The following is a 70987-nucleotide window of genomic DNA, read 5'->3' on the forward strand; positions in this document are numbered from 1 at the left end:
TGGCTTTGGTGGTGGGGTCTCTGTCTCTGGACAGTTTTGAGGATCTCTGTGGTGTTCAGGGTTTCCCCATTTTTATGTCTTCATTTTAAGGCAAAGGCCCTTTAATTCCCTGTTTACCATTGTCTCTCCTGGCTCCAGCTGGTTTTCTTCAGCTTTTTCAGTCATTTGGGCCAGAATTTCCCATTCCCCATAATTCCCCGCTGGGACTTGGATCATTAATTTTTGATAAAAAACATCTGGACTTGGCTTGTCCTTTCCCCAATGTCATGGGGCCAGAAGGTACCATGGGGACAGCAATTCTGGGAGTTCAGGGAATTTGGCATGATTGCTGTGGGTGCCACACCTGTTATGACATTCCTGTGGTTCCACACCTGTCACAACATCCCTGTCAGTTGCATCCATCAAGATGTCCTGTGAGTTCCACTCCCAGCATTTCCTATCCCTGACAAGATCCAGCTGCCAGATCCCAAATTCTCTGGAACTTTGAGTCATGCCCCCTTGCTTTCCTCCCCCGGCCCCCATCCTGAAATTCTGCTGAATCTGCCCAAATCTGTATGGTTTGGCTGTGTCTTGGGTATTTTTTATTTGGGTATAAAAAGAGTGACTTTGGGACAAACATTCTGTGTCTGAAGGGGCCCGGGAATTGAACTGCCAAGGGGCTGGTGAGTGGGGAAGAGTGGGGAGGCTTAATTCCCTGTTTATTCCTGGTTTTCCTTGTTGTTTGGTGATGGGCAGAAATTGAGGATTTTTTCTGCCCAAATTTCAGATTTTTTTTGCCCTTTCCCTTCCCGAATTATATGACTTTGGCCCCCTTTCCCCCACAAGTTTCATAATTTTAGCCCTTTTTCTTTCAAAATGTTGGGTTTTAAACACTTCTTTTCCCAAGTCTCATGGGTTTGCTCTTTTTGTGCATCTTTCTCCCAAATTTCAGGTTTTTTTGTCCTCGTCATGCCCAAAAATTGGTGGGTTTCTTCTTCACCTTTTTGAGGTCAAATTCAGCATTTGGGAGGGTTTGTATGGGACAAGGTGAATGAAGGGTTTTCCTGGATGTTGAGCCCCATTTTGATCTGAATTTGGGGGATGTTGGGCACAAAACTACCCATTTTGACTGAAACTGAGGGGATTTGGGGGAAAATTCATCCTTTCCATGAAGTTTTATTGTGGATTTGGTGGAAATGGGGTATTGAGGTGACATCAAGGGCAGGGGTTGGTGAGAATGCTGTATCAGCATTTTTAACTCAATTTTGACGTGAATCTAGGTGATTTTAGTTAAAATTCCTTTGTTTTTAGAGGGAACGTGATATAGATGTAGACTCCGATGTGGCCTCAAGGGAGTGTTTAATCCTGTTTAATGCCATTTTGACCAATAGAGGCAGGGGGGGAAAGTGGGGGGGTGGAGATTGGGGGAAAAATATATTTTACCCAAAAAGGGATAATTTGGGAAGGAAATCCATTTTGTTCCAAATGTGGAGAATTTTGGGCAAAAATTTTATTGTTTCAAATGTTTGGAGTTGATTTTGAGGCAGTGGGGACCAAAATAAGCCCCAAGAGGTTTCCATGTGCTGAAAAAAGACATTTTTGGGTAATTTGGAGGTTATTTGAGTCTTCTGGAGACATCCCAGGACTCACATGGATTTTTCCCATAAAATAACAGTTTTTAGTTATTTTCGGTGTTTTTCTTAGGGATGGCACAAGATGGGATATGGTGGCTCTTCCCCCAAACCTCAAATTCAAATCACGTCAGTTTTCACCAGATTGTTATAAATGATCAATTGTGAGCCAAATTATCAAAAATTTCAAAAAGATTTAATAATCTTTCTGCGCGACTGAATTTCGGTCTCCGAAACCACCACAGCCAAAGAGACAGTGTCGAGCCCGGGGTCGGTGCTGGGTGAACACAGATCTGACCTCTATCACATCAGACCTCCCTCTGTTCACACATGCCGCTTCTTGCGGCTAGGTTTTATATAGTTTATCGTGCCTGAGGCAAAAGAGGCCCAATTTCTTTTTTAATTCTTCACATTCATTGTTGTTCTTTTCAATGGGCAGAGCTGGACAAAGATCAGCTCCAGGTTCATAGTCAGCACTGATGGGCTCCAGGGAAGCCATGTATCCAGATGAATAAGTCTGGCGTCACTGGCTATCTTGATTGATGAAATGGGCAAGGCGATGATTGCTCTTAGGCGGTTTCCAGTTTCAGAGGACTCAAGAAACCAGAGATCATTGCCCTGGGAGCATCTATTCTTACGCTAAAGTGCCGGATCCATCGCTACCTTATCTGTGTCCGGGAATTTGTTGGAATCTGAATAGCCGGGGTGGTCAGAGACACTTTTTTGATTTTACAATCTTTTATAACATACATTCTTTAATAGCATGAATTATTTCTACCATATATTACAATAGGGCATCTAGAAGAGGTCTGTGGGATTTTTGGGGGAGACTCTAGGAGTGTTGAGGAAAATCTGTGAAAGGTATTGGGGTCCAGGTAGGGCTTTGAGGAGTCTTTAATGGTCCGGGGGTCTGTGGGATGTTTTGGGGGGCCCAGGACAGTATTGGGAGGTCTATGGGGACTAGGAAGTCTATAGGGGCACCTCGGGATTTATTTGGAGCATCAGGGCGGGGAACCCCCAAACCCGTGGGAGTGGGGCTCACCTGTCTTCTTCACCTTCACATGGCCGACATGGCGGCAGGGGGTTCTGGTGTCCCTATGCCCCTGAGGGTGCTGGGGGGGGGTTATGGGGGTGTCAGAAGCTCCCCCTAAGCCCCCAAAAATCCCTCATAGGATGCCGATAGAGCCGGGACTGCGGTTCCCGTCAAGCCATGTGGCCCCTGAAGAGTCCCACCAGAGCCGGGACTGTCCCCTAAGTACTGTCCCAGCTGCTAGCCAAGTGCTTCCCTGAACCATGAGTGTGCCCCAGGGCCCTGTAAGTACCCCCAGTTTCCCTCTCCTGACCGCCAAGTGCCTCTCAGGGTCCCGAAGTCCCACCGACCCCTACTTGCCCCCAAAATGCCCCCTGTGTGTCCCCTCGGACTTCCAAATGCTCTCCAACTCCCTCCCCACCCCCTAAGCACCCCTACAGATCCATTAATGATCCCACAAGCACCCCCAGCTGGCCTCCAAGCGCCCCTCGAGTGTCTCCTGGGAATTGGCGTGATGACAACAATGTAGAGAAAGACTCTGACTCTATCGCAGTATCAGCAACACTTCAGCCTTTAATTAAAATTTGAATCAAAACTGCAATTGCTGCTAATATTTTTGGGTACAGCTGGAATTAGGTGGCCTGCACCTAAACCACTCTGGCTCACAAGTTCTAAGAGTGGCAGATCAGGTCTATTATGAAATTAGTTATTTATTGAATAGACAGGAGATAATAGACAAAAGGTCTTGAACAGAGTTACTTACTACATGGTATAAAACAGAAGAACTACTAGTAGATTACATGAAACAGCTCACAACATTAAGGTACCTATATCAAAGCTAGGAAAGAAATAGTACAGATTAGGAGTCAATGTAACTTACCACCAAACTGGCAAGACTGTGCATAGAGTCCTTTCACTCAACCCTCAAGAAAGGAACCACAAAACCAGCATCCCAACTTTGCGGGGAAAGCCCCACACATTTCCAGGGAATGTGCAGAAACTTCTACTTTGTGAAAGTTTGGTGTAGCTTTAATAGATTGTGAAGCAAAGTGTCTGTCAGAAATTCCAGCTTATCTTTCCATAATCTTGCTTCCACAGCAAGATGTTTATTGTCAGCTACAAGTGCTGCTTCCATGGCACCCAAATAACCATGACACAAGTGGCCTTTAGTGATTTACTTCACCAATTAGCAAGCTCTTGAGGCAGGGAACACGTCCTGCTACACTGGCCCCAGCTGGATTTAGTTCCATTCCCCACCACACTCTGGGCTTGGGCACCAGCCAGTTTTTCATCCAGCAAACAGTTGCCCTGTCCAATCCATGAGCAGCCAGGTTCTCCAGTGTCAAAGGCTTTACTGCTGTCTATAAATATCCATCCACGGCCCTTCCCTCATCTCCTGAGTGGGTCATTCTGCCACCGCCTGCAGACCCTTGGCCTGGGCGGGAACAACCTGCGGTACTGGGCAGCCGTGGCATTCCAGGGCCTCCCGCGGCTTTGCCGGCTTTCCCTGGCCCGCAGCCGCTGCTGGAGGTGGGCGTGGCCACACTGCAGCCGGTGCAGGTGACCCTGGGCGTGCTGGAGCTGCTGCCAATGCGCTGCGCTGCCTGAGCCCACACCCGCGGCAGCTGCCGCCTTTCTGCTTCCTGCACGGCCTCTGGGAGCTGAAGCTGCAGGCGCAGCAGCCACAGGGGATGCGTGTGGTCCCACAACGCTTCTTCCAGGGCCTCAGTGCCTTGCGCTCGCTCTGCCTGTCACAGAACTCGCTCTCGGCCATCCCTGCCGATGTCTTCGGTGACCAGGCACAGCTGCAGGGTTGCAGCCTGAATAGCTGCTAGGAAAGCCCAGGATAAAGAAGCAAAAATGGGCTGTGCATGGTATCCACAGATGTTTAATTCAGCCACGCAGTAACATGTTCAGGTCCCAGGCACACACACATGGAGGGTCCAGGTTTCTTTCTCCCCAGGGGCCCGGGGTCACTCTGATCTCCGGGCAGTACAAAGAGAAGGGCCAATCAGGGAATAGGGAGGGAGTGCCTCAGGGGCACGGGGGAAGGAAGGAGCCAATGGGGTCTTATCGGCTTTTTGGGTGAAGCTTCTTGTGTTTCCCCAACCATTGGGATGCCTCTCAGGGTCTCCACAACTCCCTGTTTTGATTTTATTCTGAAAGCTTCTCTGAAGGATCAACTGGATCAACAGAAAATGACAAAAACAATCAAAAACATCCATAAGACAATTTTCAAAATGCAACCAATTTTGAGTCACCAGTGTCCAATTATATTTTCTTACAGCTGGCAGGACGGCTGCTGGGTTTTCTTAGTATGGTTTATCTGGAAACTAAGTCATGAGAAGATTCTTTCAGCAGGGACTTGTTCTCTGCCACCTGTGGCAGTGTTGTTGGCTGTGACTGGCTCTGTACGAGGTAGTGTGCGTGGTGGTGTGCCTGTTGGAAATTCCAAAATAGAAATTATTAACTTTTAAGAAAAAGAGGGTTACTTTAGGGAAACATTATTTTCTTTCCCTCCCAATCTCGCTCCCTCTGGTATTATGAAGGAACTCTGGGGAAAGGGATTAGTGGAATTAGTGGAGGGAGGCCATGGAAGGGGGGAAAAGGAGGTAGGAATTTGTGGGAACATAAAAAAGGGGTAGTAGGACAATGGAAAGGAAAAGGGGAAAGTGAGAGAGGGGCAGGGAGGCCACAGGAGTTGGGGAAGGGTATTAGAAGAAGTGCGACTTATGTGATTGGAAGGTTCAGTCATTGTACTTTACCATGGGAAGGAAAGCACATAGCCCCAGTGGTTTAGGTGCAAGTTACAGGTTGCCCTAGCAGGGTAATGATCAGCAAAAGCTTTCTGATCTGGCAGCTTTTGTATGAGAGTCATCTTTGGGCATATATAATATCAGAGGTGGTATCCACATTTTAATGATGGGCTTCTGGATGAGAGTGAGAGTTCTCTTCTGTAGGAAGGAAAGCATGTAGCCCCAGTGTTTGCGGTGCTGATGAGAGGCTGCACGGGGGAGGTAAAGGCCAGCCAAGACCTCTCTATCATGGCACCTTTTTGGTGGGAGAAATCCTTGGACATTGGAAGTATTATCTAACTTGGGTAATGGGTAAAATCCCTGGTCATATTCAATTAATTGCACTTACAACTGAAAAGCATGTGTGATGTAGAATGCATGTCCTAAGTTACTATACTTATTATCTTAAATAAAAGAAGTGACTCTACCCTGTGGGTTGAACTTGTTAATATGTGAACCAAATTTGCTTCTTGCTGGCAGTGATTACTCCTGCAATAAGGATAAGCTGTCCTCCAATGGTTAACTTGATCCTCAGTGGGGATGTGCTGGAATCATTACTGATATCATTCCTGGATAGAAAAAAACAGTATGGGTCTCAGCAGCATTAGCCTGAACAGGTTACCCCTTAGTGGCTCAAGTTGTTAATGACAAAATTCCTTTTTCCCACTCAGAATCTCTCTGTTCCATCTCTTTAAATGTGGTTGAGTTGAATAGTGAATATTTCTTTGGTCTTTCATGGTGTTAGGCCTTGACATTCTTCAGGAGGAATCTCAACTTCAACTTTATGAAGTGCTTGTCCACTGCTGTTGCTGCTTCCTGTGTTTTCAGGGGGATCTCCTGCAATTTGAGTTGTCCTCCCTGGGTAGCATGCTCTCCTAATTTGAGCTATGAGTTCCGCAAAGTTTAGTACAGCAGTGATTGTAGATGTGGTACTGGTGTTCAACTGCCTGTTATAAATCATAAGCCACAACTGTATGTTCAGCTCTTTCGTGAGCCAGACCCTAAGAGCGGCTCAGTTGGTCTGAGCATGGTGCTGAACCACAGTTGTTGGTTCAATCTGTGTATGGCCCATTCACTTAACAGCTGGACTTGATGATCTTTGTGGGTCCCTTTCAACTCAGAATATTCTGTGATCTGTGACATAATGGCAATGCCAACAGCGAACATTGGCTAAACACTGGCATGTTCTATGTGGCTGGAGTGTTAAAATGATCACTGGCCACTGTCTCTGACAGGAGAGATAGGAGTGTGACTGAGTGATTGTACCTTTTTCCTTTTAATCTGTCACCACCTCATCAATGCCCAAGCACACGGGTGCTTGTATTGTGGCTGTTAGGTTTGCAGTAATTGGGTATTCAACTCTTAGTGGGGCCACATTGGCCAGAACTTCAGAAATTCCACTTCTCCCTGCTGCAAAAATCCAGCACGGGGACACACTAGCAGTCTTTGGATCAGGGAGTGCAGGTGCCATGTGGAGTCAGCACAGTCTCTGGATTCCTTTTAGGGTTTGGGCTAATGTGCAGACATTAACATTGACTCACTGACATCAGGCAGACAACAGACTTAAACGTTCAGAATATCAAAACCCTAAATATTGTCATTGTGATCTTTGATTGCAAAGCAAGTAGCCAATATCCACTTCTCATCCAGGACCCATAAATTAACCATAGCAGCTTGACAGATAACATGTGCTCCATTTACTAAAGTGATGTTAACTCTTAGCGTCTGGGTCATACACCCAACTTCTTGGCGTCCTGCTTCATTACTACTGAATGCTGTGTTCCTATATCTATTAGAAATGTAATTAATCATTGACAAGAACCAACTGGAATCTGGATGTGTGAGTCATTAGTATGTATTGATAGGGTTCCACTTGTTGCATTTCAGTTTCACTTGGCTTGTGCGTGGAATGCTTCTGTAAATCAGCCACCTGAATGGACTCTGCACAATACAAGGTGAATTCGTAGCTTGCTTAAGCATCACCTTTGCTGTTTCTTTTGGTTTTCATCTCTTCTCCTTTTCTTCCTGGAACTGTTTCTGCAATTGTTCATTTCTTAGTAACAGGGATAAATAAGGTTTCCTCTCTCAGGTCTTGTTTCTTTCTTCTATAATTTCCCTATTCAAATTCTAAAATAATTGTCTTTCCTTACACTCTGCTGAAGCAAGTAGAGTCTTAAGATGGTCTTTCTCAGTCATAAGTTTATCCACTTGGATTCTCAGCTTTTCTCCTGTCTCCATCTCAGAAGCCAGTGGTAACTTTGATACCTCATTTTCTGTGTAAGTCTTACTTTTGGTGAGCTTCCTTAAATGTTTGCAGCTGCCAGCCCCCAGCTCACTGAGGATGCCAAAAGTTATTTCTAAGACTCCAATTAACAACATTAGCCTGTGAGGCCATAGTAATGATAGGTCTCTCAGGAGTTCCAACACCCACAACAACATCTTTATCCTGCTTGTGGCAAAAGAGTGCAACTTTCCTTTTCCCCAAGTACTACATTCTCCAGAACAGCAGTGGATAATTTATCACTTCCTGAGAAATTCCTTTCTGCAAGCCTTTCACTCAAACTGCATTCCATCATGCACTGGGACCCTGCTGCCCCCTTTTGGGCAGTCTGCTTCCTTGGTGCAATTCCAATCTCCTGATTGTTTACTAATTGTTCTACTCCTGTTCTGTTTACTAATTGTTAAGTGAAACTAATCCTTCTGCCATAGCTAATTAGCCCTGAAGATCTCTTTCCCCACGATAAGGGTCTTTTCCCTTGTCTTTCTCTCTGTGGGGTTAACACTTGCTTCAAGTGATCCTGAAATTCTGCCGCAGTGTTTTATCACGTTCAGCAAAACTCTAACCATGGCAGCCACATACTTGGTTAACCAGTGATGTGGGTGAGGGCTGTCCTGGAACATCTGTCATTCATCAGTTGCAAAAACACTGCCTTCTGTACACTCTCTGTTCCATGATCTATGGTTGGGGTCTCAATCCTAAGCAAATCACTCCTCTCTAATGGATGCAACCTCCTGCTCAATAGGCGGCATTCCGAGTTAAAAAACACAGTTTTCTCTAGTCACTCACCATTAAAAACACTTCTGGCCTCCAGAAGCCTTGGGCCTCCACCTCAGACAAATTATTTAATTACCCTCTTCCAGAGGCACTCTCCAAACATATCCAGTTTCCGATTACTATGTAAGTGTGCTATACTTTTCCTGGAACTTTGCTTGGCTGCTGCGTACCACACTGTTTTAGTAACAGTGTGCAGACCCTGACTGTCATAGAAGGTTTCATCATTAATTTGGGGTTGTAATGTGATTTCTTCATTATCAGATGTACTGCTGCTTATAGGGTCCTTAGAGATGTCAAAGCAATTTTCTGTCCTGTCCACAATTTGCATTGTTACCTTTCTTTGAAAGTTCAGTAACAAAAATATTCCCCACCAAACTGTCTAGGGAAAAAAAGCACCAGACTGTCTAGGGAAAAAAAGAGGGTTGAGGAGACCCCAAAACTGGAGGTATCCCAAACCAGGTGGGTGGGGGCTAGGCTGGGATTTTAGGGGGGATATTTGGGGTCCCTGAGGTTTGGGGGGCTCAAAGGGTACCCCAAGGATGGCAGCGATGGGCAGTTTTAAGGGGACTTGGGGTCCCAGGGTAGGTTTTGGGTTCTGAGGCTCGGGAGGGGTCTCCAAGGCATGAGGAAGGGGGGGTTGGGGTCCCAGGGCAGGGTTGGGGTTGGGCGGGTCCGTTCTGGGGTCCCTCTCGTGCCCTCAGGCGCGGGCACAGGCGCTGCCGGTGCAGCGCCCCTGCAGGTCCCGCCCCTCCCCGCTCAGCAGCGCCCCGAGCGGCAGCAGCGGGAAAAGCAGCCGGGGACCGTCCAGAACCCTCGTGGCCCCGCCCCCCAAGTGTGGCCCTCCCCAAGCCCCGCCCCATAGCGGGGACCCCGTTGAAGCTCCGCCCATGGACGGGAGACCTCCAGAGCCCCACCCCCGCGGGGTACTAAGCCCCGCCCCCCACAGGAATCCCTACCCACGTTCAAGCCACCTCTAAGCGCCGCCCCTAAAGCCTTGACCTCCGCTCAAAAAGCAAATCCCTTAAGCACCAACCCCTTAGACGACCCCCCACCACCACTATACGTGGAACCCCTTGGGCCCCAAGACCTTCCTGGCCCCCATTCCAGGTGCCCTCACCTAAAATGCTCAGAGGACCTCTCCCTGTGGGTTCTCCTGCCCTCCAGAGTTACCCCCTGTGGTGCCTTACCTCCAAATCCCTTCCAAACTCCCCAGCAACAGCACCTAGGGGTCACAAACATTTATTGGGGTACAGCAGAACTGGGAGGGTCTCCAGCAGGGTGGAGGTCCTGAGTAGGCTTCCCTGGGACTGGCATGCTGGTGATGGGGGTTCCAGGGGGATCATGGGCAGTGGTCCTCAATAATCTGAGAGGTGCTGGACTAAGGAAGGGGACCTCCACCCGGAGATGGGTCCCTGAAGGGGTTGTTGGGGATCCTGAGGTGGGGAAGTCTATGGGGTGGGTCCACGAGGGGGGGCTTGGGGGACCCTATGGGTGGGGGGGGGTCTCAGCATGATGGTCCCATAGGAGGTCCCAGTAAGATTATGGGTGTGAAATTATCAGGAGAGACTCCCCAGGGGGTCCTCATTCAGATGCCCCCCGCTTCGGGCCCTCGCAGGCGCCGGGCCAGCTGCAGATCCTTGGGGAACAGGGTGACTCGGCGGGCGTGCAGCGAGCACAGGTATGCGTCTTCCAACAGCCTCACCATGAAGGCCTCTGCTGCCTGTGAACCAAAACCTGAGGGAGGGTCCCCAAAGCTCCCCAGCATGCCCCAACCCCCACACCTTCCCCCGGGGTCAGAGACTCCCCCCAAACACACACCCAGGGGGCAGGGTCCCTCCAAACCCACCCATGGGTGACTGAAGCACCTTGTGCTTGCAAATGTGTTAGGGAGGGATCAAGACCCAAAGACCCATCCTCAATCCCCGACAGACCCTGGGAATAAGGGACCCCGCCCCACCCAGCACCCAGAGACCCTCTCAACATCCATAGAACCCTGTCCCAGAACCCATAGACCCTACCCCCAGCCAATGGAGACCCTCCTAGACTCCCCCTCAGCTCCCATCACATACACCCAACAAACCTCTCAGCCTCATCCAAGCATCCAAAGAGACCTTCTTGGACCTCCCCAGCCCCCAGAGACACCCCCAGCACCCAGAGATTCCCCCTGCAGCACCCACAGCCCCCCAGCCCCCATGGAAACCTTCTCAGTACCCATGAGATCCCCCTCAGCCCCTTCCCCACACCCCTAAGTCCCTGGATACCCCTGCAGGACCCATAGGGCCCCTCCAGCCCTCTGTGACCTCCCTCCATCACGCCTGGGCCCCCCGAGTTGCACCTCCTGCAGTGCCAGCAGGGCCATGCTCTGCCAGCGGTAATCGACGCCGCGGGTGAAGAGGAGGCAGAGCTCCCGCACCTGTGGCAGAGAGGGCACAGCGAGGGGGGCACATGGGGGCAGCAGGGTCACAGGGAGTGCGGGGACATCGGGACAACATGGAGGGGATATGGGGGCATTGGGGACATCCCGGGCTGGGGCCACCACCATGGTGACACCCTGGAGACGTGGAGACACTGCCCTGGGGACATCCCAGGGACCTGGGGACACCCTTGTTATCACCCTGGAGACACTTTGGGGATACCCCAGGGAGAGGAACACTGGGGACAGGAGCACCTGGGAATACACTGGGGAGTGGGGACATGGGAACATCACCACGGGGACACCCTGGGGTCTGCCAGGTGGGAGGCAGGGGGGAAGCACCACTCTGGGAACATCTTGGGAACACCCTCGGCCATGGGAACATGGGGACACCCCGATGGGACGGGGGGACAGTGCCAGCACAGCAGGAGGGGCACAGGGAACTCTCAATCCATGCAGCCTCTGAAGGTGGCAGGACACAAGGATGTCTGGAACCACAGAATGACATTGGAGGATATGCAAGGATGTTGGGGGAGGACAGGCTCACCATGTCACAAGGATGGAGAGGACAAGGACATGGGGAGGGATGGAACAGGGTTGAGGGGGGGGCCCTGGGGGAAAGGGATGGTCATGAAGAGTCCCAGGGGGTGATTTGGGGTTCTGGGGGGTAACTTGGTGGGTCTGTAGGGGGTTGGAAAATCGCAGTGGGTTTTTGGGATGGGGTCCAGGGGGAGGTTGGAGGGTTCCAGGTTGGATTTCAGGGGTCCCAGGGTGGATTTGGGGTTGGATTTGAAGGGGTCCTCAGGATTGTTTGAAGGGTTTCAGTGGGTATTTGGGAGAGTCCAATGGGGAGCTGAAGGGTCCCAGGGTGGATTTGAAGGCTCTGGGGGAAGTTGCAGGGTCGAGAGGGTTGATCTGGGGTGTCCTGAGACGGATTTGGGGATCTCAAGAGAGGGGATCCAGAGTGGTTTGGAAGATCCCAGACAATGCTGGAGGTTCTGGGGTGAAATTGGGGGGGTCCTGGAGGGGTTTGGGGGTCCCACAGTAGATTTTGTGGGTATCTGAGATGATCTGTGTGGTCCCAGGGGAGTTTGGGAGTCCATGGGGGGTGCTGGGGAGGTTCTGGGGGGGAAATCGGGGTGTCTGGGGATTTTAGCGATGTGGGGGGTTCTCACCAGGCGGGCAAAGGGGCCGGGGCGCAGCAGCAGGCGGGTGCTTCTCTGGTACGTGCGGATCTCCTGCAATGCCCGCTGCCCTGGGCGGCGCCCTGTGGGGGCATCGGATAGGGGTCTGTGGGGGCTTTAGGGGATATATTTAGCCTGGAGGGCAGAGATGGGGGGATCTGAAGGAACATGGGGGGTATAGATCTATAGGGCCTGTCAGAACACAGGGGGCTATAGGGGATCTATAGGGGCCAGGGAGACAGGGGAAGGCTGTGGAGGTTATAAGGGATCTGTAAGGTCTGGGGGGACATTGTGGGTATAAAGGATCTATAGGGAGCTATAGTTATGGCCGACATAGAGGAGTTATAGGGGACAGGGAGTATGGGGGTAGAGGGGCTATAGGGGAGAGGGAATGTGAGGTGACTCTAGGAGGTGGAAGCATATAGGGGTATATAGGGCACAGGCTAGGGGCGGAGGAAAACAATAGAGGGAGTCCATAGGAGTGCTCTAGAGGGGGGCCTGAAAGGGGGCTCGATGTAGGAGGTCCATAAGGGGTGTCTATAAGGGAAGTCCCCCGCCCCTCACTCACTGCGTGCCCGCCGCGGGGGCGATGGGGGGGGCTGGGGAACGCCCGCGCCGTCGGGGGGTGGGTTTGGGGCGGGGCATGGTGTTGCCGAGTCCACCGCAGGGTCAGGGCGAGTTCAGAAGGGGACCCAGCGGCTGGGGAAGGGAGAGTCAGGGTGAGCTCAGGTGTGCGGGGCCCCCACGCCGCTGCCGGGATCCGCCGCGCCGCGCCGTGCCGTTCAAATCTCCCGCCGCGCCGCTCGTGACGTCACTTCCCTCCGCGCGCCAATCGGGGCGCGCGACCGCCCGGTGCCGCGCCGGACTCCGCCCGCCGAGGGCTCATTAGCAGAACTCTGCATGGCCCCACCCCCAGGCACCCCGTGCCTCGGTGCTGCCCGGGTAGTCTCAGTTACCGTCCCCGTGCGGTGCCAGTACGGACTCTGTAATCGTCGTGTAATCGTCCTCTGTGATCCCAGTCACTCTCATGTGGTTCCCGTTGCTCTCGGTCATCTGCATGGTTCCATTTACTCCCAGAATGATCCCAGTATGATTCCAGTCCCCTGCAGTATGATTTTAGTGCTTTCCAGTCACTCCCACTGTGAGTCCAATATGATCACAACGACTCAGTATGATCCCTGTCACACCCCCAACAGTCCCAATGAATTCCTGTCACTACTAGAATGATCCCACTATGATCCCAGTCAATCCCAGTATGATACCAGTTGCCCCCAGTCAGTGTGGTTCCAGACACTCCCAGTATGAACCCAGCGTGGTTCCAGTTGTCCCCTCCTGTATGATCCTAGTTGCCCCAGTTATGGTCCCAGTACCCCCAACATGGTTCCAGCATCTTCCCTTTGCTCCCAGTGTGTCTTCAGTTGTCTCCCAACATGGTCTGAGTAGCTCCCTGTGCCTCCCAGTACCAAGTGGGGGTCAGTCAAGGATCACAACTGTCCATGAAATCCATTGGGAGAAGGAGATTGGGGCGTTCGTTAGTGAACCCATGGTGGCCCAGGTGGGCTTTGGGGTCTCTTGAGGGCATTGCCTTCCAGACCTCCAGTTAACCTCCAGTTTTCCCAGTGGGCCACCACACTCCTTATTTGACCCCATCAAGCCTCCCAGTTGCCCCTAGTTGTCCACCCAGGCCAGATGTTGAATAGGACCGGCCCCAACACTGAGCCCTGGGAACCCAGCAGTGCCCAGCCCCAGCTGGCTGTGGCCCCATTCCCACTCCTCCTTGGCCTGGCCATCAGTCAGGTGTTCCCAGAGAGAGACACCTGTCCCAGCTGTGAGCTGCAGGTGCTCCAGGAGAGGCAGGGAGATGGAGGCAGTGCCAAAGGCTTTGCTGAGCTGCAGGCAGACACATCCACACATGTCCAACACCCACTGGGGTCACCTGGGCACAGCAGGAGATCAGGTGAGTCAGGCAGTACCTGCTTTTCCCAAGCCCTGGCTGTTCCCAATGCCCTGGTTTTCCTGTCCGTGCCATGGGTGCTGAAGTCCCAGTCGGTGCCATGTTGCCAATGGGACACTGTTGTGCTGTACACCAGTACCTGCTGTTCTTCAGCTACCTCAGCAGTCCCACAGCAGAAGGGTCCTCTGAAAGACCAAGCAAGGGATTCAGCTGTCTTAATTTCTTCTGTTTCCACAGCAGCTCTCCCAAAGCCCAATGGTGTCCTTTTGGGTCCTTGAAATACCTCTTCTGAGGTGATCTGTGCCAAGGATACATGAAGCCTCTAGGCCAGCGACAATGGCATTTTTCTGCCACTAGTGCCCAGTCAGGACCACTTCAGCTTCCAGTATAGTCTGTGTTGGGATCCCCCTGTCATCCCAGAAACAGAGATGGATTCTCCCCCTGAATGATGGCATTAGGGTGCATTGTGCACCTGTGTCAACTAAAGCCTTGTGCTCCTGTGGCTCTGCTGTGCCAGGCTATGGATCCACACAATCCAACTGACTCCACTGTCCTTTTTCCACACCTGACTGGAGCTAGGGCCCCTCTAGCTCTGATTATGGTACTTATTGCTTGCTTCTTGTAAATATGATCTGGAGGTGCCTTCCAGAGGGTCAGAAGTAACATCAGCCCTTCAATTCCACCTGAAGACTTGCTCAGTGGAAACTGAGTGGCATTTTTCCTTGAAGAGTTTTCTGTGGTGGTTAATTTTTCCTCTCAACTCACATACCTGTGCTGCCAAGGCAGAGGTGGGTTTTACATCCCACTTCCATATGTCTTCACCATGGTCAGGCGAGTAAAACCACAGGTTACCTTGTGGTGTGCCCCTCTCTCTTGAGCAGGGGGCACTTGCCCCCTATAGAGTCCAGTCTATGCTAGTGGAGCATAGGGCACTTCTTTCAGTTGCTGGAGGTCTTTTCCACAGACAAGATGCAAGCCCATAGGGGGAAAAAGATACTTTCTTCATATTGTGAGAATTTGGTAACCAAATTATCGACTCTGTGTTCTCCTTTCCATGACATCACTGCCAATGAGTTGGTATATGGTGATGGCACCTCAGTAGGAACTTCCATCACATGGTTTGTGTACACTGAACCTCATCTGGATCTACAGGGCACTGTAGGTCTGGACACAATCCTGTGCCATGTGACCCGGATGATCCTGCCTGAGCAGGAAGGTTGAACCAGATGATCCGCTGGCCCCTTCCAACCAAACTGATTTTCTGATTCTGTGAAAGCAGGAGCAACTCGCAAGTGATTATGGCATACAGACAATTGGGGGAAAGAAAGTTCTGCTAGTTACAGGGAGGAATGATAGCACAAGGAGCAGGACAGAGGGATACAGAGAGGAGATATGGCACAGGGATGAATGATGGCACAGTGTCACCATATTTTAGTTGGTTTGTGATAGACAAACCAACCAGCCCCTGGTTTGACTGACGGGGGCCTCGCCCAGTCACATCTCTCCCAAGGCGGCAGGCGTTTCCTTGGCCAGGACCTGAAGGGGAGTAGAGTTCTGACCTATGAAAGTATCCAAATGGGATTTTTCAAATGCCCTATATAAGCAAGGGCTTGGGAAATAAAAGCTCTCTGTTGCCACAAGAACATTGGGGTTGTTGCAGTTTGAATTTATTTTATTGATTCCTTGTTAAGTGGTTTGTTCTGTTTTACCCCCATGTTCTCCCCAAGTTGGTTTACCCCTGGATTTTATCCTCTCTCAAAGCTGTCCCTCATGCCATTCCCCACCCCTTGTTCCAGCTCTTTCCCTGCCTGTCAAGGCAACCCAGCCCTTAATTCCCGAACCTCCCCTGCCACTTAAACCTCAGGCCAATCCCTGTCCTGCAACACCCCTTTGGAATTCCCCTACTCCTCCAAGCCCCATTGGCTCATGCGACCCATGCTCCCCATGCTCTCCACCCTTGTACCCCAGTTGGCCCGGGACACTCCACATAATCCCCTCACTCATCCCGTGGGGATTCCCTGTTGGTTAGCTGTTTGTATCCTCCCCCTGACTTGTATCTGTACAAAACCCCTGGCACAATGGAGCTAGGGGCTCTTTGTCCTGCTCCTTTCATCAGGAATAAACTGTTCCTTGTGGAACCTCAATATGGAGAGCCTCCTCCTTTCTCTTCTGCCTGCTCCCTGTCGTGGCTTGTGTCTGGCACTTTAGAGCAAGTGGCTATAAAGATTCTGCCTCTGCTAAATCCCCATACCAAGGCAGTTCCCCACTCCTGGCGTGGCACTGGAATTCTAAGAGCTAGCCTGAGTTCTGGCAGCCACTTCTGGGGTGAGTGGTCTTTGTCTCCTGCCAACTTCCCCAGCCCCCCACCTGACACTCACAGCACGGGGAGCAGGACAGAGCAATAGAGAATAAAGCAGGAAGAGGCACATGAGATAAACCAGGAGGAAGGCAGGGAGAAGGTTCCCCACTGGACTCCATAAAATTACATCACAGAACCAATCTAATTGCCTTCCATGATGGAAGAGTTCTTGGATGGATGAGGAGAGCGAAGTAGGTTGCTCCCTTGGCAGCCTTTCAGAAGGACTCAGCAGGTGGGCTGAGGGAGAGGTGGGCAGGGAGGAACCTCACCTGTTCTGCCACATCCCACAGGGCTGAGAGAACAAAAACCAGCTGAGAGCAGTGCAACACTGTTATAGATACATATTGTAATATTAGCTTTTTGCAAATATTAAAATGGATTTTATATGTGTGATATATTGTTATAAAGATATTGTTTGTATTTCTACTATCAATTAAGCTTAGAAACAGTAGTGAAATAGCTATACTTGTGTTAAAATGCCTGCTTGGATGGAATAACATCCAATAAACACAGGATGAGGACACCTGCTACAGATATGCCAAATATCAGCACTCACCATCTGAAGAAAGCATGGACCAAGGCCCAAACAAATAGGAGAAGGAGTCAAAACCACAGCCAGGAAACACGCATGCTTGAAAAAGGTGGACCAAAGGAGGGGTCATGTAAAATAGTTCCTGGAAAATGTAAACTAATTTATGGATATACGTAAGAGTCTATGAACATGCAACGGGCTGATGTAAAGGAAAAGGTACTTAGGGGTTTCCCTGAAGGTGACACTGTGGTCTTGGCTGAGTGTCAAGACACACCCGGCCGTAATAACCTTTGCTTTATGGTCCTTGTCTCCTATTGTCCTTTATTAAACTTTTAAAATTTTCACAAGAGAGTGAACGTGTTTTTCACAAACACTCATAGTTCTGTTTCCTTTAAACTCAAACCTGGAGAAAACTCCATCCATCCCTTCAGGGACACAAATTAGGTTTCACCTCCCAAACCCCAAATATTCTGAGGTGAGGTGACTGTGCCAGACCAGGATATTTTTTTGATTGATCTCCAGAGGCCCTTCCAACCCCAGCTCTTCTTTCACTGCCCAAAATACAGGCAAGAGCCTCAGCAACCAGTATTTGGGTAGTTTTTCTCAGCTTCTAAAGTTTCCGGATACTTTTCCTTTGCCATTTCAGAATCTTCACTTAAGGAAAAATGAGGTGTCAGGACCTGCTGGACGTTCCCACATTCCTTCCCCAAACCCTGCAGCAGCAGGGAGAGCCTGTCATGTCTGAGTGAAAATATTTTATTTTTCATTTTAAAAAAATGAAAAAGGCTGCCTTTATCTCTAAATCCTTTAGGTCTTGCCTGCCACACCCCATATCACTTCAGAACAGGGGATTTATAAACCTTAAAATCCTTGAGGAAAATAACATTCACGGTTTAATTTTCTTTTGGTGCAGTCAGGACTGGTCTTATGGGATTTGGTGATGTTCACTGGGAGTAGCCCAGCAAAGGAAAATTATGAGCAAGTAAGGGGTAAATTATGCACAAGTCAAAGTCTGGAGAGCGAAGTATCTGCCTTGCACATGTGCTGCAAGGGAGATTAATAAGTAGCATCATCATAATCTCTGAATTATAAAAGGTGAAACAATGACCTCTTGTGTAACACAGCCCAGACAACCTGTGGAAAGTAAAACATTTTAAAGGAGCAAATCCATGGCCAGAGTAACATCCAATGCAGGCAGCTCATTCTTGGCCAGGCGCAGCTCCTTCAGTCGTGTCAGGTTGCCGAACACCTCAGGGCCAAGGCTGCGCAATCCTGCACTCAACAGGTTCAAGTTGTGCAGTTGGCTCAGGATCTTGAAGATGCCGGCAGGCAGGCGGCCCATCCCGCCGCTGCTGCCAGCCAGTGTCAGGTACTGCACTGTGGAGGACCCTGAGAGGCATCCCGATGGTTGGGGAAACACAAGAAGCTTCACCCAAAAAGCCGATAAGACCCCATTGGCTCCTTCCTTCCCCCGTGCCCCTGAGGCACTCCCTCCCTATTCCCTGATTGGCCCTTCTCTTTGTACTGCCCGGAGATCAGAGTGACCCCGGGCCCCTGGGGAGAAAGAAACCTGGACCCTCCATGTGTGTGTGCCTGGGACCTGAACATGTTACTGCGTGGCTGAATTAAACATCTGTGGATACCATGCACAGCCCATTTTTGCTTCTTTATCCTGGGCTTTCCTAGCAGCTATTCAGGCTGCAACCCTGCAGCTGTGCCTGGTCACCGAAGACATCGGCAGGGATGGCCGAGAGTGAGTTCTGTGACAGGCAGAGCGAGCGCAAGGCACTGAGGCCCTGGAAGAAGCGTTGTGGGACCACACGCATCCCCTGTGGCTGCTGCGCCTGCAGCTTCAGCTCCCAGAGGCCGTGCAGGAAGCGGAAAGGCGGCAGCTGCCGCGGGTGTGGGCTCAGGCAGCGCAGCGCATTGGCAGCAGCTCCAGCACGCCCAGGGTCACCTGCACCGGCTGCAGTGTGGCCACGCCCACCTCCAGCAGCGGCTGCGGGCCAGGGAAAGCCGGCAAAGCCGCGGGAGGCCCTGGAATGCCACGGCTGCCCAGTACCGCAGGTTGTTCCCGCCCAGGCCAAGGGTCTGCAGGCGGTGGCAGAATGACCCACTCAGGAGATGAGGGAAGGGCCGTGGATGGATATTTATAGACAGCAGTAAAGCCTTTGACACTGGAGAACCTGGCTGCTCATGGATTGGACAGGGCAACTGTTTGCTGGATGAAAAACTGGCTGGTGCCCAAGCCCAGAGTGTGGTGGGGAATGGAACTAAATCCAGCTGGGGCCAGTGTAGCAGGACGTGTTCCCTGCCTCAAGAGCTTGCTAATTGGTGAAGTAAATCACTAAAGGCCACTTGTGTCATGGTTATTTGGGTGCCATGGAAGCAGCACTTGTAGCTGACAATAAACATCTTGCTGTGGAAGCAAGATTATGGAAAGATAAGCTGGAATTTCTGACAGACACTTTGCTTCACAATCTATTAAAGCTACACCAAACTTTCACAAAGTAGAAGTTTCTGCACATTCCCTGGAAATGTGTGGGGCTTTCCCCGCAAAGTTGGGATGCTGGTTTTGTGGTTCCTTTCTTGAGGGTTGAGTGAAAGGACTCTATGCACAGTCTTGCCAGTTTGGTGGTAAGTTACATTGACTCCTAATCTGTACTATTTCTTTCCTAGCTTTGATATAGGTACCTTAATGTTGTGAGCTGTTTCATGTAATCTACTAGTAGTTCTTCTGTTTTATACCATGTAGTAAGTAACTCTGTTCAAGACCTTTTGTCTATTATCTCCTGTCTATTCAATAAATAACTAATTTCATAATAGACCTGATCTGCCACTCTTAGAACTTGTGAGCCAGAGTGGTTTAGGTGCAGGCCACCTAATTCCAGCTGTACCCAAAAAATCTTAGTCTAAAACGTGGCTTGTCTGAAGCTCCCATTCTATCCATAACACCCAATTACTTGTGGGTGACCCCAGGAGTCAGTGCTGGGTCCAATCCTGTTCAACATCTTTACTGGTGATCTGGATGAGGGGATCAAGTGGAAGTCAAACTAAGTTGACAAATGACACCAACTTGTGTGGGAGTATGGATCTGCTGAAGGGCAGAAAGGCTCTGCAGAGGGATCAGGACAGGCTGCATCAAGAGGCTGAACCTGTCTTCTCCCCCATTGGGACGCCTATTGGGTAGGAATCATGCCCCAGGTGCCTCCACCTGAGGGACTGGAAAGGGCTGGAGCAGTTCCTGAGGGACTCACACGCCGCCCCCAGCCCATCTCTCCCAGGAGCTTTCTCATCAGGTTTTCTCTTGCTGTCTCTTCCTGAAGCGTGAGTGATGGAGCAGCCTGGGAGGGCACCTGGGGTCAGGCAAGGTTTCCTACCCCAAACCTCCCCCACTTTTAGTATCTCAGGCTGGTTTGGGTTGGAAGGGACTTCAAAGGTCATCTCAATCCACCCCCTGCCATGGGCAGGGACATCTTCCACAATCCCAGGTTGCTCCAAGCGCTGTCCAACCTGGCCTGGGACACTTCCAGGGATGGAGCAGCTGCAGCTTCTCTGGACAATCTGTGCCAGGGTCTCACTACCCTCACAGGGAGGAATTTCTTCCCAAAATCCCATCTAACCCTGTCCTCTGGCAGGTGAAAACCCTCACCCTCCATCCTGTCCCCTGACAAAGACCCTCCCCAGCTCTCCTGGAGGCCCCTTTTCTATATTACACTTTATCTCTCTATTAGATTTATACCTACATACATATCAGGCCAAAAAGTGGCTCAGGCAGTCCATGACTAGTTGTGGCCACAACTTTTGGGGGTGTGGGAGAGTGCTGGGGGTTTGGGCAGATCTATGGGTTATTTTAGAGAGCCTCAGGAGCTTGTAAAGGGAGGTTTGGGAGGGTCCTGAGGGTTTATAGGGTGTTTTTTGGGGAGGGGGAGCTATGGAGCTTTTCGAGGGGATTCTGAGGGTATTTGGGATCTACTGGGGAGTCTGTAGGGGATTGAGGGGGTCTCTGGTGTTTTCGGGGGGGAGAGGGTACAGGAGTGTATACTCCAGGTCCCCAGATCCTCCCAACCTGTTCTTCATCAGACAGGATTTATCTCCACCTGTCAGGGAAGTTCACCACACAGACTCAGTTCCTGATTCCCATGAAATTTTGATGTGCACAACATGCAGGAATGTTTTTCCTGCAATTTCCCTGGCTGCAAGTGGGACCACGGGAGTGGCACGAAAAAGTGCAGAGGCCTGTCCATCCTCCACATCGGCAATTGCAGTTTTGATTCAAATTTTAATTAAAGGCTGAAGTGTTGCTGATACTGCGATAGAGTCAGAGTCTTTCTCTACATTGTTGTCATCACGCCAATTCCCAGGAGACACTCGAGGGGCGCTTGGAGGCCAGCTGGGGGTGCTTGTGGGATCATTAATGGATCTGTAGGGGCGCTTAGGGGGCGGGGAGGCAGTTGGAGAGCATTTGGAAGTCCGAGGGGACACACAGGGGGCATTTGGGGGGCAAGTAGGGGGCGGGAGGACTTCGGGACTCTGAGGGGCACTTGGGGGTCAGGAGAGGGAAAATGGGGGTACCTACGGGGCCCCAGGGCGCACTCACGGTTCAGGGGAGCACTTGGGGAGCAGCTGGGACGGTGCTTAGGGGACAGTCCCGGCCCTGACGGGCCTCTCGCGGGCCGCGGGGCATGACAGGAACCGCAGTTCCGGCTCTATCGGCGTCCTACGGGGCCCCGCGGTCTTTCGGGAGTTGTAGTCCAGGAAGTGAGTAAACTGGCGCGGAACCAGCGGCCAGTGAGAGACGGGGAGGGGAAGCACGAGGGATTTTTGGGGGCTTAGGGGGAGCTTCTGACGCTCCCATAACCCCCCCCCCCCCCAGCACCCTCAGGGGCATAGGGACACCAGAACCCCCTGCCGCCATGTCGGCCATGTGAAGGTGAAGACAGGTGAGCCCCACTCCCACGGGTTTGGGGGTTCCCCGCCCTGATGCTCCAAATAAATCCCGAGGTGCCCCTATAGACTTCCTAGTCCCCATAGACCTCCCAATACTGTCCTGGGCCCCCCAAAACATCCCACAGACCCCCGGACCATTAAAGACTCCTCAAAGCCCTACCTGGACCCCAATACCTTTCACAGATTTTCCTCAACACTCCTAGAGTCTCCCCCAAAAATCCCACAGACCTCTTCTAGATGCCCTATTGTAATATATGGTAGAAATAATTCATGCTATTAAAGAATGTATGTTATAAAAGATTGTAAAATCAAAAAAGTGTCTCTGACCACCCCGGCTATTCAGATTCCAACAAATTCCCGGACACAGATAAGGTAGCGATGGATCCGGCACTTTAGCGTAAGAATAGATGCTCCCAGGGCAATGATCTCTGGTTTCTTGAGTCCTCTGAAACTGGAAACCGCCTAAGAGCAATCATCGCCTTGCCCATTTCATCAATCAAGATAGCCAGTGACGCCAGACTTATTCATCTGGATACATGGCTTCCCTGGAGCCCATCAGTGCTGACTATGAACCTGGAGCTGATCTTTGTCCAGCTCTGCCCATTGAAAAGAACAACAATGAATGTGAAGAATTAAAAAAGAAATTGGGCCTCTTTTGCCTCAGGCACGATAAACTATATAAAACCTAGCCGCAAGAAGCGGCATGTGTGAACAGAGGGAGGTCTGATGTGATAGAGGTCAGATCTGTGTTCACCCAGCACCGACCCCGGGCTCGACACTGTCTCTTTGGCTGTGGTGGTTTCGGAGACCGAAATTCAGTCGCGCAGAAAGATTATTAAATCTTTTTGAAATTTTTGATAATTTGGCTCACAATTGATCATTTATAACAATCTGGTGAAAACTGACGTGATTTGAATTTGAGGTTTGGGGGAAGAGCCACCATATCCCATCTTGTGCCATCCCTAAGAAAAACACCGAAAATAACTAAAAAACTGTTATTTTATGGGAAAAATCCATGTGAGTCCTGGGATGTCTCCAGAAGACTCAAATAACCTCCAAATTACCCAAAAATGTCTTTTTTCAGCACATGGAAACCTCTTGGGGCTTATTTTGGTCCCCACTGCCTCAAAATCAACTCCAAACATTTGAAACAATAAAATTTTTGCCCAAAATTCTCCACATTTGGAACAAAATGGATTTCCTTCCCAAATTATCCCTTTTTGGGTAAAATATATTTTTCCCCCAATCTCCACCCCCCCACTTTCCCCCCCTGCCTCTATTGGTCAAAATGGCATTAAACAGGATTAAACACTCCCTTGAGGCCACATCGGAGTCTACATCTATATCACGTTCCCTCTAAAAACAAAGGAATTTTAACTAAAATCACCTAGATTCACGTCAAAATTGAGTTAAAAATGCTGATACAGCATTCTCACCAACCCCTGCCCTTGATGTCACCTCAATACCCCATTTCCACCAAATCCACAATAAAACTTCATGGAAAGGATGAATTTTCCCCCAAATCCCCTCAGTTTCAGTCAAAATGGGTAGTTTTGTGCCCAACATCCCCCAAATTCAGATCAAAATGGGGCTCAACATCCAGGAAAACCCTTCATTCACCTTGTCCCATACAAACCCTCCCAAATGCTGAATTTGACCTCAAAAAGGTGAAGAAGAAACCCACCAATTTTTGGGCATGACGAGGACAAAAAAACCTGAAATTTGGGAGAAAGATGCACAAAAAGAGCAAACCCATGAGACTTGGGAAAAGAAGTGTTTAAAACCCAACATTTTGAAAGAAAAAGGGCTAAAATTATGAAACTTGTGGGGGAAAGGGGGCCAAAGTCATATAATTCGGGAAGGGAAAGGGCAAAAAAAATCTGAAATTTGGGCAGAAAAAATCCTCAATTTCTGCCCATCACCAAACAACAAGGAAAACCAGGAATAAACAGGGAATTAAGCCTCCCCACTCTTCCCCACTCACCAGCCCCTTGGCAGTTCAATTCCCGGGCCCCTTCAGACACAGAATGTTTGTCCCAAAGTCACTCTTTTTATACCCAAATAAAAAATACCCAAGACACAGCCAAACCATACAGATTTGGGCAGATTCAGCAGAATTTCAGGATGGGGGCCGGGGGAGGAAAGCAAGGGGGCATGACTCAAAGTTCCAGAGAATTTGGGATCTGGCAGCTGGATCTTGTCAGGGATAGGAAATGCTGGGAGTGGAACTCACAGGACATCTTGATGGATGTAACTGACAGGGATGTTGTGACAGGTGTGGAACCACAGGAATGTCATAACAGGTGTGGCACCCACAGCAATCATGCCAAATTCCCTGAACTCCCAGAATTGCTGTCCCCATGGTACCTTCTGGCCCCATGACATTGGGGAAAGGACAAGCCAAGTCCAGATGTTTTTTATCAAAAATTAATGATCCAAGTCCCAGCGGGGAATTATAGGGAATGGGAAATTCTGGCCCAAATGACTGAAAAAGCTGAAGAAAACCAGCTGGAGCCAGGAGAGACAATGGTAAACAGGGAATTAAAGGGCCTTTGCCTTAAAATGAAGACATAAAAATGGGGAAACCCTGAACACCACAGAGATCCTCAAAACTGTCCAGAGACAGAGACCCCACCACCAAAGCCATCCAGGGACCTCCAAAACTACATGGGGATCCCCCCAAACTACCCAGGGATCCCCTCAGCCCTCTGAACCTCCCAAACCACAGGGTCCCTCTGGGGAGATGGGGGTCCCTGGAAGGGTTTTGGGGCTCCTGATAAATGACACGAAAAAGAGAAATTTTCAGTTGCCCTGAAGATGCTGGATGGAGCTTAAAGACAACTGGCAGAAAAGTTGAAATGATTTAAAGGCATGGACAGAGCATCGCAAGCACAGCTGGAGCCAGTGGACAAATAGGTAATGAGGAATATAGTGGGGTTTTTGTCAAGTTATGTAACAAGAAGTAACAGTGCACGCTCAAGGGAAACGTTCAAGGAAAGGTCACGTGTAATATGGAAGCATTCCGTGAATATGACCACCAGAGACCTGTTCGTGGCCCGTACAGGACCATACCCTGTGGCAAAGTTTCACCGCACACATCAGATTAAAGGAGAAGTCCTTCAGTGTGTCCTGCACAGATAAAGAATGCCTGCTTTCTAATGCTTCAAATTGTGTTAGAAAGTTTATTTGCCAGCCAATTTTTCTATCATTCCCTTGAATGGGGTTACAGATCTAAGGGGAGCTGAGAGAGTCCTGTCAGGATCTGGGAGTCCCTGGGAAGGTTTGGAGTTTCTAGGCAAGATTTGGAAGGTTCCATGGGGGATATGAAGGGTCTCTGTCAGTGGGATCCCAGCTCTCTGCCACTTTAACCAACCCGAGGGCCTCCCAAACCACATGGGGATCCCCTTGACCCTCCTGCACCAGTCCCTTCTAGGATGTCCAGAACCACACCAACCTCCCTCCACCCCAAGACTTTCCCTGGGGATCCCAAACAACCTCTCTGAGATCCTCAAAACCACCCCAGTGAACCCCCAGAACTCCCTGGGCATCTCTCAGTGTCCCCAGACCCCCAAACCCCTCCAGGAATCCCCAAAGCCCTCCCCAGGACACCTCCCCTCCCCCGCCTTCCCCCTCCCCCGCTTCCCATTGGCTCCAGCGCCCGCCCGTCTCCGTCCTGAACCAACCATCACCCAAGCTCCGAGCGCTGGGGTGAAACCAAACGAGAGCGCGGGCAATGGAGCGGGTCAGGCCTGAGGGCTCCGGAGGCGACCGAGGGGGAAATTTGAGGGGCTCGGGACGGTCCCGCGTCACTTCTCGCATACCTCCCGCAGAGGCTCAGCCTGGAGCAACGAACGGAGCGTCCGGTGCAAAGGAGGTGGGAGAGCAGCCCGGCCTCAAGTGTCCCTCGGGATCCCCAAGTGCCCACTGAAGGCTCCAGTCTGCTCCCCCGTTCCCTCAAGTGTTCCTTTAAGGACTCCAAGTGCTCCCCAGACCCCTAAGTGCCTGCCAATTCCCTCCCTTCTGCCCGTGTTCCCCAAGAGCGCCTTGAGGACCCCCAACTACCCCACCCGATCGCAGGTGATGCCCCGGACCCGCCATTCTGCCCATAAGTGCATCCTGCAGCCCCTCAAACTCCTCCCGAGACCACCAGCCCTGTGGGGTCACTGCAGGGTCAGCATTTCGGGGGTCCTCGCCCCTCCCCAACCCCCTCCTCCTGCCCCGCCAGGCCCTGCTCAGGCCCCGCCCCTGCGGGCTGTAAGGGGCGGAGCCAAACAGAGGCTTCGCCCCCCTGAAGCTCCACCCTCGATGATCCCCTTGTCCAATGGTGCTTGAGGTGACGCCAAGGGGAGGAGCCAGCACTGGACACGCCCCTGGTGGGCAGGGCCCTGCTGAGCTCTGCTGCTTCCCGGGGTTCCCTGCAGGGAGTGTCACGGGGGAGGTCACCTGATACCCCCAGCACCCTGCAGGGGGCAGTGCCCAGGCAGTCACGTGACCCACCTGAGGCACTTCTGCAAGCACCAGGGGGCGTCTTCCCCCCAGGCTGTCTCCCAGGAACCCTTGTGGCAGGATCCATGGTGGAGGCCACATGACTCCCACAAGACCCTCTGGCCAATGGGAAGCAGCTCTCTGGATACCCTGCAGGGGGCACTATGCTCACAGTCCCGCGACTCCCACCATGCCCCGCGGCAAATCAGCAGCAGCTGCTGTGCCCCTCTGCACCAGGGGCTGCCACCCAATGGGAAGCAAGACTCCCATGAGCTTTGCTGCAGGAACCATTTTGGTGGTCACATGACGGCCTCCGGGCTCTGTGGTGTGCACCATGTTGGAAGCCACGCGGCTCCCAGGATGCCCTGCGGCCTGCAAGGGAGGCGCTTCCTGAGCCCCCGCACCAGGGAGGGCCCAGATTCAGGTCACGTAACCCCCGTGAGGCCCCCCCCCCCCCCTCCAGCTAATCAGGAGCCATGCACATGATGCCCTACAGGGGGCGCCATGGCAGCAGCGTCTAGGTGAGGAACCAGAGGAGCCCTTGAGGGTCATGGGGTCACTTGTGAGCAAGGAGCCCGGTTGAGGGCCATGGGGTCACTTGTGGGTCATTGGGTCATTTGAGGGTCATGGGGGGGTGCTTGTCAGCCAGGGAGTCAATCAAAGGCTGGTGGCTGCTGAGGGTCATGAGGCACCTTTGTGGGGCTGGGCGGCCCTTTTGTGGGTCAGAGGGGTCACTGATGGGCCTGGATGTGCCCTTCTGGGCTCACGTGGTAATTTGTGGGCCGGGGCGGTCACTTGTGGGGTGGGGGGGAAGTTGTGGGTCACCGGTCACTCGAGGGGCTGAGGGGGCACTTGTGGGCTAGGGAAACACTTCTGGCAAAGGAAATCTCTTGTGGGGATGGGAGAACACTTGTGGGACTGCCACCCCCCGTGACATGCAGCCCCCTCAGGCCCTCTTGGGGACCTCCTCCTCCTCTGGATGCTGCGATGCCACTGCCGGGCCATAAGGGGACGCCTTTGGTAAGACAACCCCACCTCCAAATTTCAGGCCTCTGCCCCTGCGCCTCCCCCAGGTCCCTCTAACTCCCCATTTGCTCTCTCTTCCCTCTCCCAGGGCCATCGAGACACTCCTGGAATGCCCACCTGGGCACCCCCAGCCCATGGTGGGGCCAATAAAGCAGTGACACCCCAAAATTGCACCTGGGACGTGGGGAGACCCCCAAAACTCCCTCCCTTATCTCCCCCACCTTTGGGATTGCCTCCAATCCCCTCTCTCTCCAAATGTCCCCAAGAGCATTTGGGGGCTTCTGGGGGCTCAAAAGCGCCTGTTGGTCGGGCGCTGGGTGTCTCTAGGGGGTCTCTGAGGGTCTTTGGCGTGTTTGGAGGGGCTCTGAGGCTGAGGAAGGGATTTGGGGGGTTTATCGGGAGAGGCTGGAAGTGCACTGGGTGTCTCTCGGGCACCTAGAAGAGGTCTGTGGGATTTTTGGGGGAGACCCTAGGAGTGTTGAGGAAAATCTGTGAAAGGTATTTGGCGTCCAGGTAGGGCTTTTGGGAGTCTTTAGCGGTCCGGGGTTGTAGGGGATATTTTGGGGGGCCCAGGACAGTATTGGGAGGTCTATGGGGACTAGGAAGTCTATAGTAGGGGCGCCTCGGGATTTATTGGGAGCATCAGGGCGGGGAACCCCCAAACCCGTGGGAGTGGGGCTCACCTCTCTTCTTCACCTTCACACGGCCGACATGGTGGCAGGGGGTTCTGGTATCCCCATGCCCCTGAGGGTGCTGGGGGGGGGGGGGGGGTTATGGGGGCGTCAGAAGCTCCCCCTAAGCCCCCAAAAATCCCTCGTGCTTCCCCTCCCCGTCTCTCACTGGCCGCTGGTTCCGCGCCAGTTTACTCACTTCCTGGACTACAACTCCCGAAAGACCGCGGGGCCCCGTAGGACGCCGATAGAGCCGGAACTGCGGTTCCTGTCATGCCCCGCGGCCCGCGAGAGGCCCGTCAGGGCCGGGACTGTCCCCTAAGCACCGTCCCAGCTGCTCCCCAAGTGCTCCCCTGAACCGTGAGTGCGCCCTGGGGCCCCGTAGGTACCCCCATTTTCCCTCTCCTGACCCCCAAGTGCCCCTCAGAGTCCCGAAGTCCTCCCGCCCCCTACTTGCCCCCCAAATGCCCCCTGTGTGTCCCCTCGGACTTCCAAATGCTCTCCAACTGCCTCCCCGCCCCCTAAGCGCCCCTACAGATCCATTAATGATCCCACAAGCACCCCCAGCTGGCCTCCAAGCGCCCCTCGAGTGTCTCCTGGGAATTGGCGTGATGACAACAATGTAGAGAAAGACTCTGACTCTATCGCAGTATCAGCAACACTTCAGCCTTTAATTAAAATTTGAATCAAAACTGCAATTGCCGATGTGGAGGATGGACAGGCCTCTGCACTTTTTCGTGCCACTCCCGTGGTCCCACTTGCAGCCAGGGAAATTGCAGGAAAAACATTCCTGCATGTTGTGCACATCAAAATTTCATGGGAATCAGGAACTGAGTCTGTGTGGTGAACTTCCCTGACAGGTGGAGATAAATCCTGTCTGATGAAGAACAGGTTGGGAGGATCTGGGGACCTGGAGTATACACTCCTGTACCCTCTCCCCCCCGAAAACACCAGAGACCCCCTCAATCCCCTACAGACTCCCCAGTAGATCCCAAATACCCTCAGAATCCCCTCGAAAAGCTCCATAGCTCCCCCTCCCCAAAAAACACCCTATAAACCCTCAGGACCCTCCCAAACCTCCCTTTACAAGCTCCTGAGGCTCTCTAAAATAACCCATAGATCTGCCCAAACCCCCAGCACTCTCCCACACCCCCAAAAGTTGTGGCCACAACTAGTCATGGACTGCCTGAGCCACTTTTTGGCCTGATATGTATGTAGGTATAAATCTAATAGAGAGATAAAGTGTAATATAGAAAAGGGGCCTCCAGGAGAGCTGGGGAGGGTCTTTGTCAGGGGACAGGATGGAGGGTGAGGGTTTTCACCTGCCAGAGGACAGGGTTAGATGGGATTTTGGGAAGAAATTCCTCCCTGTGAGGGTAGTGAGACCCTGGCACAGATTGTCCAGAGAAGCTGCAGCTGCTCCATCCCTGGAAGTGTCCCAGGCCAGGTTGGACAGCGCTTGGAGCAACCTGGGATTGTGGAAGATGTCCCTGCCCATGGCAGGGGGTGGATTGAGATGACCTTTGAAGTCCCTTCCAACCCAAACCAGCCTGAGATACTAAAAGTGGGGGAGGTTTGGGGTAGGAAACCTTGCCTGACCCCAGGTGCCCTCCCAGGCTGCTCCATCACTCACGCTTCAGGAAGAGACAGCAAGAGAAAACCTGATGAGAAAGCTCCTGGGAGAGATGGGCTGGGGGCGGCGTGTGAGTCCCTCAGGAACTGCTCCAGCCCTTTCCAGTCCCTCAGGTGGAGGCACCTGGGGCATGATTCCTACCCAATAGGCGTCCCAATGGGGGAGAAGACAGGTTCAGCCTCTTGATGCAGCCTGTCCTGATCCCTCTGCAGAGCCTTTCTGCCCTTCAGCAGATCCATACTCCCACACAAGTTGGTGTCATTTGTCAACTTAGTTTGACTTCCACTTGATCCCCTCATCCAGATCACCAGTAAAGATGTTGAACAGGATTGGACCCAGCACTGACTCCTGGGGTCACCCACAAGTAATTGGGTGTTATGGATAGAATGGGAGCTTCAGACAAGCCACGTTTTAGACTAAGATTTTTTGGGTACAGCTGGAATTAGGTGGCCTGCACCTAAACCACTCTGGCTCACAAGTTCTAAGAGTGGCAGATCAGGTCTATTATGAAATTAGTTATTTATTGAATAGACAGGAGATAATAGACAAAAGGTCTTGAACAGAGTTACTTACTACATGGTATAAAACAGAAGAACTACTAGTAGATTACATGAAACAGCTCACAACATTAAGGTACCTATATCAAAGCTAGGAAAGAAATAGTACAGATTAGGAGTCAATGTAACTTACCACCAAACTGGCAAGACTGTGCATAGAGTCCTTTCACTCAACCCTCAAGAAAGGAACCACAAAACCAGCATCCCAACTTTGCGGGGAAAGCCCCACACATTTCCAGGGAATGTGCAGAAACTTCTACTTTGTGAAAGTTTGGTGTAGCTTTAATAGATTGTGAAGCAAAGTGTCTGTCAGAAATTCCAGCTTATCTTTCCATAATCTTGCTTCCACAGCAAGATGTTTATTGTCAGCTACAAGTGCTGCTTCCATGGCACCCAAATAACCATGACACAAGTGGCCTTTAGTGATTTACTTCACCAATTAGCAAGCTCTTGAGGCAGGGAACACGTCCTGCTACATTGGCCCCAGCTGGATTTAGTTCCATTCCCCACCACACTCTGGGCTTGGGCATCAGCCAGTTTTTCATCCAGCAAACAGTTGCCCTGTCCAATCCATGAGCAGCCAGGTTCTCCAGTGTCAAAGGCTTTACTGCTGTCTATAAATATCCATCCACGGCCCTTCCCTCATCTCCTGAGTGGGTCATTCTGCCACCGCCTGCAGACCCTTGGCCTGGGCGGGAACAACCTGCGGTACTGGGCAGCCGTGGCATTCCAGGGCCTCCCGCGGCTTTGCCGGCTTTCCCTGGCCCGCAGCCGCTGCTGGAGGTGGGCGTGGCCACACTGCAGCCGGTGCAGGTGACCCTGGGCGTGCTGGAGCTGCTGCCAATGCGCTGCGCTGCCTGAGCCCACACCCGCGGCAGCTGCCGCCTTTCCGCTTCCTGCACGGCCTCTGGGAGCTGAAGCTGCAGGCGCAGCAGCCACAGGGGATGCGTGTGGTCCCACAACGCTTCTTCCAGGGCCTCAGTGCCTTGTGCTCGCTCTGCCTGTCACAGAACTCGCTCTCGGCCATCCCTGCCGATGTCTTCGGTGACCAGGCACAGCTGCAGGGTTGCAGCCTGAATAGCTGCTAGGAAAGCCCAGGATAAAGAAGCAAAAATGGGCTGTGCATGGTATCCACAGATGTTTAATTCAGCCACGCAGTAACATGTTCAGGTCCCAGGCACACACACATGGAGGGTCCAGGTTTCTTTCTCCCCAGGGGCCCGGGGTCACTCTGATCTCCGGGCAGTACAAAGAGAAGGGCCAATCAGGGAATAGGGAGGGAGTGCCTCAGGGGCACGGGGGAAGGAAGGAGCCAATGGGGTCTTATCGGCTTTTTGGGTGAAGCTTCTTGTGTTTCCCCAACCATTGGGATGCCTCTCAGGGTCTCCACAACTCCCTGTTTTGATTTTATTCTGAAAGCTTCTCTGAAGGATCAACTGGATCAACAGAAAATGACAAAAACAATCAAAAACATCCATAAGACAATTTTCAAAATGCAACCAATTTTGAGTCACCAGTGTCCAATTATATTTTCTTACAGCTGGCAGGACGGCTGCTGGGTTTTCTTAGTATGGTTTATCTGGAAACTAAGTCATGAGAAGATTCTTTCAGCAGGGACTTGTTCTCTGCCACCTGTGGCAGTGTTGTTGGCTGTGACTGGCTCTGTACGAGGTAGTGTGCGTGGTGGTGTGCCTGTTGGAAATTCCAAAATAGAAATTATTAACTTTTAAGAAAAAGAGGGTTACTTTAGGGAAACATTATTTTCTTTCCCTCCCAATCTCGCTCCCTCTGGTATTATGAAGGAACTCTGGGGAAAGGGATTAGTGGAATTAGTGGAGGGAGGCCATGGAAGGGGGGAAAAGGAGGTAGGAATTTGTGGGAACATAAAAAAGGGGTAGTAGGACAATGGAAAGGAAAAGGGGAAAGTGAGAGAGGGGCAGGGAGGCCACAGGAGTTGGGGAAGGGTATTAGAAGAAGTGCGACTTATGTGATTGGAAGGTTCAGTCATTGTACTTTACCATGGGAAGGAAAGCACATAGCCCCAGTGGTTTAGGTGCAAGTTACAGGTTGCCCTAGCAGGGTAATGATCAGCAAAAGCTTTCTGATCTGGCAGCTTTTGTATGAGAGTCATCTTTGGGCATATATAATATCAGAGGTGGTATCCACATTTTAATGATGGGCTTCTGGATGAGAGTGAGAGTTCTCTTCTGTAGGAAGGAAAGCATGTAGCCCCAGTGTTTGCGGTGCTGATGAGAGGCTGCACAGGGGAGGTAAAGGCCAGCCAAGACCTCTCTATCATGGCACCTTTTTGGTGGGAGAAATCCTTGGACATTGGAAGTATTATCTAACTTGGGTAATGGGTAAAATCCCTGGTCATATTCAATTAATTGCACTTACAACTGAAAAGCATGTGTGATGTAGAATGCATGTCCTAAGTTACTATACTTATTATCTTAAATAAAAGAAGTGACTCTACCCTGTGGGTTGAACTTGTTAATATGTGAACCAAATTTGCTTCTTGCTGGCAGTGATTACTCCTGCAATAAGGATAAGCTGTCCTCCAATGGTTAACTTGATCCTCAGTGGGGATGTGCTGGAATCATTACTGATATCATTCCTGGATAGAAAAAACAGTATGGGTCTCAGCAGCATTAGCCTGAACAGGTTACCCCTTAGTGGCTCAAGTTGTTAATGACAAAATTCCTTTTTCCCACTCAGAATCTCTCTGTTCCATCTCTTTAAATGTGGTTGAGTTGAATAGTGAATATTTCTTTGGTCTTTCATGGTGTTAGGCCTTGACATTCTTCAGGAGGAATCTCAACTTCAACTTTATGAAGTGCTTGTCCACTGCTGTTGCTGCTTCCTGTGTTTTCAGGGGGATCTCCTGCAATTTGAGTTGTCCTCCCTGGGTAGCATGCTCTCCTAATTTGAGCTATGAGTTCCGCAAAGTTTAGTACAGCAGTGATTGTAGATGTGGTACTGGTGTTCAACTGCCTGTTATAAATCATAAGCCACAACTGTATGTTCAGCTCTTTCGTGAGCCAGACCCTAAGAGCGGCTCAGTTGGTCTGAGCATGGTGCTGAACCACAGTTGTTGGTTCAATCTGTGTATGGCCCATTCACTTAACAGCTGGACTTGATGATCTTTGTGGGTCCCTTTCAACTCAGAATATTCTGTGATCTGTGACATAATGGCAATGCCAACAGCGAACATTGGCTAAACACTGGCATGTTCTATGTGGCTGGAGTGTTAAAATGATCACTGGCCACTGTCTCTGACAGGAGAGATAGGAGTGTGACTGAGTGATTGTACCTTTTTCCTTTTAATCTGTCACCACCTCATCAATGCCCAAGCACACGGGTGCTTGTATTGTGGCTGTTAGGTTTGCAGTAATTGGGTATTCAACTCTTAGTGGGGCCACATTGGCCAGAACTTCAGAAATTCCACTTCTCCCTGCTGCAAAAATCCAGCACGGGGACACACTAGCAGTCTTTGGATCAGGGAGTGCAGGTGCCATGTGGAGTCAGCACAGTCTCTGGATTCCTTTTAGGGTTTGGGCTAATGTGCAGACATTAACATTGATTCACTGACATCAGGCAGACAACAGACTTAAACGTTCAGAATATCAAAACCCTAAATATTGTCATTGTGATCTTTGATTGCAAAGCAAGTAGCCAATATCCACTTCTCATCCAGGACCCATAAATTAACCATAGCAGCTTGACAGATAACATGTGCTCCATTTACTAAAGTGATGTTAACTCTTAGCGTCTGGGTCATACACCCAACTTCTTGGCGTCCTGCTTCATTACTACTGAATGCTGTGTTCCTATATCTATTAGAAATGTAATTAATCATTGACAAGAACCAACTGGAATCTGGATGTGTGAGTCATTAGTATGTATTGATAGGGTTCCACTTGTTGCATTTCAGTTTCACTTGGCTTGTGCGTGGAATGCTTCTGTAAATCAGCCACCTGAATGGACTCTGCACAATACAAGGTGAATTCGTAGCTTGCTTAAGCATCACCTTTGCTGTTTCTTTTGGTTTTCATCTCTTCTCCTTTTCTTCCTGGAACTGTTTCTGCAATTGTTCATTTCTTAGTAACAGGGATAAATAAGGTTTCCTCTCTCAGGTCTTGTTTCTTTCTTCTATAATTTCCCTATTCAAATTCTAAAATAATTGTCTTTCCTTACACTCTGCTGAAGCAAGTAGAGTCTTAAGATGGTCTTTCTCAGTCATAAGTTTATCCACTTGGATTCTCAGCTTTTCTCCTGTCTCCATCTCAGAAGCCAGTGGTAACTTTGATACCTCATTTTCTGTGTAAGTCTTACTTTTGGTGAGCTTCCTTAAATGTTTGCAGCTGCCAGCCCCCAGCTCACTGAGGATGCCAAAAGTTATTTCTAAGACTCCAATTAACAACATTAGCCTGTGAGGCCATAGTAATGATAGGTCTCTCAGGAGTTCCAACACCCACATCAACATCTTTATCCTGCTTGTGGCAAAAGAGTGCAACTTTCCTTTTCCCCAAGTACTACATTCTCCAGAACAGCAGTGGATAATTTATCACTTCCTGAGAAATTCCTTTCTGCAAGCCTTTCACTCAAACTGCATTCCATCATGCACTGGGACCCTGCTGCCCCCTTTTGGGCAGTCTGCTTCCTTGGTGCAATTCCAATCTCCTGATTGTTTACTAATTGTTCTACTCCTGTTCTGTTTACTAATTGTTAAGTGAAACTAATCCTTCTGCCATAGCTAATTAGCCCTGAAGATCTCTTTCCCCACGATAAGGGTCTTTTCCCTTGTCTTTCTCTCTGTGGGGTTAACACTTGCTTCAAGTGATCCTGAAATTCTGCCGCAGTGTTTTATCACGTTCAGCAAAACTCTAACCATGGCAGCCACATACTTGGTTAACCAGTGATGTGGGTGAGGGCTGTCCTGGAACATCTGTCATTCATCAGTTGCAAAAACACTGCCTTCTGTACACTCTCTGTTCCATGATCTATGGTTGGGGTCTCAATCCTAAGCAAATCACTCCTCTCTAATGGATGCAACCTCCTGCTCAATAGGCGGCATTCCGAGTTAAAAAACACAGTTTTCTCTAGTCACTCACCATTAAAAACACTTCTGGCCTCCAGAAGCCTTGGGCCTCCACCTCAGACAAATTATTTAATTACCCTCTTCCAGAGGCACTCTCCAAACATATCCAGTTTCCGATTACTATGTAAGTGTGCTATACTTTTCCTGGAACTTTGCTTGGCTGCTGCGTACCACACTGTTTTAGTAACAGTGTGCAGACCCTGACTGTCATAGAAGGTTTCATCATTAATTTGGGGTTGTAATGTGATTTCTTCATTATCAGATGTACTGCTGCTTATAGGGTCCTTAGAGATGTCAAAGCAATTTTCTGTCCTGTCCACAATTTGCATTGTTACCTTTCTTTGAAAGTTCAGTAACAAAAATATTCCCCACCAAACTGTCTAGGGAAAAAAAGCACCAGACTGTCTAGGGAAAAAAAGAGGGTTGAGGAGACCCCGAAACTGGAGGTATCCCAAACCAGGTGGGTGGGGGCTAGGCTGGGATTTTAGGGGGGATATTTGGGGTCCCTGAGGTTTGGGGGGCTCAAAGGGTACCCCAAGGATGGCAGCGATGGGCAGTTTTAAGGGGACTTGGGGTCCCAGGGTAGGTTTTGGGTTCTGAGGCTCGGGAGGGGTCTCCAAGGCATGAGGAAGGGGGGGTTGGGGTCCCAGGGCAGGGTTGGGGTTGGGCGGGTCCGTTCTGGGGTCCCTCTCGTGCCCTCAGGCGCGGGCACAGGCGCTGCCGGTGCAGCGCCCCTGCAGGTCCCGCCCCTCCCCGCTCAGCAGCGCCCCGAGCGGCAGCAGCGGGAAAAGCAGCCGGGGACCGTCCAGAACCCTCGTGGCCCCGCCCCCCAAGTGTGGCCCTCCCCAAGCCCCGCCCCATAGCGGGGACCCCGTTGAAGCTCCGCCCATGGACGGGAGACCTCCAGAGCCCCACCCCCGCGGGGTACTAAGCCCCGCCCCCCACAGGAATCCCTACCCACGTTCAAGCCACCTCTAAGCGCCGCCCCTAAAGCCTTGACCTCCGCTCAAAAAGCAAATCCCTTAAGCACCAACCCCTTAGACGACCCCCCACCACCACTATACGTGGAACCCCTTGGGCCCCAAGACCTTCCTGGCCCCCATTCCAGGTGCCCTCACCTAAAATGCTCAGAGGACCTCTCCCTGTGGGTTCTCCTGCCCTCCAGAGTTACCCCCTGTGGTGCCTTACCTCCAAATCCCTTCCAAACTCCCCAGCAACAGCACCTAGGGGTCACAAACATTTATTGGGGTACAGCAGAACTGGGAGGGTCTCCAGCAGGGTGGAGGTCCTGAGTAGGCTTCCCTGGGACTGGCATGCTGGTGATGGGGGTTCCAGGGGGATCATGGGCAGTGGTCCTCAATAATCTGAGAGGTGCTGGACTAAGGAAGGGGACCTCCACCCGGAGATGGGTCCCTGAAGGGGTTGTTGGGGATCCTGAGGTGGGGAAGTCTATGGGGTGGGTCCACGAGGGGGGGCTTGGGGGACCCTATGGGTGGGGGGGGGTCTCAGCATGATGGTCCCATAGGAGGTCCCAGTAAGATTATGGGTGTGAAATTATCAGGAGAGACTCCCCAGGGGGTCCTCATTCAGATGCCCCCCGCTTCGGGCCCTCGCAGGCGCCGGGCCAGCTGCAGATCCTTGGGGAACAGGGTGACTCGGCGGGCGTGCAGCGAGCACAGGTATGCGTCTTCCAACAGCCTCACCATGAAGGCCTCTGCTGCCTGTGAACCAAAACCTGAGGGAGGGTCCCCAAAGCTCCCCAGCATGCCCCAACCCCCACACCTTCCCCCGGGGTCAGAGACTCCCCCCAAACACACACCCAGGGGGCAGGGTCCCTCCAAACCCACCCATGGGTGACTGAAGCACCTTGTGCTTGCAAATGTGTTAGGGAGGGATCAAGACCCAAAGACCCATCCTCAATCCCCGACAGACCCTGGGAATAAGGGACCCCGCCCCACCCAGCACCCAGAGACCCTCTCAACATCCATAGAACCCTGTCCCAGAACCCATAGACCCTACCCCCAGCCAATGGAGACCCTCCTAGACTCCCCCTCAGCTCCCATCACATACACCCAACAAACCTCTCAGCCTCATCCAAGCATCCAAAGAGACCTTCTTGGACCTCCCCAGCCCCCAGAGACACCCCCAGCACCCAGAGATTCCCCCTGCAGCACCCACAGCCCCCCAGCCCCCATGGAAACCTTCTCAGTACCCATGAGATCCCCCTCAGCCCCTTCCCCACACCCCTAAGTCCCTGGATACCCCTGCAGGACCCATAGGGCCCCTCCAGCCCTCTGTGACCTCCCTCCATCACGCCTGGGCCCCCCGAGTTGCACCTCCTGCAGTGCCAGCAGGGCCATGCTCTGCCAGCGGTAATCGACGCCGCGGGTGAAGAGGAGGCAGAGCTCCCGCACCTGTGGCAGAGAGGGCACAGCGAGGGGGGCACATGGGGGCAGCAGGGTCACAGGGAGTGCGGGGACATCGGGACAACATGGAGGGGATATGGGGGCATTGGGGACATCCCGGGCTGGGGCCACCACCATGGTGACACCCTGGAGACGTGGAGACACTGCCCTGGGGACATCCCAGGGACCTGGGGACACCCTTGTTATCACCCTGGAGACACTTTGGGGATACCCCAGGGAGAGGAACACTGGGGACAGGAGCACCTGGGAATACACTGGGGAGTGGGGACATGGGAACATCACCACGGGGACACCCTGGGGTCTGCCAGGTGGGAGGCAGGGGGGAAGCACCACTCTGGGAACATCTTGGGAACACCCTCGGCCATGGGAACATGGGGACACCCCGATGGGACGGGGGGACAGTGCCAGCACAGCAGGAGGGGCACAGGGAACTCTCAATCCATGCAGCCTCTGAAGGTGGCAGGACACAAGGATGTCTGGAACCACAGAATGACATTGGAGGATATGCAAGGATGTTGGGGGAGGACAGGCTCACCATGTCACAAGGATGGAGAGGACAAGGACATGGGGAGGGATGGAACAGGGTTGAGGGGGGGGCCCTGGGGGAAAGGGATGGTCATGAAGAGTCCCAGGGGGTGATTTGGGGTTCTGGGGGGTAACTTGGTGGGTCTGTAGGGGGTTGGAAAATCGCAGTGGGTTTTTGGGATGGGGTCCAGGGGGAGGTTGGAGGGTTCCAGGTTGGATTTCAGGGGTCCCAGGGTGGATTTGGGGTTGGATTTGAAGGGGTCCTCAGGATTGTTTGAAGGGTTTCAGTGGGTATTTGGGAGAGTCCAATGGGGAGCTGAAGGGTCCCAGGGTGGATTTGAAGGCTCTGGGGGAAGTTGCAGGGTCGAGAGGGTTGATCTGGGGTGTCCTGAGACGGATTTGGGGATCTCAAGAGAGGGGATCCAGAGTGGTTTGGAAGATCCCAGACAATGCTGGAGGTTCTGGGGTGAAATTGGGGGGGTCCTGGAGGGGTTTGGGGGTCCCACAGTAGATTTTGTGGGTATCTGAGATGATCTGTGTGGTCCCAGGGGAGTTTGGGAGTCCATGGGGGGTGCTGGGGAGGTTCTGGGGGGGAAATCGGGGTGTCTGGGGATTTTAGCGATGTGGGGGGTTCTCACCAGGCGGGCAAAGGGGCCGGGGCGCAGCAGCAGGCGGGTGCTTCTCTGGTACGTGCGGATCTCCTGCAATGCCCGCTGCCCTGGGCGGCGCCCTGTGGGGGCATCGGATAGGGGTCTGTGGGGGCTTTAGGGGATATATTTAGCCTGGAGGGCAGAGATGGGGGGATCTGAAGGAACATGGGGGGTATAGATCTATAGGGCCTGTCAGAACACAGGGGGCTATAGGGGATCTATAGGGGCCAGGGAGACAGGGGAAGGCTGTGGAGGTTATAAGGGATCTGTAAGGTCTGGGGGGACATTGTGGGTATAAAGGATCTATAGGGAGCTATAGTTATGGCCGACATAGAGGAGTTATAGGGGACAGGGAGTATGGGGGTAGAGGGGCTATAGGGGAGAGGGAATGTGAGGTGACTCTAGGAGGTGGAAGCATATAGGGGTATATAGGGCACAGGCTAGGGGCGGAGGAAAACAATAGAGGGAGTCCATAGGAGTGCTCTAGAGGGGGGCCTGAAAGGGGGCTCGATGTAGGAGGTCCATAAGGGGTGTCTATAAGGGAAGTCCCCCGCCCCTCACTCACTGCGTGCCCGCCGCGGGGGCGATGGGGGGGGCTGGGGAACGCCCGCGCCGTCGGGGGGTGGGTTTGGGGCGGGGCATGGTGTTGCCGAGTCCACCGCAGGGTCAGGGCGAGTTCAGAAGGGGACCCAGCGGCTGGGGAAGGGAGAGTCAGGGTGAGCTCAGGTGTGCGGGGCCCCCACGCCGCTGCCGGGATCCGCCGCGCCGCGCCGTGCCGTTCAAATCTCCCGCCGCGCCGCTCGTGACGTCACTTCCCTCCGCGCGCCAATCGGGGCGCGCGACCGCCCGGTGCCGCGCCGGACTCCGCCCGCCGAGGGCTCATTAGCAGAACTCTGCATGGCCCCACCCCCAGGCACCCCGTGCCTCGGTGCTGCCCGGGTAGTCTCAGTTACCGTCCCCGTGCGGTGCCAGTACGGACTCTGTAATCGTCGTGTAATCGTCCTCTGTGATCCCAGTCACTCTCATGTGGTTCCCGTTGCTCTCGGTCATCTGCATGGTTCCATTTACTCCCAGAATGATCCCAGTATGATTCCAGTCCCCTGCAGTATGATTTTAGTGCTTTCCAGTCACTCCCACTGTGAGTCCAATATGATCACAACGACTCAGTATGATCCCTGTCACACCCCCAACAGTCCCAATGAATTCCTGTCACTACTAGAATGATCCCACTATGATCCCAGTCAATCCCAGTATGATACCAGTTGCCCCCAGTCAGTGTGGTTCCAGACACTCCCAGTATGAACCCAGCGTGGTTCCAGTTGTCCCCTCCTGTATGATCCTAGTTGCCCCAGTTATGGTCCCAGTACCCCCAACATGGTTCCAGCATCTTCCCTTTGCTCCCAGTGTGTCTTCAGTTGTCTCCCAACATGGTCTGAGTAGCTCCCTGTGCCTCCCAGTACCAAGTGGGGGTCAGTCAAGGATCACAACTGTCCATGAAATCCATTGGGAGAAGGAGATTGGGGCGTTCGTTAGTGAACCCATGGTGGCCCAGGTGGGCTTTGGGGTCTCTTGAGGGCATTGCCTTCCAGACCTCCAGTTAACCTCCAGTTTTCCCAGTGGGCCACCACACTCCTTATTTGACCCCATCAAGCCTCCCAGTTGCCCCTAGTTGTCCACCCAGGCCAGATGTTGAATAGGACCGGCCCCAACACTGAGCCCTGGGAACCCAGCAGTGCCCAGCCCCAGCTGGCTGTGGCCCCATTCCCACTCCTCCTTGGCCTGGCCATCAGTCAGGTGTTCCCAGAGAGAGACACCTGTCCCAGCTGTGAGCTGCAGGTGCTCCAGGAGAGGCAGGGAGATGGAGGCAGTGCCAAAGGCTTTGCTGAGCTGCAGGCAGACACATCCACACATGTCCAACACCCACTGGGGTCACCTGGGCACAGCAGGAGATCAGGTGAGTCAGGCAGTACCTGCTTTTCCCAAGCCCTGGCTGTTCCCAATGCCCTGGTTTTCCTGTCCGTGCCATGGGTGCTGAAGTCCCAGTCGGTGCCATGTTGCCAATGGGACACTGTTGTGCTGTACACCAGTACCTGCTGTTCTTCAGCTACCTCAGCAGTCCCACAGCAGAAGGGTCCTCTGAAAGACCAAGCAAGGGATTCAGCTGTCTTAATTTCTTCTGTTTCCACAGCAGCTCTCCCAAAGCCCAATGGTGTCCTTTTGGGTCCTTGAAATACCTCTTCTGAGGTGATCTGTGCCAAGGATACATGAAGCCTCTAGGCCAGCGACAATGGCATTTTTCTGCCACTAGTGCCCAGTCAGGACCACTTCAGCTTCCAGTATAGTCTGTGTTGGGATCCCCCTGTCATCCCAGAAACAGAGATGGATTCTCCCCCTGAATGATGGCATTAGGGTGCATTGTGCACCTGTGTCAACTAAAGCCTTGTGCTCCTGTGGCTCTGCTGTGCCAGGCTATGGATCCACACAATCCAACTGACTCCACTGTCCTTTTTCCACACCTGACTGGAGCTAGGGCCCCTCTAGCTCTGATTATGGTACTTATTGCTTGCTTCTTGTAAATATGATCTGGAGGTGCCTTCCAGAGGGTCAGAAGTAACATCAGCCCTTCAATTCCACCTGAAGACTTGCTCAGTGGAAACTGAGTGGCATTTTTCCTTGAAGAGTTTTCTGTGGTGGTTAATTTTTCCTCTCAACTCACATACCTGTGCTGCCAAGGCAGAGGTGGGTTTTACATCCCACTTCCATATGTCTTCACCATGGTCAGGCGAGTAAAACCACAGGTTACCTTGTGGTGTGCCCCTCTCTCTTGAGCAGGGGGCACTTGCCCCCTATAGAGTCCAGTCTATGCTAGTGGAGCATAGGGCACTTCTTTCAGTTGCTGGAGGTCTTTTCCACAGACAAGATGCAAGCCCATAGGGGGAAAAAGATACTTTCTTCATATTGTGAGAATTTGGTAACCAAATTATCGACTCTGTGTTCTCCTTTCCATGACATCACTGCCAATGAGTTGGTATATGGTGATGGCACCTCAGTAGGAACTTCCATCACATGGTTTGTGTACACTGAACCTCATCTGGATCTACAGGGCACTGTAGGTCTGGACACAATCCTGTGCCATGTGACCCGGATGATCCTGCCTGAGCAGGAAGGTTGAACCAGATGATCCGCTGGCCCCTTCCAACCAAACTGATTTTCTGATTCTGTGAAAGCAGGAGCAACTCGCAAGTGATTATGGCATACAGACAATTGGGGGAAAGAAAGTTCTGCTAGTTACAGGGAGGAATGATAGCACAAGGAGCAGGACAGAGGGATACAGAGAGGAGATATGGCACAGGGATGAATGATGGCACAGTGTCACCATATTTTAGTTGGTTTGTGATAGACAAACCAACCAGCCCCTGGTTTGACTGACGGGGGCCTCGCCCAGTCACATCTCTCCCAAGGCGGCAGGCGTTTCCTTGGCCAGGACCTGAAGGGGAGTAGAGTTCTGACCTATGAAAGTATCCAAATGGGATTTTTCAAATGCCCTATATAAGCAAGGGCTTGGGAAATAAAAGCTCTCTGTTGCCACAAGAACATTGGGGTTGTTGCAGTTTGAATTTATTTTATTGATTCCTTGTTAAGTGGTTTGTTCTGTTTTACCCCCATGTTCTCCCCAAGTTGGTTTACCCCTGGATTTTATCCTCTCTCAAAGCTGTCCCTCATGCCATTCCCCACCCCTTGTTCCAGCTCTTTCCCTGCCTGTCAAGGCAACCCAGCCCTTAATTCCCGAACCTCCCCTGCCACTTAAACCTCAGGCCAATCCCTGTCCTGCAACACCCCTTTGGAATTCCCCTACTCCTCCAAGCCCCATTGGCTCATGCGACCCATGCTCCCCATGCTCTCCACCCTTGTACCCCAGTTGGCCCGGGACACTCCACATAATCCCCTCACTCATCCCGTGGGGATTCCCTGTTGGTTAGCTGTTTGTATCCTCCCCCTGACTTGTATCTGTACAAAACCCCTGGCACAATGGAGCTAGGGGCTCTTTGTCCTGCTCCTTTCATCAGGAATAAACTGTTCCTTGTGGAACCTCAATATGGAGAGCCTCCTCCTTTCTCTTCTGCCTGCTCCCTGTCGTGGCTTGTGTCTGGCACTTTAGAGCAAGTGGCTATAAAGATTCTGCCTCTGCTAAATCCCCATACCAAGGCAGTTCCCCACTCCTGGCGTGGCACTGGAATTCTAAGAGCTAGCCTGAGTTCTGGCAGCCACTTCTGGGGTGAGTGGTCTTTGTCTCCTGCCAACTTCCCCAGCCCCCCACCTGACACTCACAGCACGGGGAGCAGGACAGAGCAATAGAGAATAAAGCAGGAAGAGGCACATGAGATAAACCAGGAGGAAGGCAGGGAGAAGGTTCCCCACTGGACTCCATAAAATTACATCACAGAACCAATCTAATTGCCTTCCATGATGGAAGAGTTCTTGGATGGATGAGGAGAGCGAAGTAGGTTGCTCCCTTGGCAGCCTTTCAGAAGGACTCAGCAGGTGGGCTGAGGGAGAGGTGGGCAGGGAGGAACCTCACCTGTTCTGCCACATCCCACAGGGCTGAGAGAACAAAAACCAGCTGAGAGCAGTGCAACACTGTTATAGATACATATTGTAATATTAGCTTTTTGCAAATATTAAAATGGATTTTATATGTGTGATATATTGTTATAAAGATATTGTTTGTATTTCTACTATCAATTAAGCTTAGAAACAGTAGTGAAATAGCTATACTTGTGTTAAAATGCCTGCTTGGATGGAATAACATCCAATAAACACAGGATGAGGACACCTGCTACAGATATGCCAAATATCAGCACTCACCATCTGAAGAAAGCATGGACCAAGGCCCAAACAAATAGGAGAAGGAGTCAAAACCACAGCCAGGAAACACGCATGCTTGAAAAAGGTGGACCAAAGGAGGGGTCATGTAAAATAGTTCCTGGAAAATGTAAACTAATTTATGGATATACGTAAGAGTCTATGAACATGCAACGGGCTGATGTAAAGGAAAAGGTACTTAGGGGTTTCCCTGAAGGTGACACTGTGGTCTTGGCTGAGTGTCAAGACACACCCGGCCGTAATAACCTTTGCTTTATGGTCCTTGTCTCCTATTGTCCTTTATTAAACTTTTAAAATTTTCACAAGAGAGTGAACGTGTTTTTCACAAACACTCATAGTTCTGTTTCCTTTAAACTCAAACCTGGAGAAAACTCCATCCATCCCTTCAGGGACACAAATTAGGTTTCACCTCCCAAACCCCAAATATTCTGAGGTGAGGTGACTGTGCCAGACCAGGATATTTTTTTGATTGATCTCCAGAGGCCCTTCCAACCCCAGCTCTTCTTTCACTGCCCAAAATACAGGCAAGAGCCTCAGCAACCAGTATTTGGGTAGTTTTTCTCAGCTTCTAAAGTTTCCGGATACTTTTCCTTTGCCATTTCAGAATCTTCACTTAAGGAAAAATGAGGTGTCAGGACCTGCTGGACGTTCCCACATTCCTTCCCCAAACCCTGCAGCAGCAGGGAGAGCCTGTCATGTCTGAGTGAAAATATTTTATTTTTCATTTTAAAAAAATGAAAAAGGCTGCCTTTATCTCTAAATCCTTTAGGTCTTGCCTGCCACACCCCATATCACTTCAGAACAGGGGATTTATAAACCTTAAAATCCTTGAGGAAAATAACATTCACAGTTTAATTTTCTTTTGGTGCAGTCAGGACTGGTCTTATGGGATTTGGTGATGTTCACTGGGAGTAGCCCAGCAAAGGAAAATTATGAGCAAGTAAGGGGTAAATTATGCACAAGTCAAAGTCTGGAGAGCGAAGTATCTGCCTTGCACATGTGCTGCAAGGGAGATTAATAAGTAGCATCATCATAATCTCTGAATTATAAAAGGTGAAACAATGACCTCTTGTGTAACACAGCCCAGACAACCTGTGGAAAGTAAAACATTTTAAAGGAGCAAATCCATGGCCAGAGTAACATCCAATGCAGGCAGCTCATTCTTGGCCAGGCGCAGCTCCTTCAGTCGTGTCAGGTTGCCGAACACCTCAGGGCCAAGGCTGCGCAATCCTGCACTCAACAGGTTCAAGTTGTGCAGTTGGCTCAGGATCTTGAAGATGCCGGCAGGCAGGCGGCCCATCCCGCCGCTGCTGCCAGCCAGTGTCAGGTACTGCACTGTGGAGGACCCTGAGAGGCATCCCGATGGTTGGGGAAACACAAGAAGCTTCACCCAAAAAGCCGATAAGACCCCATTGGCTCCTTCCTTCCCCCGTGCCCCTGAGGCACTCCCTCCCTATTCCCTGATTGGCCCTTCTCTTTGTACTGCCCGGAGATCAGAGTGACCCCGGGCCCCTGGGGAGAAAGAAACCTGGACCCTCCATGTGTGTGTGCCTGGGACCTGAACATGTTACTGCGTGGCTGAATTAAACATCTGTGGATACCATGCACAGCCCATTTTTGCTTCTTTATCCTGGGCTTTCCTAGCAGCTATTCAGGCTGCAACCCTGCAGCTGTGCCTGGTCACCGAAGACATCGGCAGGGATGGCCGAGAGTGAGTTCTGTGACAGGCAGAGCGAGCGCAAGGCACTGAGGCCCTGGAAGAAGCGTTGTGGGACCACACGCATCCCCTGTGGCTGCTGCGCCTGCAGCTTCAGCTCCCAGAGGCCGTGCAGGAAGCGGAAAGGCGGCAGCTGCCGCGGGTGTGGGCTCAGGCAGCGCAGCGCATTGGCAGCAGCTCCAGCACGCCCAGGGTCACCTGCACCGGCTGCAGTGTGGCCACGCCCACCTCCAGCAGCGGCTGCGGGCCAGGGAAAGCCGGCAAAGCCGCGGGAGGCCCTGGAATGCCACGGCTGCCCAGTACCGCAGGTTGTTCCCGCCCAGGCCAAGGGTCTGCAGGCGGTGGCAGAATGACCCACTCAGGAGATGAGGGAAGGGCCGTGGATGGATATTTATAGACAGCAGTAAAGCCTTTGACACTGGAGAACCTGGCTGCTCATGGATTGGACAGGGCAACTGTTTGCTGGATGAAAAACTGGCTGGTGCCCAAGCCCAGAGTGTGGTGGGGAATGGAACTAAATCCAGCTGGGGCCAGTGTAGCAGGACGTGTTCCCTGCCTCAAGAGCTTGCTAATTGGTGAAGTAAATCACTAAAGGCCACTTGTGTCATGGTTATTTGGGTGCCATGGAAGCAGCACTTGTAGCTGACAATAAACATCTTGCTGTGGAAGCAAGATTATGGAAAGATAAGCTGGAATTTCTGACAGACACTTTGCTTCACAATCTATTAAAGCTACACCAAACTTTCACAAAGTAGAAGTTTCTGCACATTCCCTGGAAATGTGTGGGGCTTTCCCCGCAAAGTTGGGATGCTGGTTTTGTGGTTCCTTTCTTGAGGGTTGAGTGAAAGGACTCTATGCACAGTCTTGCCAGTTTGGTGGTAAGTTACATTGACTCCTAATCTGTACTATTTCTTTCCTAGCTTTGATATAGGTACCTTAATGTTGTGAGCTGTTTCATGTAATCTACTAGTAGTTCTTCTGTTTTATACCATGTAGTAAGTAACTCTGTTCAAGACCTTTTGTCTATTATCTCCTGTCTATTCAATAAATAACTAATTTCATAATAGACCTGATCTGCCACTCTTAGAACTTGTGAGCCAGAGTGGTTTAGGTGCAGGCCACCTAATTCCAGCTGTACCCAAAAAATCTTAGTCTAAAACGTGGCTTGTCTGAAGCTCCCATTCTATCCATAACACCCAATTACTTGTGGGTGACCCCAGGAGTCAGTGCTGGGTCCAATCCTGTTCAACATCTTTACTGGTGATCTGGATGAGGGGATCAAGTGGAAGTCAAACTAAGTTGACAAATGACACCAACTTGTGTGGGAGTATGGATCTGCTGAAGGGCAGAAAGGCTCTGCAGAGGGATCAGGACAGGCTGCATCAAGAGGCTGAACCTGTCTTCTCCCCCATTGGGACGCCTATTGGGTAGGAATCATGCCCCAGGTGCCTCCACCTGAGGGACTGGAAAGGGCTGGAGCAGTTCCTGAGGGACTCACACGCCGCCCCCAGCCCATCTCTCCCAGGAGCTTTCTCATCAGGTTTTCTCTTGCTGTCTCTTCCTGAAGCGTGAGTGATGGAGCAGCCTGGGAGGGCACCTGGGGTCAGGCAAGGTTTCCTACCCCAAACCTCCCCCACTTTTAGTATCTCAGGCTGGTTTGGGTTGGAAGGGACTTCAAAGGTCATCTCAATCCACCCCCTGCCATGGGCAGGGACATCTTCCACAATCCCAGGTTGCTCCAAGCGCTGTCCAACCTGGCCTGGGACACTTCCAGGGATGGAGCAGCTGCAGCTTCTCTGGACAATCTGTGCCAGGGTCTCACTACCCTCACAGGGAGGAATTTCTTCCCAAAATCCCATCTAACCCTGTCCTCTGGCAGGTGAAAACCCTCACCCTCCATCCTGTCCCCTGACAAAGACCCTCCCCAGCTCTCCTGGAGGCCCCTTTTCTATATTACACTTTATCTCTCTATTAGATTTATACCTACATACATATCAGGCCAAAAAGTGGCTCAGGCAGTCCATGACTAGTTGTGGCCACAACTTTTGGGGGTGTGGGAGAGTGCTGGGGGTTTGGGCAGATCTATGGGTTATTTTAGAGAGCCTCAGGAGCTTGTAAAGGGAGGTTTGGGAGGGTCCTGAGGGTTTATAGGGTGTTTTTTGGGGAGGGGGAGCTATGGAGCTTTTCGAGGGGATTCTGAGGGTATTTGGGATCTACTGGGGAGTCTGTAGGGGATTGAGGGGGTCTCTGGTGTTTTCGGGGGGGAGAGGGTACAGGAGTGTATACTCCAGGTCCCCAGATCCTCCCAACCTGTTCTTCATCAGACAGGATTTATCTCCACCTGTCAGGGAAGTTCACCACACAGACTCAGTTCCTGATTCCCATGAAATTTTGATGTGCACAACATGCAGGAATGTTTTTCCTGCAATTTCCCTGGCTGCAAGTGGGACCACGGGAGTGGCACGAAAAAGTGCAGAGGCCTGTCCATCCTCCACATCGGCAATTGCAGTTTTGATTCAAATTTTAATTAAAGGCTGAAGTGTTGCTGATACTGCGATAGAGTCAGAGTCTTTCTCTACATTGTTGTCATCACGCCAATTCCCAGGAGACACTCGAGGGGCGCTTGGAGGCCAGCTGGGGGTGCTTGTGGGATCATTAATGGATCTGTAGGGGCGCTTAGGGGGCGGGGAGGCAGTTGGAGAGCATTTGGAAGTCCGAGGGGACACACAGGGGGCATTTGGGGGGCAAGTAGGGGGCGGGAGGACTTCGGGACTCTGAGGGGCACTTGGGGGTCAGGAGAGGGAAAATGGGGGTACCTACGGGGCCCCAGGGCGCACTCACGGTTCAGGGGAGCACTTGGGGAGCAGCTGGGACGGTGCTTAGGGGACAGTCCCGGCCCTGACGGGCCTCTCGCGGGCCGCGGGGCATGACAGGAACCGCAGTTCCGGCTCTATCGGCGTCCTACGGGGCCCCGCGGTCTTTCGGGAGTTGTAGTCCAGGAAGTGAGTAAACTGGCGCGGAACCAGCGGCCAGTGAGAGACGGGGAGGGGAAGCACGAGGGATTTTTGGGGGCTTAGGGGGAGCTTCTGACGCTCCCATAACCCCCCCCCCCCAGCACCCTCAGGGGCATAGGGACACCAGAACCCCCTGCCGCCATGTCGGCCATGTGAAGGTGAAGAAGACAGGTGAGCCCCACTCCCACGGGTTTGGGGGTTCCCCGCCCTGATGCTCCAAATAAATCCCGAGGTGCCCCTATAGACTTCCTAGTCCCCATAGACCTCCCAATACTGTCCTGGGCCCCCCAAAACATCCCACAGACCCCCGGACCATTAAAGACTCCTCAAAGCCCTACCTGGACCCCAATACCTTTCACAGATTTTCCTCAACACTCCTAGAGTCTCCCCCAAAAATCCCACAGACCTCTTCTAGATGCCCTATTGTAATATATGGTAGAAATAATTCATGCTATTAAAGAATGTATGTTATAAAAGATTGTAAAATCAAAAAAGTGTCTCTGACCACCCCGGCTATTCAGATTCCAACAAATTCCCGGACACAGATAAGGTAGCGATGGATCCGGCACTTTAGCGTAAGAATAGATGCTCCCAGGGCAATGATCTCTGGTTTCTTGAGTCCTCTGAAACTGGAAACCGCCTAAGAGCAATCATCGCCTTGCCCATTTCATCAATCAAGATAGCCAGTGACGCCAGACTTATTCATCTGGATACATGGCTTCCCTGGAGCCCATCAGTGCTGACTATGAACCTGGAGCTGATCTTTGTCCAGCTCTGCCCATTGAAAAGAACAACAATGAATGTGAAGAATTAAAAAAGAAATTGGGCCTCTTTTGCCTCAGGCACGATAAACTATATAAAACCTAGCCGCAAGAAGCGGCATGTGTGAACAGAGGGAGGTCTGATGTGATAGAGGTCAGATCTGTGTTCACCCAGCACCGACCCCGGGCTCGACACTGTCTCTTTGGCTGTGGTGGTTTCGGAGACCGAAATTCAGTCGTGCAGAAAGATTATTAAATCTTTTTGAAATTTTTGATAATTTGGCTCACAATTGATCATTTATAACAATCTGGTGAAAACTGACGTGATTTGAATTTGAGGTTTGGGGGAAGAGCCACCATATCCCATCTTGTGCCATCCCTAAGAAAAACACCGAAAATAACTAAAAACTGTTATTTTATGGGAAAAATCCATGTGAGTCCTGGGATGTCTCCAGAAGACTCAAATAACCTCCAAATTACCCAAAAATGTCTTTTTTCAGCACATGGAAACCTCTTGGGGCTTATTTTGGTCCCCACTGCCTCAAAATCAACTCCAAACATTTGAAACAATAAAATTTTTGCCCAAAATTCTCCACATTTGGAACAAAATGGATTTCCTTCCCAAATTATCCCTTTTTGGGTAAAATATATTTTTCCCCCAATCTCCACCCCCCCACTTTCCCCCCCTGCCTCTATTGGTCAAAATGGCATTAAACAGGATTAAACACTCCCTTGAGGCCACATCGGAGTCTACATCTATATCACGTTCCCTCTAAAAACAAAGGAATTTTAACTAAAATCACCTAGATTCACGTCAAAATTGAGTTAAAAATGCTGATACAGCATTCTCACCAACCCCTGCCCTTGATGTCACCTCAATACCCCATTTCCACCAAATCCACAATAAAACTTCATGGAAAGGATGAATTTTCCCCCAAATCCCCTCAGTTTCAGTCAAAATGGGTAGTTTTGTGCCCAACATCCCCCAAATTCAGATCAAAATGGGGCTCAACATCCAGGAAAACCCTTCATTCACCTTGTCCCATACAAACCCTCCCAAATGCTGAATTTGACCTCAAAAAGGTGAAGAAGAAACCCACCAATTTTTGGGCATGACGAGGACAAAAAAACCTGAAATTTGGGAGAAAGATGCACAAAAAGAGCAAACCCATGAGACTTGGGAAAAGAAGTGTTTAAAACCCAACATTTTGAAAGAAAAAGGGCTAAAATTATGAAACTTGTGGGGGAAAGGGGGCCAAAGTCATATAATTCGGGAAGGGAAAGGGCAAAAAAAATCTGAAATTTGGGCAGAAAAAATCCTCAATTTCTGCCCATCACCAAACAACAAGGAAAACCAGGAATAAACAGGGAATTAAGCCTCCCCACTCTTCCCCACTCACCAGCCCCTTGGCAGTTCAATTCCCGGGCCCCTTCAGACACAGAATGTTTGTCCCAAAGTCACTCTTTTTATACCCAAATAAAAAATACCCAAGACACAGCCAAACCATACAGATTTGGGCAGATTCAGCAGAATTTCAGGATGGGGGCTGGGGGAGGAAAGCAAGGGGGCATGACTCAAAGTTCCAGAGAATTTGGGATCTGGCAGCTGGATCTTGTCAGGGATAGGAAATGCTGGGAGTGGAACTCACAGGACATCTTGATGGATGCAACTGACAGGGATGTTGTGACAGGTGTGGAACCACAGGAATGTCATAACAGGTGTGGCACCCACAGCAATCATGCCAAATTCCCTGAACTCCCAGAATTGCTGTCCCCATGGTACCTTCTGGCCCCATGACATTGGGGAAAGGACAAGCCAAGTCCAGATGTTTTTTATCAAAAATTAATGATCCAAGTCCCAGCGGGGAATTATAGGGAATGGGAAATTCTGGCCCAAATGACTGAAAAAGCTGAAGAAAACCAGCTGGAGCCAGGAGAGACAATGGTAAACAGGGAATTAAAGGGCCTTTGCCTTAAAATGAAGACATAAAAATGGGGAAACCCTGAACACCACAGAGATCCTCAAAACTGTCCAGAGACAGAGACCCCACCACCAAAGCCATCCAGGGACCTCCAAAACTACATGGGGATCCCCCCAAACTACCCAGGGATCCCCTCAGCCCTCTGAACCTCCCAAACCACAGGGTCCCTCTGGGGAGATGGGGGTCCCTGGAAGGGTTTTGGGGCTCCTGATAAATGACACGAAAAAGAGAAATTTTCAGTTGCCCTGAAGATGCTGGATGGAGCTTAAAGACAACTGGCAGAAAAGTTGAAATGATTTAAAGGCATGGACAGAGCATCGCAAGCACAGCTGGAGCCAGTGGACAAATAGGTAATGAGGAATATAGTGGGGTTTTTGTCAAGTTATGTAACAAGAAGTAACAGTGCACGCTCAAGGGAAACGTTCAAGGAAAGGTCACGTGTAATATGGAAGCATTCCGTGAATATGACCACCAGAGACCTGTTCGTGGCCCGTACAGGACCATACCCTGTGGCAAAGTTTCACCGCACACATCAGATTAAAGGAGAAGTCCTTCAGTGTGTCCTGCACAGATAAAGAATGCCTGCTTTCTAATGCTTCAAATTGTGTTAGAAAGTTTATTTGCCAGCCAATTTTTCTATCATTCCCTTGAATGGGGTTACAGATCTAAGGGGAGCTGAGAGAGTCCTGTCAGGATCTGGGAGTCCCTGGGAAGGTTTGGAGTTTCTAGGCAAGATTTGGAAGGTTCCATGGGGGATATGAAGGGTCTCTGTCAGTGGGATCCCAGCTCTCTGCCACTTTAACCAACCCGAGGGCCTCCCAAACCACATGGGGATCCCCTTGACCCTCCTGCACCAGTCCCTTCTAGGATGTCCAGAACCACACCAACCTCCCTCCACCCCAAGACTTTCCCTGGGGATCCCAAACAACCTCTCTGAGATCCTCAAAACCACCCCAGTGAACCCCCAGAACTCCCTGGGCATCTCTCAGTGTCCCCAGACCCCCAAACCCCTCCAGGAATCCCCAAAGCCCTCCCCAGGACACCTCCCCTCCCCCGCCTTCCCCCTCCCCCGCTTCCCATTGGCTCCAGCGCCCGCCCGTCTCCGTCCTGAACCAACCATCACCCAAGCTCCGAGCGCTGGGGTGAAACCAAACGAGAGCGCGGGCAATGGAGCGGGTCAGGCCTGAGGGCTCCGGAGGCGACCGAGGGGGAAATTTGAGGGGCTCGGGACGGTCCCGCGTCACTTCTCGCATACCTCCCGCAGAGGCTCAGCCTGGAGCAACGAACGGAGCGTCCGGTGCAAAGGAGGTGGGAGAGCAGCCCGGCCTCAAGTGCCCCTCGGGATCCCCAAGTGCCCACTGAAGGCTCCAGTCTGCTCCCCCGTTCCCTCAAGTGTTCCTTTAAGGACTCCAAGTGCTCCCCAGACCCCTAAGTGCCTGCCAATTCCCTCCCTTCTGCCCGTGTTCCCCAAGAGCGCCTTGAGGACCCCCAACTACCCCACCCGATCGCAGGTGATGCCCCGGACCCGCCATTCTGCCCATAAGTGCATCCTGCAGCCCCTCAAACTCCTCCCGAGACCACCAGCCCTGTGGGGTCACTGCAGGGTCAGCATTTCGGGGGTCCTCGCCCCTCCCCAACCCCCTCCTCCTGCCCCGCCAGGCCCTGCTCAGGCCCCGCCCCTGCGGGCTGTAAGGGGCGGAGCCAAACAGAGGCTTCGCCCCCCTGAAGCTCCACCCTCGATGATCCCCTTGTCCAATGGTGCTTGAGGTGACGCCAAGGGGAGGAGCCAGCACTGGACACGCCCCTGGTGGGCAGGGCCCTGCTGAGCTCTGCTGCTTCCCGGGGTTCCCTGCAGGGAGTGTCACGGGGGAGGTCACCTGATACCCCCAGCACCCTGCAGGGGGCAGTGCCCAGGCAGTCACGTGACCCACCTGAGGCACTTCTGCAAGCACCAGGGGGCGTCTTCCCCCCAGGCTGTCTCCCAGGAACCCTTGTGGCAGGATCCATGGTGGAGGCCACATGACTCCCACAAGACCCTCTGGCCAATGGGAAGCAGCTCTCTGGATACCCTGCAGGGGGCACTATGCTCACAGTCCCGCGACTCCCACCATGCCCCGCGGCAAATCAGCAGCAGCTGCTGTGCCCCTCTGCACCAGGGACTGCCACCCAATGGGAAGCAAGACTCCCATGAGCTTTGCTGCAGGAACCATTTTGGTGGTCACATGACGGCCTCCGGGCTCTGTGGTGTGCACCATGTTGGAAGCCACGCGGCTCCCAGGATGCCCTGCGGCCTGCAAGGGAGGCGCTTCCTGAGCCCCCGCACCAGGGAGGGCCCAGATTCAGGTCACGTAACCCCCGTGAGGCCCCCCCCCCCCCCCCTCCAGCTAATCAGGAGCCATGCACATGATGCCCTACAGGGGGCGCCATGGCAGCAGCCACTAGGTGAGGAACCAGAGGAGCCCTTGAGGGTCATGGGGTCACTTGTGAGCAAGGAGCCCGGTTGAGGGCCATGGGGTCACTTGTGGGTCATTGGGTCATTTGAGGGTCATGGGGGGTGCTTGTCAGCCAGGGAGTCAATCAAAGGCTGGTGGCTGCTGAGGGTCATGAGGCACCTTTGTGGGGCTGGGCGGCCCTTTTGTGGGTCAGAGGGGTCACTGATGGGCCTGGATGTGCCCTTCTGGGCTCACGTGGTAATTTGTGGGCCGGGGCGGTCACTTGTGGGGTGGGGGGGGAAGTTGTGGGTCACCGGTCACTCGAGGGGCTGAGGGGGCACTTGTGGGCTAGGGAAACACTTCTGGCAAAGGAAATCTCTTGTGGGGATGGGAGAACACTTGTGGGACTGCCACCCCCCGTGACATGCAGCCCCCTCAGGCCCTCTTGGGGACCTCCTCCTCCTCTGGATGCTGCGATGCCACTGCCGGGCCATAAGGGGACGCCTTTGGTAAGACAACCCCACCTCCAAATTTCAGGCCTCTGCCCCTGCGCCTCCCCCAGGTCCCTCTAACTCCCCATTTGCTCTCTCTTCCCTCTCCCAGGGCCATCGAGACACTCCTGGAATGCCCACCTGGGCACCCCCAGCCCATGGTGGGGCCAATAAAGCAGTGACACCCCAAAATTGCACCTGGGACGTGGGGAGACCCCCAAAACTCCCTCCCTTATCTCCCCACCTTTGGGATTGCCTCCAATCCCCTCTCTCTCCAAATGTCCCCAAGAGCATTTGGGGGCTTCTGGGGGCTCAAAAGCGCCTGTTGGTCGGGCGCTGGGTGTCTCTAGGGGGTCTCTGAGGGTCTTTGGCGTGTTTGGAGGGGCTCTGAGGCTGAGGAAGGGATTTGGGGGGTTTATCGGGAGAGGCTGGAAGTGCACTGGGTGTCTCTCGGGCACCTAGAAGAGGTCTGTGGGATTTTTGGGGGAGACCCTAGGAGTGTTGAGGAAAATCTGTGAAAGGTATTTGGCGTCCAGGTAGGGCTTTTGGGAGTCTTTAGCGGTCCGGGGTTGTAGGGGATATTTTGGGGGGCCCAGGACAGTATTGGGAGGTCTATGGGGACTAGGAAGTCTATAGTAGGGGCGCCTCGGGATTTATTGGGAGCATCAGGGCGGGGAACCCCCAAACCCGTGGGAGTGGGGCTCACCTCTCTTCTTCACCTTCACACGGCCGACATGGTGGCAGGGGGTTCTGGTATCCCCATGCCCCTGAGGGTGCTGGGGGGGGGGGGGGTTATGGGGGCGTCAGAAGCTCCCCCTAAGCCCCCAAAAATCCCTCGTGCTTCCCCTCCCCGTCTCTCACTGGCCGCTGGTTCCGCGCCAGTTTACTCACTTCCTGGACTACAACTCCCGAAAGACCGCGGGGCCCCGTAGGACGCCGATAGAGCCGGAACTGCGGTTCCTGTCATGCCCCGCGGCCCGCGAGAGGCCCGTCAGGGCCGGGACTGTCCCCTAAGCACCGTCCCAGCTGCTCCCCAAGTGCTCCCCTGAACCGTGAGTGCGCCCTGGGGCCCCGTAGGTACCCCCATTTTCCCTCTCCTGACCCCCAAGTGCCCCTCAGAGTCCCGAAGTCCTCCCGCCCCCTACTTGCCCCCCAAATGCCCCCTGTGTGTCCCCTCGGACTTCCAAATGCTCTCCAACTGCCTCCCCGCCCCCTAAGCGCCCCTACAGATCCATTAATGATCCCACAAGCACCCCCAGCTGGCCTCCAAGCGCCCCTCGAGTGTCTCCTGGGAATTGGCGTGATGACAACAATGTAGAGAAAGACTCTGACTCTATCGCAGTATCAGCAACACTTCAGCCTTTAATTAAAATTTGAATCAAAACTGCAATTGCCGATGTGGAGGATGGACAGGCCTCTGCACTTTTTCGTGCCACTCCCGTGGTCCCACTTGCAGCCAGGGAAATTGAAGGAAAAACATTCCTGCATGTTGTGCACATCAAAATTTCATGGGAATCAGGAACTGAGTCTGTGTGGTGAACTTCCCTGACAGGTGGAGATAAATCCTGTCTGATGAAGAACAGGTTGGGAGGATCTGGGGACCTGGAGTATACACTCCTGTACCCTCTCCCCCCCGAAAACACCAGAGACCCCCTCAATCCCCTACAGACTCCCCAGTAGATCCCAAATACCCTCAGAATCCCCTCGAAAAGCTCCATAGCTCCCCCTCCCCAAAAAACACCCTATAAACCCTCAGGACCCTCCCAAACCTCCCTTTACAAGCTCCTGAGGCTCTCTAAAATAACCCATAGATCTGCCCAAACCCCCAGCACTCTCCCACACCCCCAAAAGTTGTGGCCACAACTAGTCATGGACTGCCTGAGCCACTTTTTGGCCTGATATGTATGTAGGTATAAATCTAATAGAGAGATAAAGTGTAATATAGAAAAGGGGCCTCCAGGAGAGCTGGGGAGGGTCTTTGTCAGGGGACAGGATGGAGGGTGAGGGTTTTCACCTGCCAGAGGACAGGGTTAGATGGGATTTTGGGAAGAAATTCCTCCCTGTGAGGGTAGTGAGACCCTGGCACAGATTGTCCAGAGAAGCTGCAGCTGCTCCATCCCTGGAAGTGTCCCAGGCCAGGTTGGACAGCGCTTGGAGCAACCTGGGATTGTGGAAGATGTCCCTGCCCATGGCAGGGGGTGGATTGAGATGACCTTTGAAGTCCCTTCCAACCCAAACCAGCCTGAGATACTAAAAGTGGGGGAGGTTTGGGGTAGGAAACCTTGCCTGACCCCAGGTGCCCTCCCAGGCTGCTCCATCACTCACGCTTCAGGAAGAGACAGCAAGAGAAAACCTGATGAGAAAGCTCCTGGGAGAGATGGGCTGGGGGCGGCGTGTGAGTCCCTCAGGAACTGCTCCAGCCCTTTCCAGTCCCTCAGGTGGAGGCACCTGGGGCATGATTCCTACCCAATAGGCGTCCCAATGGGGGAGAAGACAGGTTCAGCCTCTTGATGCAGCCTGTCCTGATCCCTCTGCAGAGCCTTTCTGCCCTTCAGCAGATCCATACTCCCACACAAGTTGGTGTCATTTGTCAACTTAGTTTGACTTCCACTTGATCCCCTCATCCAGATCACCAGTAAAGATGTTGAACAGGATTGGACCCAGCACTGACTCCTGGGGTCACCCACAAGTAATTGGGTGTTATGGATAGAATGGGAGCTTCAGACAAGCCACGTTTTAGACTAAGATTTTTTGGGTACAGCTGGAATTAGGTGGCCTGCACCTAAACCACTCTGGCTCACAAGTTCTAAGAGTGGCAGATCAGGTCTATTATGAAATTAGTTATTTATTGAATAGACAGGAGATAATAGACAAAAGGTCTTGAACAGAGTTACTTACTACATGGTATAAAACAGAAGAACTACTAGTAGATTACATGAAACAGCTCACAACATTAAGGTACCTATATCAAAGCTAGGAAAGAAATAGTACAGATTAGGAGTCAATGTAACTTACCACCAAACTGGCAAGACTGTGCATAGAGTCCTTTCACTCAACCCTCAAGAAAGGAACCACAAAACCAGCATCCCAACTTTGCGGGGAAAGCCCCACACATTTCCAGGGAATGTGCAGAAACTTCTACTTTGTGAAAGTTTGGTGTAGCTTTAATAGATTGTGAAGCAAAGTGTCTGTCAGAAATTCCAGCTTATCTTTCCATAATCTTGCTTCCACAGCAAGATGTTTATTGTCAGCTACAAGTGCTGCTTCCATGGCACCCAAATAACCATGACACAAGTGGCCTTTAGTGATTTACTTCACCAATTAGCAAGCTCTTGAGGCAGGGAACACGTCCTGCTACACTGGCCCCAGCTGGATTTAGTTCCATTCCCCACCACACTCTGGGCTTGGGCATCAGCCAGTTTTTCATCCAGCAAACAGTTGCCCTGTCCAATCCATGAGCAGCCAGGTTCTCCAGTGTCAAAGGCTTTACTGCTGTCTATAAATATCCATCCACGGCCCTTCCCTCATCTCCTGAGTGGGTCATTCTGCCACCGCCTGCAGACCCTTGGCCTGGGCGGGAACAACCTGCGGTACTGGGCAGCCGTGGCATTCCAGGGCCTCCCGCGGCTTTGCCGGCTTTCCCTGGCCCGCAGCCGCTGCTGGAGGTGGGCGTGGCCACACTGCAGCCGGTGCAGGTGACCCTGGGCGTGCTGGAGCTGCTGCCAATGCGCTGCGCTGCCTGAGCCCACACCCGCGGCAGCTGCCGCCTTTCCGCTTCCTGCACGGCCTCTGGGAGCTGAAGCTGCAGGCGCAGCAGCCACAGGGGATGCGTGTGGTCCCACAACGCTTCTTCCAGGGCCTCAGTGCCTTGCGCTCGCTCTGCCTGTCACAGAACTCGCTCTCGGCCATCCCTGCCGATGTCTTCGGTGACCAGGCACAGCTGCAGGGTTGCAGCCTGAATAGCTGCTAGGAAAGCCCAGGATAAAGAAGCAAAAATGGGCTGTGCATGGTATCCACAGATGTTTAATTCAGCCACGCAGTAACATGTTCAGGTCCCAGGCACACACACATGGAGGGTCCAGGTTTCTTTCTCCCCAGGGGCCCGGGGTCACTCTGATCTCCGGGCAGTACAAAGAGAAGGGCCAATCAGGGAATAGGGAGGGAGTGCCTCAGGGGCACGGGGGAAGGAAGGAGCCAATGGGGTCTTATCGGCTTTTTGGGTGAAGCTTCTTGTGTTTCCCCAACCATTGGGATGCCTCTCAGGGTCTCCACAACTCCCTGTTTTGATTTTATTCTGAAAGCTTCTCTGAAGGATCAACTGGATCAACAGAAAATGACAAAAACAATCAAAAACATCCATAAGACAATTTTCAAAATGCAACCAATTTTGAGTCACCAGTGTCCAATTATATTTTCTTACAGCTGGCAGGACGGCTGCTGGGTTTTCTTAGTATGGTTTATCTGGAAACTAAGTCATGAGAAGATTCTTTCAGCAGGGACTTGTTCTCTGCCACCTGTGGCAGTGTTGTTGGCTGTGACTGGCTCTGTACGAGGTAGTGTGCGTGGTGGTGTGCCTGTTGGAAATTCCAAAATAGAAATTATTAACTTTTAAGAAAAAGAGGGTTACTTTAGGGAAACATTATTTTCTTTCCCTCCCAATCTCGCTCCCTCTGGTATTATGAAGGAACTCTGGGGAAAGGGATTAGTGGAATTAGTGGAGGGAGGCCATGGAAGGGGGGAAAAGGAGGTAGGAATTTGTGGGAACATAAAAAAGGGGTAGTAGGACAATGGAAAGGAAAAGGGGAAAGTGAGAGAGGGGCAGGGAGGCCACAGGAGTTGGGGAAGGGTATTAGAAGAAGTGCGACTTATGTGATTGGAAGGTTCAGTCATTGTACTTTACCATGGGAAGGAAAGCACATAGCCCCAGTGGTTTAGGTGCAAGTTACAGGTTGCCCTAGCAGGGTAATGATCAGCAAAAGCTTTCTGATCTGGCAGCTTTTGTATGAGAGTCATCTTTGGGCATATATAATATCAGAGGTGGTATCCACATTTTAATGATGGGCTTCTGGATGAGAGTGAGAGTTCTCTTCTGTAGGAAGGAAAGCATGTAGCCCCAGTGTTTGCGGTGCTGATGAGAGGCTGCACAGGGGAGGTAAAGGCCAGCCAAGACCTCTCTATCATGGCACCTTTTTGGTGGGAGAAATCCTTGGACATTGGAAGTATTATCTAACTTGGGTAATGGGTAAAATCCCTGGTCATATTCAATTAATTGCACTTACAACTGAAAAGCATGTGTGATGTAGAATGCATGTCCTAAGTTACTATACTTATTATCTTAAATAAAAGAAGTGACTCTACCCTGTGGGTTGAACTTGTTAATATGTGAACCAAATTTGCTTCTTGCTGGCAGTGATTACTCCTGCAATAAGGATAAGCTGTCCTCCAATGGTTAACTTGATCCTCAGTGGGGATGTGCTGGAATCATTACTGATATCATTCCTGGATAGAAAAAACAGTATGGGTCTCAGCAGCATTAGCCTGAACAGGTTACCCCTTAGTGGCTCAAGTTGTTAATGACAAAATTCCTTTTTCCCACTCAGAATCTCTCTGTTCCATCTCTTTAAATGTGGTTGAGTTGAATAGTGAATATTTCTTTGGTCTTTCATGGTGTTAGGCCTTGACATTCTTCAGGAGGAATCTCAACTTCAACTTTATGAAGTGCTTGTCCACTGCTGTTGCTGCTTCCTGTCCTCCACAGTGCAGTACCTGACACTGGCTGGCAGCAGCGGCGGGATGGGCCGCCTGCCTGCCGGCATCTTCAAGATCCTGAGCCAACTGCACAACTTGAACCTGTTGAGTGCAGGATTGCGCAGCCTTGGCCCTGAGGTGTTCGGCAACCTGACACGACTGAAGGAGCTGCGCCTGGCCAAGAATGAGCTGCCTGCATTGGATGTTACTCTGGCCATGGATTTGCTCCTTTAAAATGTTTTACTTTCCACAGGTTGTCTGGGCTGTGTTACACAAGAGGTCATTGTTTCACCTTTTATAATTCAGAGATTATGATGATGCTACTTATTAATCTCCCTTGCAGCACATGTGCAAGGCAGATACTTCGCTCTCCAGACTTTGACTTGTGCATAATTTACCCCTTACTTGCTCATAATTTTCCTTTGCTGGGCTACTCCCAGTGAACATCACCAAATCCCATAAGACCAGTCCTGACTGCACCAAAAGAAAATTAAACTGTGAATGTTATTTTCCTCAAGGATTTTAAGGTTTATAAATCCCCTGTTCTGAAGTGATATGGGGTGTGGCAGGCAAGACCTAAAGGATTTAGAGATAAAGGCAGCCTTTTTCATTTTTTTAAAATGAAAAATAAAATATTTTCACTCAGACATGACAGGCTCTCCCTGCTGCTGCAGGGTTTGGGGAGGGAATGTGGGAACGTCCAGCAGGTCCTGACACCTCATTTTTCCTTAAGTGAAGATTCTGAAATGGCAAAGGAAAAGTATCCGGAAACTTTAGAAGCTGAGAAAAACTACCCAAATACTGGTTGCTGAGGCTCTTGCCTGTATTTTGGGCAGTGAAAGAAGAGCTGGGGTTGGAAGGGCCTCTGGAGATCAATCAAAAAAATATCCTGGTCTGGCACAGTCACCTCACCTCAGAATATTTGGGGTTTGGGAGGTGAAACCTAATTTGTGTCCCTGAAGGGATGGATGGAGTTTTCTCCAGGTTTGAGTTTGAAGGAAACAGAACTATGAGTGTTTGTGAAAAACACGTTCACTCTCTTGTGAAAATTTTAAAAGTTTAATAAAGGACAATAGGAGACAAGGACCATAAAGCAAAGGTTATTACGGCCGGGTGTGTCTTGACACTCAGCCAAGACCACAGTGTCACCTTCAGGGAAACCCCTAAGTACCTTTTCCTTTACATCAGCCCGTTGCATGTTCATAGACTCTTACGTATATCCATAAATTAGTTTACATTTTCCAGGAACTATTTTACATGACCCCTCCTTTGGTCCACCTTTTTCAAGCATGCGTGTTTCCTGGCTGTGGTTTTGACTCCTTCTCCTATTTGTTTGGGCCTTGGTCCATGCTTTCTTCAGATGGTGAGTGCTGATATTTGGCATATCTGTAGCAGGTGTCCTCATCCTGTGTTTATTGGATGTTATTCCATCCAAGCAGGCATTTTAACACAAGTATAGCTATTTCACTACTGTTTCTAAGCTTAATTGATAGTAGAAATACAAACAATATCTTTATAACAATATATCACACATATAAAATCCATTTTAATATTTGCAAAAAGCTAATATTACAATATGTATCTATAACAGTGTTGCACTGCTCTCAGCTGGTTTTTGTTCTCTCAGCCCTGTGGGATGTGGCAGAACAGGTGAGGTTCCTCCCTGCCCACCTCTCCCTCAGCCCACCTGCTGAGTCCTTCTGAAAGGCTGCCAAGGGAGCAACCTACTTCGCTCTCCTCATCCATCCAAGAACTCTTCCATCATGGAAGGCAATTAGATTGGTTCTGTGATGTAATTTTATGGAGTCCAGTGGGGAACCTTCTCCCTGCCTTCCTCCTGGTTTATCTCATGTGCCTCTTCCTGCTTTATTCTCTATTGCTCTGTCCTGCTCCCCGTGCTGTGAGTGTCAGGTGGGGGGCTGGGGAAGTTGGCAGGAGACAAAGACCACTCACCCCAGAAGTGGCTGCCAGAACTCAGGCTAGCTCTTAGAATTCCAGTGCCACGCCAGGAGTGGGGAACTGCCTTGGTATGGGGATTTAGCAGAGGCAGAACCTTTATAGCCACTTGCTCTAAAGTGCCAGACACAAGCCACGACAGGGAGCAGGCAGAAGAGAAAGGAGGAGGCTCTCCATATTGAGGTTCCACAAGGAACAGTTTATTCCTGATGAAAGGAGCAGGACAAAGAGCCCCTAGCTCCATTGTGCCAGGGGTTTTGTACAGATACAAGTCAGGGGGAGGATACAAACAGCTAACCAACAGGGAATCCCCACGGGATGAGTGAGGGGATTATGTGGAGTGTCCCGGGCCAACTGGGGTACAAGGGTGGAGAGCATGGGGAGCATGGGTCGCATGAGCCAATGGGGCTTGGAGGAGTAGGGGAATTCCAAAGGGGTGTTGCAGGACAGGGATTGGCCTGAGGTTTAAGTGGCAGGGGAGGTTCGGGAATTAAGGGCTGGGTTGCCTTGACAGGCAGGGAAAGAGCTGGAACAAGGGGTGGGGAATGGCATGAGGGACAGCTTTGAGAGAGGATAAAATCCAGGGGTAAACCAACTTGGGGAGAACATGGGGGTAAAACAGAACAAACCACTTAACAAGGAATCAATAAAATAAATTCAAACTGCAACAACCCCAATGTTCTTGTGGCAACAGAGAGCTTTTATTTCCCAAGCCCTTGCTTATATAGGGCATTTGAAAAATCCCATTTGGATACTTTCATAGGTCAGAACTCTACTCCCCTTCAGGTCCTGGCCAAGGAAACGCCTGCCGCCTTGGGAGAGATGTGACTGGGCGAGGCCCCCGTCAGTCAAACCAGGGGCTGGTTGGTTTGTCTATCACAAACCAACTAAAATATGGTGACACTGTGCCATCATTCATCCCTGTGCCATATCTCCTCTCTGTATCCCTCTGTCCTGCTCCTTGTGCTATCATTCCTCCCTGTAACTAGCAGAACTTTCTTTCCCCCAATTGTCTGTATGCCATAATCACTTGCGAGTTGCTCCTGCTTTCACAGAATCAGAAAATCAGTTTGGTTGGAAGGGGCCAGCGGATCATCTGGTTCAACCTTCCTGCTCAGGCAGGATCATCCGGGTCACATGGCACAGGATTGTGTCCAGACCTACAGTGCCCTGTAGATCCAGATGAGGTTCAGTGTACACAAACCATGTGATGGAAGTTCCTACTGAGGTGCCATCACCATATACCAACTCATTGGCAGTGATGTCATGGAAAGGAGAACACAGAGTCGATAATTTGGTTACCAAATTCTCACAATATGAAGAAAGTATCTTTTTCCCCCTATGGGCTTGCATCTTGTCTGTGGAAAAGACCTCCAGCAACTGAAAGAAGTGCCCTATGCTCCACTAGCATAGACTGGACTCTATAGGGGGCAAGTGCCCCCTGCTCAAGAGAGAGGGGCACACCACAAGGTAACCTGTGGTTTTACTCGCCTGACCATGGTGAAGACATATGGAAGTGGGATGTAAAACCCACCTCTGCCTTGGCAGCACAGGTATGTGAGTTGAGAGGAAAAATTAACCACCACAGAAAACTCTTCAAGGAAAAATGCCACTCAGTTTCCACTGAGCAAGTCTTCAGGTGGAATTGAAGGGCTGATGATGTTACTTCTGACCCTCTGGAAGGCACCTCCAGATCATATTTACAAGAAGCAAGCAATAAGTACCATAATCAGAGCTAGAGGGGCCCTAGCTCCAGCCAGGTGTGGAAAAAGGACAGTGGAGTCAGTTGGATTGTGTGGATCCATAGCCTGGCACAGCAGAGCCACAGGAGCACAAGGCTTTAGTTGACACAGGTGCACAATGCACCCTAATGCCATCATTCAGGGGGAGAATCCATCTCTGTTTCTGGGATGACAGGGGGATCCCAACACAGACTATACTGGAAGCTGAAGTGGTCCTGACTGGGCACTAGTGGCAGAAAAATGCCATTGTCGCTGGCCTAGAGGCTTCATGTATCCTTGGCACAGATCACCTCAGAAGAGGTATTTCAAGGACCCAAAAGGACACCATTGGGCTTTGGGAGAGCTGCTGTGGAAACAGAAGAAATTAAGACAGCTGAATCCCTTGCTTGGTCTTTCAGAGGACCCTTCTGCTGTGGGACTGCTGAGGTAGCTGAAGAACAGCAGGTACTGGTGTACAGCACAACAGTGTCCCATTGGCAACATGGCACCGACTGGGACTTCAGCACCCATGGCACGGACAGGAAAACCAGGGCATTGGGAACAGCCAGGGCTTGGGAAAAGCAGGTACTGCCTGACTCACCTGATCTCCTGCTGTGCCCAGGTGACCCCAGTGGGTGTTGGACATGTGTGGATGTGTCTGCCTGCAGCTCAGCAAAGCCTTTGGCACTGCCTCCATCTCCCTGCCTCTCCTGGAGCACCTGCAGCTCACAGCTGGGACAGGTGTCTCTCTCTGGGAACACCTGACTGATGGCCAGGCCAAGGAGGAGTGGGAATGGGGCCACAGCCAGCTGGGGCTGGGCACTGCTGGGTTCCCAGGGCTCAGTGTTGGGGCCGGTCCTATTCAACATCTGGCCTGGGTGGACAACTAGGGGCAACTGGGAGGCTTGATGGGGTCAAATAAGGAGTGTGGTGGCCCACTGGGAAAACTGGAGGTTAACTGGAGGTCTGGAAGGCAATGCCCTCAAGAGACCCCAAAGCCCACCTGGGCCACCATGGGTTCACTAACGAACGCCCCAATCTCCTTCTCCCAATGGATTTCATGGACAGTTGTGATCCTTGACTGACCCCCACTTGGTACTGGGAGGCACAGGGAGCTACTCAGACCATGTTGGGAGACAACTGAAGACACACTGGGAGCAAAGGGAAGATGCTGGAACCATGTTGGGGGTACTGGGACCATAACTGGGGCAACTAGGATCATACAGGAGGGGACAACTGGAACCACGCTGGGTTCATACTGGGAGTGTCTGGAACCACACTGACTGGGGGCAACTGGTATCATACTGGGATTGACTGGGATCATAGTGGGATCATTCTAGTAGTGACAGGAATTCATTGGGACTGTTGGGGGTGTGACAGGGATCATACTGAGTCGTTGTGATCATATTGGACTCACAGTGGGAGTGACTGGAAAGCACTAAAATCATACTGCAGGGGACTGGAATCATACTGGGATCATTCTGGGAGTAAATGGAACCATGCAGATGACCGAGAGCAACGGGAACCACATGAGAGTGACTGGGATCACAGAGGACGATTACACGACGATTACAGAGTCCGTACTGGCACCGCACGGGGACGGTAACTGAGACTACCCGGGCAGCACCGAGGCACGGGGTGCCTGGGGGTGGGGCCATGCAGAGTTCTGCTAATGAGCCCTCGGCGGGCGGAGTCCGGCGCGGCACCGGGCGGTCGCGCGCCCCGATTGGCGCGCGGAGGGAAGTGACGTCACGAGCGGCGCGGCGGGAGATTTGAACGGCACGGCGCGGCGCGGCGGATCCCGGCAGCGGCGTGGGGGCCCCGCACACCTGAGCTCACCCTGACTCTCCCTTCCCCAGCCGCTGGGTCCCCTTCTGAACTCGCCCTGACCCTGCGGTGGACTCGGCAACACCATGCCCCGCCCCAAACCCACCCCCCGACGGCGCGGGCGTTCCCCAGCCCCCCCATCGCCCCCGCGGCGGGCACGCAGTGAGTGAGGGGCGGGGGACTTCCCTTATAGACACCCCTTATGGACCTCCTACATCGAGCCCCCTTTCAGGCCCCCCTCTAGAGCACTCCTATGGACTCCCTCTATTGTTTTCCTCCGCCCCTAGCCTGTGCCCTATATACCCCTATATGCTTCCACCTCCTAGAGTCACCTCACATTCCCTCTCCCCTATAGCCCCTCTACCCCCATACTCCCTGTCCCCTATAACTCCTCTATGTCGGCCATAACTATAGCTCCCTATAGATCCTTTATACCCACAATGTCCCCCCAGACCTTACAGATCCCTTATAACCTCCACAGCCTTCCCCTGTCTCCCTGGCCCCTATAGATCCCCTATAGCCCCCTGTGTTCTGACAGGCCCTATAGATCTATACCCCCCATGTTCCTTCAGATCCCCCCATCTCTGCCCTCCAGGCTAAATATATCCCCTAAAGCCCCCACAGACCCCTATCCGATGCCCCCACAGGGCGCCGCCCAGGGCAGCGGGCATTGCAGGAGATCCGCACGTACCAGAGAAGCACCCGCCTGCTGCTGCGCCCCGGCCCCTTTGCCCGCCTGGTGAGAACCCCCCACATCGCTAAAATCCCCAGACACCCCGATTTCCCCCCCAGAACCTCCCCAGCACCCCCCATGGACTCCCAAACTCCCCTGGGACCACACAGATCATCTCAGATACCCACAAAATCTACTGTGGGACCCCCAAACCCCTCCAGGACCCCCCCAATTTCACCCCAGAACCTCCAGCATTGTCTGGGATCTTCCAAACCACTCTGGATCCCCTCTCTTGAGATCCCCAAATCCGTCTCAGGACACCCCAGATCAACCCTCTCGACCCTGCAACTTCCCCCAGAGCCTTCAAATCCACCCTGGGACCCTTCAGCTCCCCATTGGACTCTCCCAAATACCCACTGAAACCCTTCAAACAATCCTGAGGACCCCTTCAAATCCAACCCCAAATCCACCCTGGGACCCCTGAAATCCAACCTGGAACCCTCCAACCTCCCCCTGGACCCCATCCCAAAAACCCACTGCGATTTTCCAACCCCCTACAGACCCACCAAGTTACCCCCCAGAACCCCAAATCACCCCCTGGGACTCTTCATGACCATCCCTTTCCCCCAGGGCCCCCCCCTCAACCCTGTTCCATCCCTCCCCATGTCCTTGTCCTCTCCATCCTTGTGACATGGTGAGCCTGTCCTCCCCCAACATCCTTGCATATCCTCCAATGTCATTCTGTGGTTCCAGACATCCTTGTGTCCTGCCACCTTCAGAGGCTGCATGGATTGAGAGTTCCCTGTGCCCCTCCTGCTGTGCTGGCACTGTCCCCCCGTCCCATCGGGGTGTCCCCATGTTCCCATGGCCGAGGGTGTTCCCAAGATGTTCCCAGAGTGGTGCTTCCCCCCTGCCTCCCACCTGGCAGACCCCAGGGTGTCCCCGTGGTGATGTTCCCATGTCCCCACTCCCCAGTGTATTCCCAGGTGCTCCTGTCCCCAGTGTTCCTCTCCCTGGGGTATCCCCAAAGTGTCTCCAGGGTGATAACAAGGGTGTCCCCAGGTCCCTGGGATGTCCCCAGGGCAGTGTCTCCACGTCTCCAGGGTGTCACCATGGTGGTGGCCCCAGCCCGGGATGTCCCCAATGCCCCCATATCCCCTCCATGTTGTCCCGATGTCCCCGCACTCCCTGTGACCCTGCTGCCCCCATGTGCCCCCCTCGCTGTGCCCTCTCTGCCACAGGTGCGGGAGCTCTGCCTCCTCTTCACCCGCGGCGTCGATTACCGCTGGCAGAGCATGGCCCTGCTGGCACTGCAGGAGGTGCAACTCGGGGGGCCCAGGCGTGATGGAGGGAGGTCACAGAGGGCTGGAGGGGCCCTATGGGTCCTGCAGGGGTATCCAGGGACTTAGGGGTGTGGGGAAGGGGCTGAGGGGGATCTCATGGGTACTGAGAAGGTTTCCATGGGGGCTGGGGGGCTGTGGGTGCTGCAGGGGGAATCTCTGGGTGCTGGGGGTGTCTCTGGGGGCTGGGGAGGTCCAAGAAGGTCTCTTTGGATGCTTGGATGAGGCTGAGAGGTTTGTTGGGTGTATGTGATGGGAGCTGAGGGGGAGTCTAGGAGGGTCTCCATTGGCTGGGGGTAGGGTCTATGGGTTCTGGGACAGGGTTCTATGGATGTTGAGAGGGTCTCTGGGTGCTGGGTGGGGCGGGGTCCCTTATTCCCAGGGTCTGTCGGGGATTGAGGATGGGTCTTTGGGTCTTGATCCCTCCCTAACACATTTGCAAGCACAAGGTGCTTCAGTCACCTATGGGTGGGTTTGGAGGGACCCTGCCCCCTGGGTGTGTGTTTGGGGGGAGTCTCTGACCCCGGGGGAAGGTGTGGGGGTTGGGGCATGCTGGGGAGCTTTGGGGACCCTCCCTCAGGTTTTGGTTCACAGGCAGCAGAGGCCTTCATGGTGAGGCTGTTGGAAGACGCATACCTGTGCTCGCTGCACGCCCGCCGAGTCACCCTGTTCCCCAAGGATCTGCAGCTGGCCCGGCGCCTGCGAGGGCCCGAAGCGGGGGGCATCTGAATGAGGACCCCCTGGGGAGTCTCTCCTGATAATTTCACACCCATAATCTTACTGGGACCTCCTATGGGACCATCATGCTGAGACCCCCCCCCACCCATAGGGTCCCCCAAGCCCCCCCTCGTGGACCCACCCCATAGACTTCCCCACCTCAGGATCCCCAACAACCCCTTCAGGGACCCATCTCCGGGTGGAGGTCCCCTTCCTTAGTCCAGCACCTCTCAGATTATTGAGGACCACTGCCCATGATCCCCCTGGAACCCCCATCACCAGCATGCCAGTCCCAGGGAAGCCTACTCAGGACCTCCACCCTGCTGGAGACCCTCCCAGTTCTGCTGTACCCCAATAAATGTTTGTGACCCCTAGGTGCTGTTGCTGGGGGGTTTGGAAGGGATTTGGAGGTAAGGCACCACAGGGGGTAACTCTGGAGGGCAGGAGAACCCACAGGGAGAGGTCCTCTGAGCATTTTAGGTGAGGGCACCTGGAATGGGGGCCAGGAAGGTCTTGGGGCCCAAGGGGTTCCACGTATAGTGGTGGTGGGGGGTCGTCTAAGGGGTTGGTGCTTAAGGGATTTGCTTTTTGAGCGGAGGTCAAGGCTTTAGGGGCGGCGCTTAGAGGTGGCTTGAACGTGGGTAGGGATTCCTGTGGGGGGCGGGGCTTAGTACCCCGCGGGGGTGGGGCTCTGGAGGTCTCCCGTCCATGGGCGGAGCTTCAACGGGGTCCCCGCTATGGGGCGGGGCTTGGGGAGGGCCACACTTGGGGGGCGGGGCCACGAGGGTTCTGGACGGTCCCCGGCTGCTTTTCCCGCTGCTGCCGCTCGGGGCGCTGCTGAGCGGGGAGGGGCGGGACCTGCAGGGGCGCTGCACCGGCAGCGCCTGTGCCCGCGCCTGAGGGCACGAGAGGGACCCCAGAACGGACCCGCCCAACCCCAACCCTGCCCTGGGACCCCAACCCCCCCTTCCTCATGCCTTGGAGACCCCTCCCGAGCCTCAGAACCCAAAACCTACCCTGGGACCCCAAGTCCCCTTAAAACTGCCCATCGCTGCCATCCTTGGGGTACCCTTTGAGCCCCCCAAACCTCAGGGACCCCAAATATCCCCCCTAAAATCCCAGCCTAGCCCCCACCCACCTGGTTTGGGATACCTCCAGTTTTGGGGTCTCCTCAACCCTCTTTTTTTCCCTAGACAGTCTGGTGCTTTTTTTCCCTAGACAGTTTGGTGGGGAATATTTTTGTTACTGAACTTTCAAAGAAAGGTAACAATGCAAATTGTGGACAGGACAGAAAATTGCTTTGACATCTCTAAGGACCCTATAAGCAGCAGTACATCTGATAATGAAGAAATCACATTACAACCCCAAATTAATGATGAAACCTTCTATGACAGTCAGGGTCTGCACACTGTTACTAAAACAGTGTGGTACGCAGCAGCCAAGCAAAGTTCCAGGAAAAGTATAGCACACTTACATAGTAATCGGAAACTGGATATGTTTGGAGAGTGCCTCTGGAAGAGGGTAATTAAATAATTTGTCTGAGGTGGAGGCCCAAGGCTTCTGGAGGCCAGAAGTGTTTTTAATGGTGAGTGACTAGAGAAAACTGTGTTTTTTAACTCGGAATGCCGCCTATTGAGCAGGAGGTTGCATCCATTAGAGAGGAGTGATTTGCTTAGGATTGAGACCCCAACCATAGATCATGGAACAGAGAGTGTACAGAAGGCAGTGTTTTTGCAACTGATGAATGACAGATGTTCCAGGACAGCCCTCACCCACATCACTGGTTAACCAAGTATGTGGCTGCCATGGTTAGAGTTTTGCTGAACGTGATAAAACACTGCGGCAGAATTTCAGGATCACTTGAAGCAAGTGTTAACCCCACAGAGAGAAAGACAAGGGAAAAGACCCTTATCGTGGGGAAAGAGATCTTCAGGGCTAATTAGCTATGGCAGAAGGATTAGTTTCACTTAACAATTAGTAAACAGAACAGGAGTAGAACAATTAGTAAACAATCAGGAGATTGGAATTGCACCAAGGAAGCAGACTGCCCAAAAGGGGGCAGCAGGGTCCCAGTGCATGATGGAATGCAGTTTGAGTGAAAGGCTTGCAGAAAGGAATTTCTCAGGAAGTGATAAATTATCCACTGCTGTTCTGGAGAATGTAGTACTTGGGGAAAAGGAAAGTTGCACTCTTTTGCCACAAGCAGGATAAAGATGTTGATGTGGGTGTTGGAACTCCTGAGAGACCTATCATTACTATGGCCTCACAGGCTAATGTTGTTAATTGGAGTCTTAGAAATAACTTTTGGCATCCTCAGTGAGCTGGGGGCTGGCAGCTGCAAACATTTAAGGAAGCTCACCAAAAGTAAGACTTACACAGAAAATGAGGTATCAAAGTTACCACTGGCTTCTGAGATGGAGACAGGAGAAAAGCTGAGAATCCAAGTGGATAAACTTATGACTGAGAAAGACCATCTTAAGACTCTACTTGCTTCAGCAGAGTGTAAGGAAAGACAATTATTTTAGAATTTGAATAGGGAAATTATAGAAGAAAGAAACAAGACCTGAGAGAGGAAACCTTATTTATCCCTGTTACTAAGAAATGAACAATTGCAGAAACAGTTCCAGGAAGAAAAGGAGAAGAGATGAAAACCAAAAGAAACAGCAAAGGTGATGCTTAAGCAAGCTACGAATTCACCTTGTATTGTGCAGAGTCCATTCAGGTGGCTGATTTACAGAAGCATTCCACGCACAAGCCAAGTGAAACTG

At 52.0% G+C, this 70987-nt stretch overlaps 1 protein-coding gene and 2 pseudogenes across 1 annotated transcript; 1 reads left to right on the forward strand and 2 right to left on the reverse strand.

Moving 5' to 3' along the window:
* Positions 1 to 10075: 10075 nt before the first annotated feature.
* LOC128947414 (histone H3-like centromeric protein A) lies at positions 10076 to 12732 on the reverse strand (annotated as a pseudogene).
* Positions 12733 to 36941: 24209 nt separating this feature from the next.
* Positions 36942 to 39598, reverse strand: LOC128947415 (histone H3-like centromeric protein A; annotated as a pseudogene).
* A 25977-nt stretch (positions 39599 to 65575) lies between these two features.
* LOC128947427 (histone H3-like centromeric protein A) lies at positions 65576 to 68231 on the forward strand. Its single transcript, XM_054291684.1, has 4 exons — positions 65576 to 65651; positions 66137 to 66228; positions 67404 to 67481; positions 68097 to 68231. The coding sequence occupies exons 1-4, from the start codon at positions 65576 to 65578 to the stop codon at positions 68229 to 68231; spliced, it is 381 nt and encodes a 126-aa protein (XP_054147659.1).
* The last annotated feature ends 2756 nt before the right edge of the window (positions 68232 to 70987 follow it).

This window comes from Melozone crissalis, unplaced genomic scaffold (genome assembly GCF_028551555.1).
Source record: "Melozone crissalis strain CALT ecotype California unplaced genomic scaffold, PUWL_Pcris_2 ptg000105l_1, whole genome shotgun sequence".
In the NCBI taxonomy this organism is placed as follows: Eukaryota; Metazoa; Chordata; class Aves; order Passeriformes; family Passerellidae; genus Melozone; species Melozone crissalis.

Bases quoted from the DNA above. Each gene is read 5' to 3' on its own strand.
- LOC128947427 (XM_054291684.1), top strand. From the start codon at position 65,576: ATGCCCCGCCCCAAACCCACCCCCCGACGGCGCGGGCGTTCCCCAGCC. The intron at 65,652-66,136 runs GTGAGTGAGGGG...ATGCCCCCACAG, and splicing joins GCCCCCGCGGCGGGCACGCA to GGCGCCGCCCAGGGCAGCGG. The intron at 66,229-67,403 runs GTGAGAACCCCC...TCTCTGCCACAG, and splicing joins CCGGCCCCTTTGCCCGCCTG to GTGCGGGAGCTCTGCCTCCT.